We start from the raw sequence: 72089 nt of genomic DNA, 5'->3' as shown, positions 1-72089 counted from the left end.
CCTATCATATGTCTGCTGTGACAGAAATTTTGAACAATTGGTATTAATGAGAGGGATCTTGGGATTTTTGTACTTTTAAATTGCTAAGTCAACACTATATACTCATTAATTAATCTACAACTTAACCATTCACTTGACACATAAGAACTATAAACTCTAATTAATTGTTCCAAAATAAACTACTAGCTGTAAAGGATTCCTTGAGATCTAAAATTAATTCAATGATATTCAGGAACACCACCCAATCTTAATGGTCAACGGTGCTCACTGTGGATTCATCTCCAGAATTCAATACTCTGTAGTGCACTAGACATGTATCGCAAAGGTGGCATAGTACAACGGGTTTGGTTGGTGGTTGTCACATTTGTGTAATATTTTGAATTAATGTTGTTCTTGTGATACCTTCGTTGTTTACATAATTGTTATAAATTTTTATTTACATTTTTTAATTTTTTTTTTATTACTGTCTGCTTTGTAGTTGCACTAAGAGAAGAATCATGGATGCTCTGTATGTCTCAATGTGACTGTATTCCTCACTGACATAATTTCTGAGAATCTTTACTGCTGTAACAATAGGTTTATATAATCTTTTATTTAACAAGGATATGGGGTATGTGTTTTAAGAGTGAACAGAGACATTGGGTAGGACAGGTCACAACCGTACTACAGCTTGTGGTTTTCATTATGGAGTGGTTAAAAAAAGTGATTCAAATACAGTGTTGATTGACGATCACAATGCAAGTCAATCCAAGAGGGGAACCAGACCTCACATAGACTGTAAAGAGTGTGGAGATAGAATTGCATTAACAAAAAAGTACTGTAATGCAAGGCACCAACAAACAGACCAGTGATGAAAGCAAAAAGGTGTTTATTCACCAGAAACATAAACGTCCAGGACACTTGCTGGTAACAAGGAATAATAACAAAAACCAGGCAAGGAGATTCCAGGAATAGTCCCAACCTGTGCTGAATGATGCTGTGCACTTGGCAGTCGAGTCACTCCAGATCTTGGGTCCGTTGCAAAGGACAAAGTTCCTGGCAGTCTTCAGTCACTAGCAGTTGTGACCTATACCTGGTTGAGGGAAAATAACAGTGGGCACTGATCACCCTGAGAGACCTCTTTTTAAATGCCTGCTGACCAATCCCAGGGTGCCAAGTGTCCACTACCATAGGTGAACAAATTGCCCTGCACCTGAGTACATGGCCTAAGGCAATCACAAGTTGATTAACCCATGGCTGGCTCCCTAATCCACTTTTCTCTTGTGAGTCAGTATATTATGCGCCACTGGTCGACGAAGCGCATAAGAAGCGCATACTCGCGACCGTGTATCCCTTTGCGAACCTGCCCTCGTGCGTACGCACGGACGCATGATTGACTCAGCGCGAGTATGCGAGCGCGTGGACCCAGATGCGGAAACGGAAGTCGCAGGAGACACCGGAGACAACCCTGGCCGCGGCGTCTTGTCACTCGCCTGGCCACTCTGTCCCCGGGACTCCAACGGTCCTCCCCTCCGATGTCCACGCGAACGCATCCCCGCACTGGTTCGCAAAGGGGTCAGCGCTGGTGCATCAGAGACACGCATAACCTGTCCCGCAACTCCACGAGGACCCCTCTTGGTTCCCCTGGAGTGCAAAGCAGGTGAGGATCTTACATTACCCCCCCCCCCTCGAGGAGGCGGCTCTGAAGACTCCAAGCAAGCTTTCCCCGGATTATCCCGGTGAAAGGCTGCCACCAACTCATCCGCATGCACCTGGCGAGCAGGTATCCAACATCTCTCCTCTGGACCAAAACCCTTCCAGTCCACCAAGTATTGAAGAGACCTTTGGACAAAACGAGAGTCCAAAATTCTGTTCACCTCGAACTCCGGTACCCCTTGGACCTCCAGCGGGGATGGGGTCTGAATGAAGGGAGCGGAGTCGGCTGCCGATTTGAGAAGTGAAACATGAAAGGTGTTCACTCCTCGGATCGACGGTGGAAGAGCAACCTTGTACGTAACTCGGTTGATCTTTTGTGTCACTGGGTATGGGCCAATGAATCGAGGACCCAACTTGGAAGATGGCTGACGCAGCGGAATGTTCCGGGTGGAGACCCACACCTGATCTCCCACCTTAAACTTTTGCACTACGGTGCGATGACGATCAGCAAATTTCTTCTGTTGCGCCACCGCACTGAGGAGATTCCGCTGGGCCGACGACCAAATGGGACGTCTATCCTCGAACCATTGATCCACCACCGGTGAGTCAGTGGAGGGTCCGGCCAAAGAAGAGAGTCTTGGATCCCTGCCCCCCACGCACCTGAACGGAGACATCTTAGTGGAAGCATGCTCAGAGTTGTTATAAGCCACCTCCGCAAATGGTAGATACGCTGCCCATTCCTTCTGGCAGTCTGACACGAAGCACCGGAGATATTGCTCCAGGGTCTGGTTAGTCCTTTCCGTCTGACCGTTGGTCTCTGGGTGAAAACCAGAAGAAAAAGACAAATTAATACCCAATCGGGAGCAGAAAGAACGCCAGAAGCGAGAGATGAATTGCACTCCTCTGTCTGAAACAATGTCATCCGGCGCTCCGTGTAATCGAAAGACATGATTCAAGAACAGATCTGCCAATTCTCTGGCCGAGGGCAATCCAGGGAGTGGGATTAAATGGGCCATTTTACTAAAACGGTCCACCACTACCCAGATTACCGTACTTCCAGAGGACCTTGGCAAATCTGTGATGAAATCCATGGAAATGTGAGTCCATGGAGCCTGGGGAATTGGCAGTGGGAGTAAAGTCCCAGAAGGGGCAGACCGGGACGGTTTACATCTGGCACAAACAGTACATGCCTGGATATAGGCCTTAACATCCACGGACATGTTGGGCCACCACACGTGACGTTTAACAAGGGCAAGTATTTTCTTAACACCCAAATGCCCGGCAGACTTTGAGTCATGAAGCTGTTGGATGACCTTCAATCGAAGGTTAATGGGTACAAACCATCGACCCTCGGGTTTGTCAGGTGGACTCTCTGCCTGTGAAGGCTCAAGAAGAGAGGACAAGTCCTCCATTACTTCTGCGACCCCCAGGGCAGCAAGAAAACATTTAGTTGGGAGAATGGTTTCTGGCTCAGAGTCCAGGACGGAAGCAACCTCAGGGAAGCAGCGGGACAGGGCATCTGCCTTCACGTTTTTGGAACCTGGTTTATAAGTGAGGCGGAAATTGAAGCGGGTGAAAAACAATGCCCACCGGGCTTGTCGGGAGTTGAGTCTTTTGGCACTCTCTAGGTACTCCAAATTTTTGTGGTCAGTGTAAACTGTGATGGGATGTTCTGCACCCTCTAGCCAATGTCTCCACTCTTGAAAAGCCAATTTTACTCCCAGAAGCTCTCTATTGCCGATATCATAATTACACTCGGCTGGAGAGAGCTTCCGAGAGAAGAAGGCACAGGGATGTAACCTCTCAGGGTCCCCAGAATACTGTGAGAGAACCGCCCCTACACCGACCTCTGAAGCATCGACCTCGAGAACAAAAGGTCTGGAGGTGTCTGGATGAGTAAGAATTGGTGCCGTGCAAAAGGCCTGTTTCAGCGTCTCAAAGGCTCTGACTGCCTCTCTCGTCCACTTAGAAGGATTAGCTCCCTTCTTAGTGAGGTTGGTGAGAGGTACTACTATCGCAGAAAAATTCTTAATAAACTTGCGGTAGAAGTTGGCAAAGCCTAAGAAACGCTGCAACCCCTTAAGATCCTTAGGCTGAGGCCAATCCAAGACAGCAGAAAGTTTGGATGGGTCCATAGCCAATCCCTTTTCTGAGATAATGTACCCCAGGAAAGGCAATTCCTTCACCTCAAACAGACACTTCTCAAGTTTGGCATAGAGGCGGTTCTCCCTCAGCTTCTGGAAAACCTGACACACGTGTCTCCGATGAGAGACCAGATCCGAAGAGTAGATTAGTATGTCATCTAGATAGACAACAACACATCTATCCAAGAAATCTCTGAGAACATCGTTGATGAACTCCTGGAAGACCGCGGGAGCATTACAGAGACCGAAAGGCATCACGAGATACTCGTAATGCCCGTCTCTGGTATTAAATGCGGTCTTCCATTCGTCACCCTCTCTAATGCGAACTAAATTATAAGCACCCCTTAAATCAAGTTTGGTGAAGACTCGGGCCCCTGCCACCTGAGAAAACAGATCATCAATCAGAGGCAGTGGATACCGATTCTTCACCGTAATCCGATTAAGGGCACGATAATCGATGCAAGGTCTCAAGCCTCCATCCTTCTTCTCCACAAAGAAGAATCCAGCTCCAGCAGGGGAAGTGGATGGACGAATGAAATTCTTCTCAAGGTTTTCTTTAATATACTCCCGCTGAGCCTGAACCTCAGGCCCAGTGAGATTATAAAGATGCCCTCGTGGGGGCATGGTACCTGGCAACAGGTCTATAGGACAATCATATGACCTGTGGGGAGGTAACACATCAGCCCCCTGAGGACTGAACACATCTCGGAAATTATGATACTGCTGTGGTAAAGTACTTAATACTTCCATGGAGGCTAGTGACAGGTCGGGACGAATGCACTTAGTAAGGCATTCCGTACTCCACTGACAAATAAGACCCGAGCGCCAGTCCACTACTGGATTATGGAGCCTTAACCAAAGGGAGACCCAAAATCACGGGAGTGGATGGCATGTCAAGGACAAAAAGGCTTAAGGTCTCCCGATGATCAGCCCCCACCGTTACCTGTATTCCCGGACTCATCCACACTGCACGACCATCTTGAAGAGGGGAACCATGAATCGCGGTCACTGACATGGTGGTTTTCGGCTGGATCAACGGGATGCCAAGTCGACGAACCAAGGTTGAGTCCACAAAATTCCCAGCGGCCCCAGAATCGATTAGTGCTGAAAACTCATGGACCTTGTCTTGCCACCGTAAGGATATGGATACCATCACCCGGCTTGGAGGAGGGATAATAGCACCTAGGGGGTTCTCCTCTATGCCCCCTAGGTTCATTCGTTTCCCGCCGGCAGGAGGGGACAGGTTTTAACGAGGTGTCCAGACTTTCCGCAAAATAGGCACAGGCCTTTCTGTTGGCGACGAGCTCGTTCTGCCTGTGTGAGATGGGAGGATCCAACCTCCATTGGCTCTTCGGCCGATTTAAGAGGCCCTGGATGTGGTTGAGAGGATGAAAACCGAGACGACCGTTCCACTCGCCTCTCACGGATTCGCCTGTCGGCATCGATTGCCTGAGAGATAGCCATTTCCAACGAGAAAGGGGTAGGCAAGGCCAAAAGAAGATCCCGGACCGCATCCGAAAGTCCCAAACGGAAGCGATGGCGTAGGGCTGCGTCGCCCCATGTGGTGAAAGCTGCCCATCGCCTGAATTCTGCAGCGTATTCTTCAGCTGGGCGGCGGCCTTGTTGAATATGCTCAAGATTGGTCTCTGCGGTGCGAGTACGATCCGGGTCATCGTAAATCACAGCCATAGCCTCGAAGAAGGCGTCCACTGACGAAAAAGCTGTATGGTCTTGAGGCAAATTAAATGCCCAACGTTGGGGGTCTCCACGTAGCAGTGACATTACAATCCCAATTCTCTGCCTGAGAGTGCCAGAAGCCATCGGACGCAACTGGAAATAAAGGAGACAGGAGTCCCTGAAGTTTAAGAACTCCTGTCGCTCTCCTGTGAATGGGTCAGGCAGAGGGATCTTAGGTTCTGTTTGATGCCTTGCGATAGTGATGGGTAGTGCTGAGGCTCCCTGGATAAGCTGCTGAACCTCCTCCATCACAGTTGTCAGTTGCTCTTGGATTTGCGCTGCAGCGGCTGCTGGTATATTTGGGCGTCGTTGGAACAGCAGGTTAACGGCTCCCGTTAATTCACTCAGCTGCTGCTGGATATTGTCCATGGCAACTGTTAGTGGGGCCCACTGTTCTGTAATGCAAGGCACCAACAAACAGACCAGTGATGAAAGCAAAAAGGTGTTTATTCACCAGAAACATAAACGTCCAGGACACTTGCTGGTAACAAGGAATAATAACAAAAACCAGGCAAGGAGATTCCAGGAATAGTCCCAACCTGTGCTGAATGATGCTGTGCACTTGGCAGTCGAGTCACTCCAGATCTTGGGTCCGTTGCAAAGGACAAAGTTCCTGGCAGTCTTCAGTCACTAGCAGTTGTGACCTATACCTGGTTGAGGGAAAATAACAGTGGGCACTGATCACCCTGAGAGACCTCCTTTTAAATGCCTGCTGACCAATCCCAGGGTGCCAAGTGTCCACTACCATAGGTGAACAAATTGCCCTGCACCTGAGTACATGGCCTAAGGCAATCACAAGTTGATTAACCCATGGCTGGCTCCCTAATCCACTTTTCTCTTGTGAGTCAGTATATTATGCGCCACTGGTCGACGAAGCGCATAAGAAGCGCGTACTCGCGACCGTGTATCCCTTTGCGAACCTGCCCTCGTGCGTACGCACGGACGCATGATTGACTCAGCGCGAGTATACGAGCGCGTGGACCCAGATGCGGAAACGGAAGTCGCAGGAGACACCGGAGACAACCCTGGCCGCGGCGTCTTGTCACTCGCCTGGCCACTCTGTCCCCGGGACTCCGACGGTCCTCCCCTCCGATGTCCACGCGAACGCATCCCCGCACTGGTTCGCAAAGGGGTCAGCGCTGGTGCATCAGAGACACGCATAACCTGTCCCGCAACTCCACGAGGACCCCTCTTGGTTCCCCTGGAGTGCAAAGCAGGTGAGGATCTTACAAGTACTATCTAAATGTAATTGTGGGAATTTAGGTTATCCAATATGTCTGTCATGAAAAAAGATTCATTTTAAAGAGTTAAAATTATTATTATTGCCTGGTCAAAGAAAGTATGCCTGTGGTGAAGACTAAACTGACATGTGTTCGTGTGTGTGAACAGTGAATGATTTAAAACAGCCATAGTACATAATTACCCTCCTGATGGAGGGTGGTCGCTACCTCCGCATCATCGTCCTCATCCTCAAACAATTGGGTGGGGGAAGCAGATTGGGCTGAGGGTCCGCCCTCAGGTCCCTCCATGGACTCGGCCTCCTCCGGGGGGCTAGGGGCAGGTGGCTGACCCGAGGGCCCGGGCTGCGCCTCTTCCTCCTCAGACACCTTCCACACCTCCGTTGTGTCAGTCCGGCGCCGAACTGAGGGCAGAGGAACACCTATAACAGCAAATTTGAATACGTTTTAAAATAAAAATGTGACCATAAATGTACATATGCTTCACATTACTCTTGTATCTTTCACCAACACTCTGTAATCATTATACCTAGAGAATTTTGGTCCCGGATTTCCCTGATTCTGGCCGCATGTCTCTTTAAATCTGACCATTTTTTAAGTATGGCCAGCTGCTTATGCTGGCCATCGTGTTCCCGCCATAATTCATATGCAATCCTGTGCACAATTCTTCTTTTTTCCACATGTGAGCAGGTCTGGTCATATCCCCGCTCAAGCATTCACTGGAATAAAAAAAAAAAGCATATGATCAGATGTTATAATGGTAACTTTCCAGCTAATATTCCGCTACAACATGCGCTGCAGTATAAAAAAACAAGCATATAATCTGATCTTATAACGGTAACATTAAATCTAATATTTACCTTTCAAACAATATATATATTTTTTTTTTGGGTGGTTAATAGAGATGTCATGAACATAAAATTTTCCGTTCGTGAACGGCAAACGCGAACTTCCGAGAATGTTTGCGAACGGGCGAACCGGGCGAACCGCCATAGACTTCCATAGACAGGCGAATTTTAAAACCCACAGGGACTCTTTCTGGCCACAATAGTGATGGAAAAGTTGTTTCAAGGGGACTAACACCTGGACTGTGGCATGCCGGAGGGGGGTCCATGGCAAAACTCCCATGGAAAATTACGTAGTTGACGCAGAGTGTGGTAAGTTGAATTCACGATGCGATATATATAACCTGCATTAATCGCATTGCGAATTCCACTTAGAGCTGGGTTCCTAATGGTTGTATTGCTAGAATTGACAAATATAACGAATATAGCACTATATTCTCAATCTTCATTATATTCTAGCAATGCAACTATTAGGAACCCAGCTCTAATTTGAATTCGCAATGCGATTAATATAACCTGTATTAATCGCATTGCGATTACAACTTAGATCTGAGTTCCTAATGGTTGTATTGCTAAAATTGACGAATATAACGAATATAGCACTATATTCTCAATCTTCGTTATATCCTAGCAATACAACCATTAGGAACCCAGCTTTAAGTTGAATTCGCAATGCGATTAATATAACCTGTATTAATCGCATTGCAAATTCAACTTAGATCTGAATTCCTAATGGTTGTATTGCTAGAATTGACGAATATAACGAATATAGCACTATATTCTCAATCTTCGTTATATTCTAGCAATACAACCATTAGGAACCCAGCTCTAAGTTGAATTTGCAATGCGATTAATATAACCTGTATTAATCGCATTGCGATTACAACTTAGTCAAATTTGTGACACTGCAGCTTCAGAATGAATCTAAAATGGATGCTGTCCAGGAGGTGGGAGGGTCTGAGAGGGAGGGTATGATGATTGGTTGGAATGTGTCTGCTGACTGTGAGGTACAGGGTCAAAGTTTGCTCAATGATGATATATAGGGGGTGGACCAAACATCGCAAATGTTCGCCCGCAGCGGCGAACGCGAACAAGCTATGTTCGCCGGGAACTGTTCGCCGGCGAATAGTTCGGGACATCTCTAGTGGTTAACATGATGTAGAAATGTTGGTGGCTATAGCAAACTTACGGCAGAAAAAAGGCAGCGCATGTCTAGAGGTTCCCCGGACTTAAAAAACGACATGCATAGCTTTTAGTTAGACTGTCTCTCGCCGGGTGCTGCCTTGCTGCTGCCGGAACTCCGCCACTGCCACTATTATTGTCAATGAGGAAGAAGTGTCATTCTGGGGGCTTAGGTGACCTAGCGGCAGTACGGATACAACATGCTGTTCACCTTCCTGGAATAGTCAGACGTACTCCCCCCCCCACTAATGTTAAAGTCACGTAATCTTATGTTTTACAAATATTAGGGATTGTATTGAAAGTGTATGTGTGCGGAGTATGAGCTACTGGATACTGGCCATCTGAGGAGAGGTGTACCTGTCTAGTGAAGTAACGGGACGGTATGGGGTGTAAAACTGATTCGCCTCCCCGCGGTGCACCCTGGGTAACGCTAAATGAACCAGCAAATACTGAATGACCAACATTATTTCTGACCACCAGGACACTTATTAGAATCTATGGACTAGGCATCATCAAAGTGTGGTCCTCCTGCAAACGGTGGCCCTCCAGCTGTTGCAAACATAACACTCCCTTCATTCCATTATAGCCTAAAGCTATCATCTGAAGCCCATAATAGTACATCATGAGAGTTGTAGTTTGACAACAGCTAGAAGGCCGCTGCTTCAGAATGCCTGCTATAGACTGTGTGTGTGTGTGTGTGTGTGTGTATGTCTGTGTGTTGTGTTGGGGTGGGGGGTGGTCTTAGGGGGTGTGGGTTTGAGGTGGGGGTCTGGTGGTATATAGCGGTGGGTATATAGTGAGGGTATATTGTGTAAGGCGGAAAATCAGATGTGCAATGTGCATCTAAAATATATTTGTCTGCTATCCAGACATAAGGACATTCATGTAGGCTGCATGTATGTATGGATAGCAGGTAAATATCAGATGACAGTGACATAATACTCTGATGTCAGACCAACCGTTTATTGATATGGAAAAAGTTTACCTATATTTTGTTTCAATCCATATTACATAACTTATTATTTAGGTTTCATAGATAATAATGATTTGTGAAAAAAATAGTTTTTTTTAAGTAAACTAGGTTTGTTTCCAATAGTCATTTATATGTAAGCATAAGCATTAAGCTAATGATGTGAAAAGAATTTTAAAAGTATTGCGAAAAAAGTTTTAAACATTTATTCGCAAGGGTTATTAAGTTAACATACATTAGAATATTACAAGCATGTGCAATGTACTAGATTTAATGTTGATAAATAACTTACTTTGATCAGGACTTCTTCCTCCACCTCGCTGAACTTGCCTCCAACCATTTTGTTCAAGATGGATTCGCATCCACAGACATAAGAACTTGTTCTATCCGCCTTCCGGAAGAAGCCACGCTCAAAATTGCACAAGCACATAAACAGGCTCTAAACACAGAACAGGAGCAGATATTTCCCTTATACCTTATGTCTGTGGAGGCTCCAATCCTCTTTTTGGCTCACAATCACTGATGGAAATCACTGACCGAACACTGACTGTGTGAATGAGGCATTAGCGCTCTGTCATTACATGGTGGCCTCCCCTCTCCGCCCCGCTGCTCCGATGTGTACTGGTGCTTATTCTGACACTAGGGCTGTGTTCACATCCTATTTTTGACATCTATTTAATGCATACCAAAAATGTATGGGTTAACAGATGCCTCAGACTGATGCCGTACAGTGGCATCCGTTCACCATACAGTTCCATTGTAGAATTTTTTTTTACGTTAACGTATGCATTTTTTTAATAGACTCTGCAGGATACAAAAACGTGCTGCACATTTGTATACATCAAACTGATAGGAAATAAAAAGTTTCTAAGCTCCAGCAGGGCACATATTTGAGAATTTCCCTTTAAGACGCATATTTTTTGTGGGAATTTTTGCCAATGATCCCCCCTCTGGTATATCACTGTCCATGTTGTGGGACTATTTGTGCACTTCTAGTAAGTGTTTGGTGACTGCAAATATCACCTGAAGGTTTTTCAGGTTCGCCTGCCATTAAAGTGAATGGGGTTTGCCGCAAATTTGCGGTTCGCAAACAATTGATCGCGCAATTGCGTTCGCGAACCGTCCCGGCCGATGTTCGTCCATCACTAATTATAACTTGTCAGTTTCAAGTTATTTCAGGGACCATTGTGGGTTTTTATTTCTTTAACGCAAAGGTATCAACAACTTTGTCCACTTGTGTGTGTGTGTATATATATATATATATATATATATATATATATTTATTTTTTTTGTTCATTATGTGATATTACCACTATCATAAGACACTTAAAGGGAACCTGTCATGTGGATATTTGATTATAATCTAACTAATTATATACAATCATTAACTACTAAAAAGTACCTTAGATGTATTCACTTACTGGTGTGACAGATGGTTACCTCATAATATACACACAAAGATGCCGCAGGCTGCATGCTAATGAGCTGATTTGAGTCTGGCGTGATGTCATTGAGTCCAGCGTATATTTAATTCAGAGCTATAGCCACTCCCCTGCCCACCTGCTGCTGATTCATATGGAAACAAACTGTCATTCAGCAGCAGGTGGGCGGGGAGAGTCAGGAGCTCATGAATATTCAGGACTCATTATCAGCTGGAGCTTTTCAATACAAGATGTTTGCAGATTGACTGGGTCAATTAAAGAAAGTGACCCAGCATTTTGCTAAGAGAATCAATCACTTATTTATGTTGCCCTTAGTTAGGACACCATAAAACTGGTGACAGGTTCCCTTTAAGTCTCTTCACTTGTCCACTATTTATGCCTTTTTCTCCCCTCCTGTTATTCATATAGTTGCAGAAGTGTTTCTTGTACCAACTAGAGAATCTAGTCACAAAATAGATTTACAATTAATTTGGTTGGCTAATATATTTTATGGTTGTTGCCTAGCAACAATTCAACAATATTTGAGTGACAGCACTCGAGCACATCTCCTGTGCAGTGTAATTTGCCACATTCTAGTGCTGCCACTTATTACTTTTCACGTGTTGATGACAATAATGACTTCTACACAGATTTCAATGAAAGACACAACCTTCCATTTCCAGTGCTGGAATAAGATATGAAAATGAGACATCGATGTTCTGTCCTGATTCCCAATATGTGCACCTCTCAGTTAAGAATATGAAATACCATTTTGACTTTTATTTTTAATTATTAAATAAAGATTAAATAAGATTTTCATAATTTGTTAAAAAAAATCTAAAGGTTTAATGATTCCTATTTTTGTTGGATATTTTTCGGACTATCATGGTAGGCTTGGGTGGAGTGACAAGAGGAGTTCCTTGCATGGCAGTGGGTAAGAATGGCAAATCTGCTACAATATTACATTATTATGTGTTGTCAGGTATTAAATGGTATCTTATACTTATGTTAAATGGGGTTTCCAATCTCACAACAATACAGATTGAGGCCTCATGCACATGGCCGTTGCCTGCAATCTGGAGCTGCGATGCGGAATAGAGGCACGGAACCCCGCGGAAGCACTACGGAGTGCTTCCGTGGTGTTTCTGTCCATGCCTTCGCACTACAAAAAAATAGAACATGTTATATTTTTTTGCGGTGTGGACGGATCACGGACCCATTCAAGTTGAATGGGTCTCGATCCGTCCCAGCCGCCAATACGAATGTTGCCCGTGCATTGGGGACCGCAAATTGCGATGCCCAATGCACGGAATGGCCACAAAACGGCAGTGTGCATGAGGCCTTATCATGAAATAATGAAGTTCTGCAACTTGTGAAGATTTATGAATTTGTCTAAAAACCTGTGTGTTGCCCATAGCAACTAATCACCACACAGCTTTCATTTCTGAAGAGCATTATAGGAAATGTTAGCTGCATTGGATGATTGGATTATATGAGTTTCCTGAGGCGATGTGAGGTAATTGAACAAACTTTATTCAGACACAAACAATATAACAAAGGTTATAAACTGTCATATCTATTTAGCCTACAGGTGGCAGTAAACATGTTAACATGTATAACTCCTAACATCCTCCCTTTCTTGTGAAATCAAGTAATATATAACATAAGATGATTGGATACCACAATACATTCCAAAGGTGACAATGTTTTTTATAATGTATCTAGCATACAAAATCCTTATATCTTGTTGGTGTTCTAATAACCCTAGTTCTAGTACGTCTTGGTGTGGCAGGAGCTTCACATTGTTGCATATGATCATCCATCCCTGTTTCTTTGGGAGTTGTCTCATCTGGAGATGTACCTGGTGTAATCACTTCACTTATTTCAATGTCAGATTTGTCATCTGCAGTCCTCAGAAACTTCCTATTCCTTCTGTACAACTGTCCATTTGCTTCCACTTTATAAGATCGTGGAGCAACTTTCTCCAAACAAATACCTTGTCGCCAAATTTCATCTGTTGACGACGGCGATGGTTGTATTCGCACTGGCTGACCAATGCTTAGTTCAGAAAGTTCCTTGGCTCCTTTATCATAATATGCCTTTGCTTTTTTGCGTCTTTCAGTTAGGTTCTCGACCACTCCTTTTATAACCTTTGGAAACAGCAGTTTCTGAGCAGTCGGAAGTAAAGTCCTGCTCCTTCTTGACATTAGCCGTTGTACAGGACTACTGCTGGTGCCTTCTGATGGGGTATTTCTCCAGTCAAGAACCGCTTTCCAGATATCCTTGTCATCTCGTTTAGCTTTCTTTATGAGTGTTTTTGCTATTTTTACAGTAGCTTCAGCTTTACCGTTGGACTGACTGTGATATGGGGATGATGTAAGATGTTCAAATTCCCACTCTCTACAAAATCATGCAAACTCTGAGCTGACAAACTGTGGTCCGTTATCTGTAATTACAGAATCAGGGATTCCATGTCTGCTAAAATGTGCTTTGCAACAATCTATAATTGTTTTAGAGGTGGTATCAGAAACTAAATCAATTTCCTAGAAATCTGAATAATAATCAACAATTATTAAGTAATCTTGTCCTGTTAAGGAAAATAAGTCCATGCCTAGTTTGCTCCAGGGTAGAGTGGGCAATTTGTGAGTCATCAGAGGTTCTTTTGTTTGTTTACGCATATACTCATTGCAAGTATTACAGTTCTTTATTGCCTCTATAATCTCTGGGCCCATGTGTGGCCAAAAGATGACATCCTTGGCCTTGCGAATGCATGCTTCTATTCCTAAGTGGCTAGAATGAGTCCTCGCTATCATTTCTGGGCGCATGTTTTTTGGTATGATGACTCTGTGTCCTTTATACAGAATTCCATTTTGTATGCTTATCTCATCTCTAAAGCCCCAATAGTCCCTGATACAAATCAGTATTTTTTCTTTCTGGTCTGGCCATCCTGTAAGAACAGTAGTTTTTAATGCTTGCAAGAATTCATCTTGTTCTGTGAACTTCTGAATTTGTTGTAGGCGCAAATCAGACACTCTTAGATATTCTGCAAAGTTTATTTCTTCCAGTTCCTTAGAAAAGGCATCCTCTGATTGCATCAAGAAAATCTCATAATCTGGGGTGTCCTTGTCCATTGTTTTGTGAGGTAATGCTGCTCTTGATAAGAAGTCTGCAATATACATTTCTGATCCTTTTTTATAAACCACATTAAGGTTGTATTTTTGCAACTGTAGCATCATGCGCTGTAGACGTTTTGGTGCTACTAGGAGAGGTTTTTTAAAAATGCTCTCTAGTGGCTTATGATCAGTCTCAATGTTAATAATATTTTTTCCATGTAAGTACTGATTAAACTTCTGGCATGCATATACAATGGCAAGACATTCCTTTTCAATTTGGGCATATCTTTGTTCTGTTGAAGACAGTGTACGTGATGCAAACGTCACTGGCTGACCTCCTTGCAAAAGTGTTGCTCCAAGACCTTTTTCACTGGCATCACATTGGACTGTTACTTCTTCATTGACATTGTAGTATCTCAAAACTGGATGTTTAGTAACAATATCTTTTATTTGCTTGAGGGCTTCATCATGGCTGGATTGCCAGGCCCACAAGCTGTCTTTGTCTGTCAGTCTGCGTAGTGGTTCACATACATCCGAAAGATGTGGTAAGAATTTTGAAAGGTAGTTTAGAAACCCTAGCAGTCTCTGAACTGCTTGTACATTGTCAGGCTTTGGTACCTCTAAAATTGCTCTGACTTTTTCTGGATCAGGACGCAGGCCTTCTGCTGTGAGTAAATGTCCCATGTATGGTACCGAAGATAGCCTCAATCTCAGCTTCTTTTTATTGAATTTTAGGTTCAGCTTTCGTGCTCTCTCTAAGAGTCCAGTCAAATTCTTGTCATGATCCTTTGTGGCCTCCTCTGTAGTGTCACCATAGCCATACACCAATATATCATCTGCAATAACTTCCACTCCGGGCAGGTCTTCTACTGCTTCATGTTGTCTACGTTGATATTCTTCTGGTGCAATAGCAATCCCAAAAGGCATGCGTAGCCATCGGTAACGCCCAAAGGGAGTCCAGAATGTAGTGAGATAACTGCTTTTAGTGTCCAGTTTTACTTGCCAGAAGCCATCCTTAGCATCTAAGACAGAAAATACTTTTGCATTTGTTAAACTTGGTAGGATTTCCTCTATAGTGGGCACTGGATAATGTGAGCGCTTTAGTGCTTTATTTAAGTCTTTGGGATCAATGCATATTCGCAGCTTGCCTGGTTTCTTAACAGCAACCATACTACTTATCCATGTTGTAGGTTATATTATATTATGATAAAGGAGCCAAGGAACTTCCCGAACTAAGCATTGGTCAGCCAGTGCGAATACAACCATCGCCGTCGTCAACAGATGAAATTTGGCGACAAGGTATTTGTTTTTTGCATTTACTACAGGTTTCTCCATATGCAGGACAGTGGTCTCTCCCCAAGGGGTGGTTGTTTCCACAGTATCTACATCTGATTGTTTTTTACTTGGATTTCTTTTATGGGCTTTTTATAGGTTTTAGCAGTATAATGTACAGCTTCAGTTTCACTTTTGCTTTCTTGCATTGCTTATATTTGCATTTCTGTAAGTTCATGGCTTCTACACATGTCAATGGCTCTCTGTAGGTTCAGGTCTGGTACTCTGAGCATTCTCTTTCTAGCATTAATGTCTTTTGATCCCAGAACTATTCTGTCTCTGATAAGTTCATCATGTAATACTCCAAACTCACATGTAGCGGCTAGCTGCCTCAGTCTAGTCACATACTGATCTATAGTTTCCAATGGGCCTTGGTTTGTGGTATTGAATATGTACCTCTCATAAATGATGTTACGTGAAGGCATAAAATGGCTCTGTAATGCATCCAGAGTTTTCTCTGTGTCCTGCTTGTCGGCATCAGAGAGTGAGAGGTGCTGATAAATACGCAGACAGTCTCTCCCCATCACTGAGCGCAGTGTCGCTATCCTTACCTTGGAGTCTTTCTTATCAAGTTCAATTGCCACCTCATAATCTTCCCACTGGGATTTGAAATATGTCCAGTTAACTGCCAGGTCCCCTTTACAGTCCATGGGAGACGGCACAGGGAAGTTGTTTGCAGCCATTTTCTGTAACACTGTGTGTCTCTTAGGCTACTTTCACACCTGCGTTCGGGTGTCCGCTCGTGAGCTCTGTTTGAAGGGGCTCACGAGCGGCCCCGAACGCATCCGTCTGGCCCTAATGCATTCTCAGTGGAGGCGGATCCGCTGAGAATGCATCAGTCTGCCAGCGTTCAGCCTCCGCTCCGCTCAGTGAGCGGACACCTGAACGCTGCTTGCAGCGTTCGGGTGTCCGCCTGGCCGTGCGGAGGCGAGCGGATCCGTCCAGACTTACAATGTAAGTCAATGGTGACGGATCCGCTTGAAGATGACACCATATGGCTCAATCTTCAAGCGGATCCGCCCCCATTGACTTTCAATGTAAAGTCTGGACGGATCCGTTCAGGCTACTTTCAGACTTAGAAATTTTTCTAAGTTATAATGCAGACGGATCCGTTCTGAACGGATGCAAACGTCTGCATTATAGGAGCGGATCCGTCTGATGAAACATCAGACTGATCCGCTCTGAACGCTAGTGTGAAAGTAGCCTTATTAATAAATTACCAGAGAAACTATTCTTGTTGATCTTTTGTTCTGATATTAGGATTTTAGTGGTTTCTAAAACACCAAAGCCCTCTCCACTTCTGACACCATGTTTCCTGAGGCGATGTGAGGTAATTCAACAAACTTTATTCAGACACAAACAATATAACAAAGGTTATAAACTGTCATATCTATATAGCCTACAGGTGGCAGTAAACATGTTAACATGTATAACTCCTAACAATATGGGCAACAAAGACAATTTTTTCTACAGCTTCATATATCTCTCCAATCTCCAGTGTAGGAGGGCGCTCAGCGCAAGAGCGGCCAATGCTCCATTCACTTCTATGGGGCTGACGGAAATAGCTCGGCAATTTTTGGCAGTCCCATAGAAGTGAATGGAGGATGCCTGGGCATGCGCAGTGCGTCCTCCTTCACTTTGCGGGCTCCATTCCTAAATATAGGTGCGGGTCCCACCTATCAGACATTGGGGGCATATCGCAAGGATAATACAACCAATTTCATTTCTCATTATTTTCAATATATCTGCTTGCTGTTAGTGTACAAAACCATTGAGACTGAAACTTGCCTTGATCTAATCATGCTAGCACAACTAACCAGAATGTTAGAAAGCATCAGCAAAAGCAGCACAAATACTCATGCTGTCCTTAACTGGAGGCACCGCAGCGAAAACCCATCTGTGTGGTTGAGATCAAGACAAGTGTTCAGCCTCTTCTTATAGACAAGAATGATTCAATGTACTAACATCAAGTTAAGATCTTACACTCACAATTTATCAAAACTGGTGTAAAGGAAAGCTGGCTTAGTTGCCCATAGCAACAAATCAGATTCCAGCTTTCAATTTCCAAAGGAGCTCTGAAAAATGAAAGGTAGAATCTGATTAGTTGCTGTTTTCTTTTGGGCAAGGACTGGGATTTTAAACATTTTTGTAATTATTAGGGAAAAATGTTTTTCTTTACACTGAAAAGCAGGGTGTCGGGGAGTCTTTATAGCAATGCTCTAAGGATTGGTAAAGAGAGCCCCTATTCAGCTAGTCCTTCTGCCAGTGCTAACTGCTGGTATTTCTGCTCCTTCATCTTCTTACCCTGGGCTTCTCTCTTAGGGCTCTTTCACACTTGCGTTCTTGTCTTCCGGCATAGAGTTCCGTCGTCGGGGCTCTATGCCGGAAGAATCCTGATCAGTTTTATCCTAATGCATTCTGAATGGAGATAAATCCGTTCAGGATGCTTCAGGATGTCTTCAGTTCAGTTTTTTGGCCGGAGAAAATACCGCAGCATGCTGCGCTTTTTGCTCCGGCCAAAAATCCGGAACACTTGCCGCAAGGCCGGATCCGGAATTAATGCCCATTGAAAGGCATTGATCCGGATCCGGCCTTAAGCTAAACGTCGTTTCGGCGCATTGCCGGAGCCGACATTTAGCTTTTTCAGAGTGGTTACCATGGCTGCCGGGACGCTAAAGTCCTGGCAGCCATGGTAAAGTGTAGTGGGGAGCGGGGGAGCAGTGTACTTACCGTCCGTGCCGCTCCCGGGGCGCTTCAGAGTGACGTCAGGGCGCCCCAAGCGCATGGATCATGTGATCAGATGGATCACGTCATCCATGCGCATGGGGCGCTCTGACGTCACGCTGGAGCGCCCCGGGAGCCGCACGGACTGTAAGTATACCGCTCCCCCGCTCCCCGCTCCTACTATGGCAACCAGGACTTTAATAGCGTCCTGGGTGCCATAGTAACACTGAACGCATTTGGAAGACGGTTCCGTCTTCAAATGCTTTCAGTACACTTGCGTTTTTCCGGATCCGGCGTGTAATTCCGGCAAGTGGAGTACACGCCGGATCCGGACAACGCAAGTGTGAAAGAGGCCTTAGTAAGTGCAAAGAAGAGAAGCAGGGATCCAGGCTTCCAATGCTTAGGAATGACCGTAAGTATACAGCAACACAGTACACTTAATGCCAGCCTAAAATGCTTCAGCCCCCACTTCTCCCTATAGAGGAAGTGGTGTAAAGGAAAACTTGCTTAGTTGCCCCTAGCAACCAATCAGATTCCACCTTTCATTTTCCATAGGGGCTGTGAAAAATAAAAGCTGGAATCTGATTGGTTGCTATGGGCAACTAAGCCAGTTCTACTTTACACCCCTTTTGATAAGTCTCCCCCTATGTCTTTCCAGCGCTTATAGACACACTGGGAAGATAGGGAGAGCAGCGGTCTGCGCTGATTGTAAGTGTGCTCTGTTACGGTATGCTTACTGTCATCACTAACGGCTGGCAGTCCCAATCTCCGCTCTCTTTCCTGTGCTTGCTAAGAGAAGCGCAGGCGGGAGAGCAAAGCTAACAGCTGCCAGTGGTTAGTGCTGGCAGCAAGTCACTTAGTCAGGGACCCAGCAGACATAGGGCACGTATAAGGAGACAGGGGCTGGGGTAGTCAGCTGGGAGCCTGACTCTGTATGTCACACATAGGCATCTTATGACAATGTGCATTGCCTTTATTTAAGTATGAGGATTTCACTGACATTTTTTGGAAGTAGAAGAGCTTATTTATTAGGCAGATGGACGTTCTGGAATATCATAAGGTCAAAATGCACATTTCTTGTAAATCTGTAAATCAGAGAAGAGTTCAGTTTGTCAAGACTGTATCAAGTGCTTGGCAACTACTTGTAAAAGACTGCCTAGTAAATGACTTTTTCCATCACGTTTCTGATGGGAGCTCCATGGAATACTTGGGACACAGCCACTGATTGGCCATGGGGGTACAGAACATGCCCTGCACTTTCTTTAATCTTTATTTGCTGTGAAACCTTAACCACCTCAGCCCCCAGTGCTTAAACACTCTGAAAGACCAGGCCACTTTTTACACTTCTGACCTACACTACTTTCACAGTTTATTGCTCGGTCATGCAACTTACCACCCAAATTAATTTTACCTCCTTTTCTTCTCACTAATAGAGATTTCATTTGGTGGTATTTCATTGCTGCTGACATTTTTACTTTTTTTGTTATTAATCGAAATTTAACGATTTTCTTGCCAAAAAATGAAATTTTTCACTTTCAGTTGTAAAATTTTGCAAAAAAAACGAGATCCATATATAAATTTTGCTCTAAATTTATTGTTCTACATGTCTTTGATAAAAGAAAAATGTTTGGGTAAAAAAAAATGGTTTGGGTAAAAGTTATAGCGTTTACAAACTATGGTACAAAAATGTGAATTTCCGCTTTTTGAAGCAGCTCTGACTTTCTGAGCACCTGTCATGTTTCCTGAGGTTCTACAATGGCCAGACAGTACAAACACCCCACAAATGACCCCATTTCGGAAAGTAGACACCCTAAGGTATTCGCTGATGGGCATAGTGAGTTCATAGAACTTTTTATTTTTTGTCACAAGTTAGCGGAAAATGATGATTTTTTTTTTTTTTCTTACAAAGTCTCATTTTCCACTAACTTTTGACAAAAAATAAAAAGTTCTATGAACTCACTATGCCCATCAGCGAATACCTTGGCGTCTCTTCTTTCCAAAATGGGGTCACTTGTGGGGTAGTTATACTGCCCTGGCATTCTAGGGGCCCAAATGTGTGGTAAGGAGTTTGAAATCAAATTCTATAAAAACAGACCAGTGAAATCCGAAAGGTGCTCTTTGTAATATGGGCCCCTTTTCCCACCTAGGCAATAAAAAAAAGTGTCACACATCTGGTATCTCCGTACTCAGGAGAAGTTGGGGAATGTGTTTTGGGGTGTCATTTTACATATACCCATGCTGGGTGAGAGAAATATCTTGGCAAAAGACAACTTTTCCCATTTTTTTATACAAAGTTGGCATTTGACCAAGATATTTATCTCACCCAGCATGGGTATATGTAAAAAGACACCCCAAAACACATTCCTCAACTTCTCCTGAATACAGAGATACCAGATGTGTGACACTTTTTTGCAGCCTAGGTGGGCAAAGGGACCCATATTCCAAAGAGCACCTTTCGGATTTCACTGGTCAGTTTTTACAGAATTTGATTTCAAACTCCTTACCACACATTTGGGCCCCAAGAATGCCAGGGCAATATAAATACCCCACAAGTGACTCCATTTTGGAAAGAAGAGACCCCAAGGTATTCGCTGATGGGCATAGTGAGTTCATGGAAGTTTTTATTTTTTGTCACAAGTTAGTGGAATATGAGACTTTGTATGAAAAAAAAAAAAAAAAAAAATCATCATTTTCCACTAACTTGTGACAAAAAATAAAAAATTCTAGGAACTCGCCATGCCCCTCACAGAATACCTTGGGGTGTCTTCTTTCCAAAATGGGGTCACTTGTGGGGTAGTTATACTGCCCTGGCATTCTAGGGGCCCAAATGTGTGGTAAGGAGTTTGAAATCAAATTCTGTAAAAACTGACCAGTGAAATCCGAAAGGTGCTCTTTGTAATATGGGCCCCTTTGCCCACCTAGGCTGCAAAAAAGTGTCACACATCTGGTATCTCCGTACTCAGGAGAAGTTGGGGAATGTGTTTTGGGGTGTCATTTTACATATACCCATGCTGGGTGAGAGAAATATCTTGGCAAAAGACAACTTTTCCGATTTTTTTATACAAAGTTGGCATTTGACCAAGATATTTATCTCACCCAGCATGGGTATATGTAAAAAGACACCCAAAAACACATTCCTCAACTTCTCCTGAATACAGAGATACCAGATGTGTGACACTTTTTTGCAGCCTAGGTGGGCAAAGGGGCCCATATTCCAAAGAGCACCTTTCGGATTTCACAGGCCATTTTTTACAGAATTTGATTTCAAACTCCTTACCACACATTTGGGCCCCTAGAATGCCAGGGCAGTATAACTACCCCACAAGTGACCCCATTTTGGAAAGAAGAGACCCCAAGGTATTTGCTGATGGGCATAGTGAGTTCATGGAAGTTTTTATTTTTTGTCACAAGTTAGTGGAATATGAGACTTTGTATGAAAAAAAAAAAAAAAATCATCATTTTCCACTAACTTGTGACAAAAAATAAAAAATTCTAGGAACTCGCCATGCCCCTCACGGCTCACGGAATACCTTGGGGTGTCTTCTTTCCAAAATGGGGTCACTTGTGGGGTAGTTATACTGCCCTGGCATTCTAGGGGCCCAAATGTGTGGTAAGGAGTTTGAAATCAAATTCTGTAAAAACTGACCAGTGAAATCCAAAAGGTGCTCTTTGTAATATGGGCCCCTTTGCCCACCTAGGCTGCAAAAAAGTGTCACACATCTGGTATCTCCGTACTCAGGAGAAGTTGGGGAATGTGTTTTGGGGTGTCATTTTACATATACCCATGCTGGGTGAGAGAAATATCTTGGCAAAAGACAACTTTTCCCATTTTTTTATACAAAGTTGGCATTTGACCAAGATATTTATCTCACCCAGCATGGGTATATGTAAAAAGACACCCCAAAACACATTTCTCAACTTCTCCTGAATACAGAGATACCAGATGTGTGACACTTTTTTGCAGCCTAGGTGGGCAAAGGGGCCCATATTCCAAAGAGCACCTTTCGGATTTCACAGGCCATTTTTTACAGAATTTGATTTCAAACTCCTTACCACACATTTGGGCCCCTAGAATGCCAGGGCAGTATAACTACCCCACAAGTGACCCCATTTTGGAAAGAAGAGACCCCAAGGTATTCGCTTATGGGCATAGTGAGTTCATGGAAGTTTTTATTTTTTGTCACAAGTTAGTGGAATATGAGACTTTGTATGAAAAAAAAACAAAATAAAAAAACATCATTTTTCACTAACTTGTGACAAAAAATAAAAAATTCTAGAAACTTGCCATGCCCCTCACGGAATACCTTGGGGTGTCTTATTTCCAAAATGGGGTCACTTGTGGGGTAGTTATACTGCCCTGGCATTTTCCAGGGGCCCTAATGTGTGGTAAGTAGGTAAATGACCTGTGAAATCCGAAAGGTGCTCTTTGGAATGTGGGCCCCTTTGCCCACCTAGGCTGCAAAAAAAGTGTCAAACATGTGGTATCGCCGTATTCAGGAGAAGTTGGGGAATGTGTTTTGTGGTGTCATTTTACATATACCCATGCTGGGTGAGAGAAATATCTTGGCAAAAGACAACTTTTCCCATTTTTTTATACAAAGTTGGCATTTGACCAAGATTTTTATCTCACCAAGCATGGGTATATGTAAAATGACACCCCAAAACACATTCCCCAACTTCTCCTGAATACGGAGATACCACATGTGTGACACTTTTTTGCAGCCTAGGTGGGCAAAGGTGCCCAAATTCCTTTTAGGAGGGCATTTTTAGACATTTGGATACCAGACTTCTTCTCCTGCTTTGGGGCCCCTAAAATGCCAGGGCAGTATAAATACCCCACATGCGACCCCATTTTGGAAAGAAGACACCCCAAGGTATTCCGTGAGGGGCATGGCAAGTTCCTAGAATTTTTTATTTTTTGTCACAAGTTAGTGGAAAATGATGATTATTATTTTTTATTTTTTTTCATACAAAGTCTCATATTCCACTAACTTGTGACAAAAAATAAAAACTTCCATGAACTCACTATGCCCATCAGCGAATACCTTGGGGTGTCTTCTTTCCAAAATGGTGTTATTTGTGGAGTGTTTGTACTGCCCTGGCATTTGAGGGTCTCCGCAATCATTACATGTATGCCCAGCATTAGGAGTTTCTGCTATTCTCCTTATATTGAGCATACAGGTAATGAGATTTTTTTTTTCCGTTCAGCCTCTGGGCTGAAAGAAAAAAATGAACGGCACAGATTTCTTCATTCGCATCGATCAATGTGGATGAAAAAATCTCTGCCAAAAAAAGAAAAAGGAGGGGAAAGGCGTCTGCCAGGACATAGGAGCTCCGCCCAACATCCATACCCACTTAGCTCGTATGCCCTGGCAAACCCGATTTCTCCATTCACATCAATCGATGTGGATGAATAAATCATTGCCGGGATTTTTTTTTTTATATGTACAAAGTGTTTGCCAAAGTATATGAACACCGCCACCTCCTCAGCTCATATGCCTCGGCAAACGTATCTTTTACTGCAGAGGAGAAATCTCGTCTTGCAGCGCCGCATACACCGACTTGCGTGTAATCTGACAGCAGCGCAATGCTTCTGTCCGAATGCACATCAGTGCTGCAGCTAGTCGATCGGTTGGTCCACCTGGAAGGTAAAAAAAACAAAACAAAAAAGAAAAAACCAGGCCGCAAAGCAATAACTTTATTAACTTTAGAACAGAACATATTAACTTTTTTAAACTTTTTTAACTTTTTTACTTACCGGTAATTTTTTTTTTGTTTAGTTTTTTTTACCTTTATAGAACAAACCTCTCCTTCCCCATGGGACAATGTGCAAAGCGCAAATCGCCCAAAGATGTGGCAAAGTACGTTATGCACTTTATCCCAGGTGAAAGGAGAGGTTTGCAGCAGCTGTAAGTAAAAGGGCCCTAATAGCCCTGTGTGCCTGTCCTGTGAGATGCAATCCCTATGCTAAGTGTACCTGTGTGTGGTACTTCCGGAAACACTCTCCATAGCATAGGGCAGGGTGGTCAGCACAGTCAGGACAGAAATAGCGGGTGTCACGCCTTATTCCACTCCTGCTACAGACACAACATCTTTTTCGGGGTGACGGTTGGGTTGAGGTACCAGGAACGACACTGGGGAAATGTCGCTCGTGTAGACGGCTAACTACACTGGTGGATGGGGCCACGGAACCTCCTGGGTAAAGGAGGTTCTCGATGATCTCTTCCTGGAATTTGAGGAAAGATCGTGTTCTCCCAGCCTTACTGTAGAGAACAAAACTATTATACAGCGCCAATTGAATTAAATATACAGACACCTTCTTATACCAGCGTCTGGTTCTGCGGGAAACTAAATACGGAGACAACATCTGGTCATTGAAGTCCACCCCTCCCATGAGCGCATTATAGTCGTGGACACAGAGGGGCTTTTCAATGACACGGGTTGCTCGCTCAATTTGGATTGTCGTGTCTGCGTGAATGGAGGAGAGCATGTAAACGTCACGCTTGTCTCTCCATTTCACCGCAAGCAGTTCTTCGTTACACAAGGCAGCCCTCTCCCCCCTTGCAAGACGGGTGGTTACAAGCCGTTGGGGGAAGCCCACGCGACTAGTTCGCGCGGTGCCACAGGCGCAAATCCGTTCTAGAAACAAATGCCTAAAGAGGGCCACACTTGTGTAGAAATTGTCCACATAAAGATGGTACCCCTTGCCGAATAAGGGTGACACCAAGTCCCAGACTGTCTTCCCACTGCTCCCCAGGTAGTCAGGGCAACCGACCGGCTCCAGGGTCTGATCTTTTCCCTCATAGATCCGAAATTTGTGGGTATAGCCTGTGGCCCTTTCATAGAGCTTATACAATTTGACCCCATACCGGGCACGCTTGCTTGGGATGTATTGTTTGAAGCCAAGGCGCCCAGTAAAATGTATTAGGGACTCGTCTACGCAGATGTTTTGCTCGGGGGTATACAAATCTGCAAATTTCTGGTTGAAATGGTCTATGAGGGGCCGAATTTTGTGGAGCCGGTCAAAAGCAGGGTGGCCTCTGGGACGGGAGGTTGTGTTGTCGCTAAAATGCAGAAAACGCAGGATGGTCTCAAATCGTGTCCTGGACATAGCAGCAGAGAACATGGGCATGTGATGAATCGGGTGCGTGGACCAATATGACCGCAATTCATGCTTTTTTGTCAGGCCCATGTTGAGGAGAAGGCCCAGAAAAATTTTAAGTTCGGAAACTTGGACTGGTTTCCACCGGAAAGGCTGGGCATAATAGCTTCCCGGGTTTGCGGTTATAAATTGTGTGGCATACCGGTTTGTCTCTGCCACGACTAAGTCCAAGAGCTCCGCAGTCAAGAACAGCTCAAAAAATCCCAGGGCCGAACCGATTTGAGCCGTCTCAACCCGAACTCCAGACTGGGCGGTGAAAGGGGGAACTACTGGTGCGGCTGAAGTTGGTGACTGCCAATCAGGGTTTGCCAGCACCTCAGGGATTCTAGGGGCTCTACGGGCCTGTCTGTGCGGTGGCTGCGACGGGGTAACTACTGCACGTGCCACCGTACCAGCTTCAACTGCCCTTCTGGTGCTCGCTACTTCACCATGTTGTACGGCAGTGCTGGTACTAGGTCCAGGAAGGGCTGCGCTGCTGGTGTATGCCTCACCACGTGATCCGGCAGCGACAGCCCCACTCTGCTGCTCTTGAAGCGGATCCTGCGCAACCTGTGGTCTAGCGACATGGGGCCGGGTACGCCTGGTGCTGCCAGGGACCTCAACCTCCTCGTCCGAACTTTGGGTCAGAGAGCCACTGCTTTCTACAGGTTCATATTCTGACCCGCTAGATTCGTCAGATGAGGGTTCCTATTCCTCATCCGACTGGGTCAGAATCCTGTAGGCCTCTTCAGAAGAATACCCCCTGTTTGACATTTTGGACTACTAAATTTAGGGGTATTCCCTGAGACTACCCAAGAAAAAAAGCAAGCCTGTCTTACAAAGGGGAGGCTAGCGAAGTACCAGAGGCCGCTGCGGTTGATAAAAAATATCAAAACTGATTTTTTTTATCGCCGCAGTGCGTGTAAAGTGAATGTGCAGTGATCAAAAAAAAAAATTTTTTTGTCACTGCGGTGGGGCGGGCGTGGGTGAACGCACGTGTGGGCGACCGATCAGGCCTGATCGGGCAAACACTGCGTTTTGAGTGGAGGGCTAACTAAAGTGACACTAATACTATTATAGATCTGACCGTGATCAGTTTTGATCACTTACAGATACTATAAAAGTACAAATGCTGATTAGCGATACGCTAATCAGCGAATAAAAGTGACTGCGGTGCGGTGGGCTGGGTGCTAACTCACTCTAAACTACCTAACCAAGGGGCCTAAACTATCCCTAAAACCTAACAGTCAATACCAGTGAAAAAAAAAAGTGACAGTTTACACTGATCACTTTTTGTCTTTCACTAGTGATTGACAGGGGCGATCAAAGGGGTGATCAAAGGGTTAATTGGGGTGCAGTGGGGTGATCAGGGGCTACAGTGAAGTGTTTGGTGCTACTCACAGTTCAGTCTGCTTCTCTGCTGGATCCAACCGACGAAAAGGACCAGCAGAGAAGCAGAGAAGCCATATAACAGATCATATTTACTAATATGATCTGTTATATGGCTTGTGATTGGATTTTTTAAAAATCGCCAGCCTGCCAGCCAATGATCGTTGCTGGCAGGCTGGTGACGAACTTCTTCTTTAACTTTTGCCGGCCCGCTATGCGCATGCGCGGGCCGGCTTTGAGCGAAATCTCGCGTCTCGCGAGATGACGCGTATATGCGTGACTCTGCGCAGCGCTGCCACCTCCGGAACGCGATCCTGCGTTAGGCGGTTCGGAGGTGGTTAAAGTTATGCAAGTTCAGAAAGGTGTGGGCATGGCTTTCTTTTTTACGCAGAAACGTAGCAGCAATGGAATATTGCATGCCTACAGTTATGAAAAGTACAGGCTTATACCGATAAACACAAGCTTGAGAAAGAATATTAATGTAGCACTGCTGACTTTGCCATGTAAGGGTTTATTTATGCATAACTTTTGACTTACTATAATGCTTTTCTACAATATATCATGAAAGCGAGTACACCCCTCACATTTTTGTAAACATTTTATTATATCTTTTCAAGTGACAACACTGAAGATCTGATACTTTGATACAATGTAGTCAGTGTACAGCTTGTATAACACTGTAAATTTGGCGTGCCCTCAAAATAACTCAACACAGCCATTAATATCTAAAACTCTGGCAACAAAAGTAAATACACCCCTAAGTGAAAATGGCTAATTTTTGCCCAATTAGCCATTTTCCCTCCCCGGCTTCATGTGACTCGTTGGTGTTACAAGGTCTCAGGTGTGAATGGGGAGCAGATGTGTTAAATTTGGCGTCATCACCCTCACACTCTCTCATACTGGTCACTGGAAGTTCAACATGGCACCTTATGGCAAAGAACTCTCCGAGGATCTGAAAAAAAAAAGAATTGTTGCTCTACATAAAGATGGCCTAGGCCAGTGATGGCGAACCTATGGCACGGGTGCCAGAGGCGGCACTCAGAGCCCTCTCTGTGGGCACCCGCACTGTGAAAAAAGTCTATGGTGTACCAATATGCCTTAGACTTTTCCTGCTATTCATCAGCGCAGGACGCACTATGAACAGCACAGGCAGGGCACTGAATGTAGGCAGGCTTTAATAGCTAAATGATAAAGTACATGGAATATATACTATATTGAACTATAGTATTCAGGTTAAATTGCCGTGTTGGCACTTTACGATAAATAAGTGGGTTTTGGGTTGCAGTTTGGGCACTCGGCCTCTAAAAGGTTCGACATCACTGGCCTAGGCTATAAGAAGATTGCCAACACCCTGAAACTGAGCAGCAGCATGGTGGGCAAGACCATACAGCGGTTTAACAAGACAAGTTCAACTCAGAACAGGCCTCACCATGGTCGACCAAAGAAGTTGAATGCATGTGTTCAGCATCATATCCAGAGGTTGTCTTTTCAAAATAGAAATATGAGTGCTGCCAGCATTGCTGCAGAGGTTAAAGGGGTGAGGGTGTCAGTGCTCAGACCATATGCTGCACACTGCATCAAATTGGTCTGCATCGTCACAGTAGTAAGCCTCTTCTATAGATGATGCACAAGAAAGCCGGCAAACAGTTTGCTGAAGACAAGCAGACTAAGGACATGGATTACTGGAACCGATCCCTGTGGTCTGATGAGACCAAGATAAACTTATTTGGTTCAGATGGCATCAAGCGTGTGTCGTGGCAACCAAGTGAGGAGTACAAAGACAAGTGTGTCTTGCCTACAGTCAAGCATGATGGTGGGAGTGTCATGGTTTGGGGCTGCATGAGCTCTCCCGGCTGTGGGGAGCTACAGTTCATTGAGGGACCCATGAATGCCAACATGTACTGTGACATACTGCAGCAGAGCATGATCCCCTCCCTTCGCAAACTTGGCCATGATAACGACCCAAAACACACCTCCAAGATGACCACTGCCTTGCTAAAGAAACTGAGGGTAATGGGCCTGGACTGGCCAAGCATTTCTCCAGAAATAAACCCTATTGAGCTTCTGTGGGGCATTCTCAAATGGAAAGTGGAGAAGCGCAAGGTCTCTAACATCCATCAGCTACGTGAAGTCGTCATGGAAGGGTGTAAAAGGATTCCAGTGGCAACCTGTGATACTCTAGTGAACTCCATGCCCGAGAAAGTTAAGGCAGTGCTGGACAATAATGGTGGCCACACAAAATATTGACATTTGGGGCATAATTTGGCCATTTTCACTTAGGGGTGTACTTACTTTAGTTGCCAGCGGTTTAGACATTAGTGGCTGTGTGTTGTTATTTTGAGGGCACATCAAATCTACATGTTATACAAGCTGTACACTGAATACTTTACATTGTATCAAAGTGTCATATCTTCAGTGTTGTCCCATGAAAAGATATAATAAAATATTTACAAAAATGTAATGGGTGTGCTCACTTTTATGAGATACTGTATACTGTGTGTTTATCTGCAACCCAAAAGAAAATCACGGATAATAGACTGTTATGGAATGATGTATGACACTTGTGCCATCTGACAAACTAAGTGATACTATATTTCTAAAACAATCATATATGGGGGTTTTTAATACAGAAACGCACTTGGAATTCGTAGGAAAACAAATTGTGCTACACTTCAAGCAATGCATCTAGGAGAATATACAGTACCTCATATAGGCACCCTACAGCGGCACATGTAGTGCCCATACATCCTAAAATGAACCTGTAGGGACAAGATCTGAATTTGCTGCCTGTGGCCATGAGCCCTTAAATATATTGTTTCATTTGTAAAAAAGAATTAAACTAAATTTGCAACAGACAATGCAAAAATACTCATTTTTTTATCTAATCAGTTGCAGCTAGTCAGTTCAAAACCCTACAACTAATTATAATCGGATAGTAGGAGCTTCGGAAAATATTGTTATAATTGTCTCATAGCGTAAATTAAAACAAAAAAAAACTAATTTTAAACATGACTTCTAGGGATCTGGACACTAGATGGCAGCAGCATCACACAAATTTCCCTTTCGCCCCCCTTTTTTTTTTTTATTATTAAAGACTGCAATCACCTCTGTGGCACTCACAACCATATAGCAAAGTCAGCTCCCTTCAATGCCCATTTTCTTTATTAATCCTATTCAAATAGAGAATATGATCTCTGTGCGCCTCTGCACCCAAAGCCTACCAGATCAGTTGGAAACTTGTTTGAACAATTAATATGAATTTCCTCTGATCAAAAGCTTCTTATAGATGTAGATACTGAAGCCTTAACCCCTTCCCATCTGCACAGCCATAACTGTGCCTGCAGCCTACAAAAAAAGCCAGAGCAGCTCGATAATGCTGCTAGCAAAGGGAGACACAGCATTATGCTAATTCTGCAGATGAAGCACAGTGACTGTAATGATAGCTATGTCTATGTAATGTTTCTCAGTAGACATATTGGATATAATAGAATGTAATGCATATGTGACCTCCTGCTGCTCTGCAATACAGTGGTCCCCCTGGGCACTTGCTGGACCATGCAGCTTGGCTTTTAAATCTTCTACAAGTTATCAAAGGCAGAAAGAGAGTTCAAAAGACATCAGCAAAAGTCATAGTTAAATCCCAGTCTATGAATGTGGAATTATGTGAAAGCTCTTAATAGGAGTTATCCTTCTTAGCTACACCAGTCATTACAGATGACACTTGCTATGGAAATCCATCCTGTCTCAAGGAGACATCAGCTCTTTGCTTCTGTAGAAACGAGAGGGTCAATTTGTCCTGATCAAAAACTGTAAATGAACTAGCCAGACCTTTAATAAGGTTCCAAGGTCTCTGTTGTCCCTAGCCATCCTTCAAGATCTATTTATTTTTTATTTTATTTTTTTGAAAGAGCCATGAAAGAAGTGATCACTTTAATTAGGATTCATCATCTGATCCCTAGTCTTGTGCTGAGATCACTGCATCAGCCCCTATAACAATGAGGAGGAGAAGCAAGCAGCTACCAGCAGAATGCCTAGAAACAGCATGAGCTGCTAAAAGAAAGAATCATTCAGTGTGTGCTCATTCCTCAGCTCCAGACACACACACACCTCCTGGACTGAGCTCACATCTTATGGACTGCAAGTTGCCTGAAAGTTTAACTCTTGCAGATGGCATTGGATGCATAGGGCTTGTGAAGGCTGGATCTCCCAGTGATGTCATGTGAAGGAGCTCAGTGCAAGCTGCTTGTCATTCCATCATCTGTATGTCTAGTATGTGGGGTTTTCCTGCTGGAGATGGAAGGAGACTGGTGCTAGGGAGGTCTCTGAGCAGCTTCAGTCTCTTTCCCCTCTTCGTGCTTAGTGATGGTTGAGTCCAGCTCCTTCTTCTGCTGCTAGCTCTATACAGTGTGGTGTCTGCTGAGATCCCTCTCTCTTCCCCAGCCACGATTCTCCTTCCCTGCATCCCTTGACTGCATTTGAGTCGCTGTCCGTTCAGCACCACTGACCTCCAGCTTTGGTGGACCTGACCAGGAGGAGGACATCCTCTGCCTGCTCTCCTGCAGAGGCTCTGAGCTGTGTGTGGGCATGATGAGATGAGAGGCAACTTCAAGAGGCGTCATCACCTTGATCACTTCTCCATTTTCTGGCTATTTGATTGTATTGGTGATCAATCTGGAGAACGGTGAAAGATCCTTGCCGCTTGGATGTGTGGAGACTACAGAGACATGACTGCGCTGGGGACATTGAAGTCTCTGCTGTTTGTGTGCGCAGGGTTCCTCACTGCAGCTAAGGGTAAGATGTATGCATGTAGATAGTTGTGTGAAGGCTTCATGTGATGCTGCTCCACCAGGATGCTAGCCCTTAAGTTCTATATAGTGAATGGAAAGCAGTTAGCAGCAGACTTTTAGATGCAAGGAACAGACATGAGCCTGGATGCTGCTGGCAATTCTAATGTTCTGGAAGAGGTTAATATGGTGTTCTATGCATAGCATGATAAATGATGTGGTAAATCCATATGGCTAAGGTGGTAGCCCTCAAGCTTAGTGGATTAAGGGATGCATTAGGCATGAACCTGCAGGGATACTACAAATTATGGAATTCTATATGGTTTCATGGATGGGTGAGCCTTGCATTGGGAGGTGAAGAAAATGGGTACACCATATACTGTAGGTAAGGTGGTGAGGTGACCCTCAACTTGTACGTTAGTGGGTTGAAAGCATCAGACTTATAATAGAAGTGAATCTGGATGCTGGCAAGACTGATTTTCTTTACCGTTATCTTTATATTGGGTGATAAAGGATGTGATTAAACTGAATATCAGCAGATGAAGAGGCATACTTTTAGCTGTGTGGAATATCCATGGATTTGCACAGTAAAAATGCTGATTTTATCAAGGGTTTCTTGGTGATCTGTACATAGTGTGATAAAGGATGTGATATCTCCAGGGCAGTTCACTAAACAGTAATATACTTAGGCGCCTAGAGAAAAATCTGATGTGGTCATATATCATTTACAGTACCAGTGTCTGCCTCCACGTTATAAAGAGATTTATTGCACAGATTTTGGGATGTTTTACTCCATAATCAATCTCCACCCTAATATTTATTGGTACATGTTGCCCCCATTAATGACTTGGTGTATGGTGTCTTCTTGTGGTGGCACATTGGCATTATTCAGAAACAAAGTACAATATAGTTGTCTCAGCGCCAGCTCTCATTTATCTCCAGCTTTCAGAGTTTCTGTATCCTCCAGTAGAAAAAGGAAGGTTTAACTTTTTGACATATAGGCTCCTTTGCAACCTTCACTTCACACTGATTACTACATTGTGCCCTGGAGTTACCAAGATATGATGATACTAAACTGACCCATCTCGAGTCCTGAATATGTATGTCTGAAGCTCTTTCACCCAACGGCTATTCAATGATATTATCCTTCACTAGGCATTTTCATAGGGATTTATTAAAACACCAGTTTGATATAAAATACGAAAGGAAAGGCTCATATTCAAAGCTTTCCTGCAATCTTCTTTTTAAATGGAGTAGACGGCCATGCTGAAATGCATGTACAGATCTGGAGAATGTGAATTTTCTTTTTGTGTAGGTGCAAAGACTATATTACTCCTGCTGGTGCCCTTCCAGTCATAGTTGTGTATACAATTTACTGATGTGGACCAAAGCATTGACCTTTATGTGTAAGGCTTGTCTAAACAGCATCCTCCTGTTAGGGCACAACCTTGGTCTACATGGCTCTATTATATGAATTGCTGTTGTTCTTTACATGAACAATTTTCATTACCATAAATCCAATTTCCAGAGTCACTTAGGTTTAATCTGATTAATGAAAGGCCATATAGTACAAGGTGAAAACCAAAAACACGACTGTGTCTTTTGTACATACCATTCACCCTGCGAAAATACCATCGTGGAGCAAAGTTAAACCCTAAATGTATTTGAATTCACTTGGAAAGTTTATATAATGATGGCTAGCCTGTATATTATAATGTACCCAGGAATAAAATATAGATGGAGTCCTTATTAATACTTGTTTACATGGTTTATGCTAAAGGAGACCTGCAATCTGATCTGGTAATGAAGAAGCAGGAGGAAGTGTATGATGTTCTCAGTACAAGCTATGAATACATCTCCAGACTGAGCAATTCGTGTATAGCCTGTAGATGCAACAGACATGCTGTGTGTGTGAGTGGCTGTGTGTGGGCTTTTCTTCTCAAATGTTCCTTCTCCCCCCCCCCCCCACCTTCTCTCTCCTTAATTGATCAGCTAAATGCACACCGTTTTGACGTTTTGTAGGCAGATATCACAGATTTGAAGTGAAAATTAGAATTTTCAGGCGAAAATATGACTCTGTCTAAAGTTGACTTCCTGCTGCTGGGAAATTAGAACACCCGGCACAACCAACAGCCATAGGCTGGGGTTTGTAACTTTACAAAAGCTAGAAAGCTACAAGTGGGAACCCCTTTTAGAGAGTATATTGGTGATTGGGGCCATTAGGCATGAACTGGGTTAAGAATTCATTCCTTATATCTGTGCTGTAGGATCCACAATTGTGACCATCAGGCTAGGGCTTCCCAGTGACTTTGGTCACAACATGACATAAAGATGGTAATGTGTGGGATTAGAACATCATAAGTAATGATTGTGACAAGTGCCCGAATGAGATACAAAAAAAAAATCCAAATGTGCTAGCTTTTTGGCTGCATGTGACCGTGGCAGCATAAACTTCAATGTAAGGTGCCTACAACGACAACTCGCAGCCAAATTGCACACAGATTGGTCAAGTGGCTTGTGGTCACACAATCAAAGTCTCCACGTGACCCTATCCTTACGGTTTACATTGTTTTATATGTTGGACTTTACATGACAATTTTCTCTGCAGCATAGCATGAGAATTGAATAGTGACCTATAAGGAACACAAGCCTTTTAACCCCATGCCTTGGTTTGGTTCCTAAAAGTTCTTAAGGGTATACTTGATTCAAGCTGTCTATTCAACCAAAAAAAGGTCTAGATTGAGCACTATTTCATTTAGGCATTTCTCTGTTCAATTTCATATGAATGATGTAAAAAATGAAATGGACAGGGGTGAAAACTCAGGTGTGTTGCTCTGGCTGACCTGATTTCAAAGAGACGCCTCCCAGCCTCACGCTCAGGAGAAAGGCTTTGGTCAATCTGGGCACCTGCAGCAGATCTGATGCTGGAACATTTCTAGCACTATAGCGTGCAGGTTTTAGCATAAATCCTAACATACTTTAATAAACCTAGACATGATGGATCTGAAACTTGGCATTTACACACATTTTGAATTCATAAGCTGCAGTGTGTATGGAATTTAGAATTCTTCATATGTCACTGTTCTCTGCATAAGCAAACTATATACTTTACATTGGGCACTACATTGTGAGAACATAGGGCCGTGCATCCTGCTACCACATAGCACATGCATGGCTCAATATTGTATCGATTTATGAGACTACGCAGCTTATCCCTTGACCTCTCTATAGTAGAGACTTGCTTCAAAGAGGTCGCCATGGACTTAAACAGCTTGATCGAAACGTGTACCTCTAAGTACCTCATTTCATTCCTTAAATACATCACTGTAAAAACGGATGCGTTGTCCATATCTTCTTTCTGCAACGTATATGTTGTAACTCCTCATCAGACAGTCTAATGCCGTCCATGCTTACAAGAAAGAGATCGTAATCATTCAAAATGTAAGCCACATATCTTAAGTTACTGTACATGAAATGAATACTATAAACAAAGAATACCAGCCTTATTGCTTGTGCTAAGTGTAACTAAGTGTCTAAACCATTGGCATTGGCAATATGGACACATATCCATATTGAGTTATTACTATATGTGTTTGCATTTGTACAATACATACAATTTGACAGGTCTGTCAGTGTACTGAAATAATAGGGTTACAATTTAATCCCATTGACACCTGAGCGCTTTAGCTAATCAGTGGCTTCAGCAGTACACTTAACCAGAGCAGTGGTGAGGGATCTACCAGATTTTAATTGCTGGCTGATACTGAGAGGATGACCCCTCTAAGGGCCTATTTACACAGGCAGATAATCTACAGATAATAAGCACTGATTATTGATATAGTCGGTCAATGCACATTATATCATCAATATTTTCGGATGTCTTCCCCATACAGCTTGCATTATTGTCTACGGCAAAGGGTGCATTTCATTTACACAAGGGAATGTGATGCTGACAAACAATGATTTTATGTCTACATGAACAATAGGATCAGTGATAAGCAAGACAGTTTGTCACTTGATCAGTAGACATGTGCATAAGGGTTGAGGATCAGGAATGAACGTTCATGTGATCATCATCCCGTGTAGAGTATCTTCACTACTGTGCCTTTAAAGTTAGTAGGCTGTATCAATCAGAATGGCACTTAGTAGACTATCTTTGGTTGCCAGGCAACACCACTGTTTGACAATCTTTCAATTGTTCAGTCTTTCTCTCATAACTGTATATTTCTTTCTTTAAATGCCATAAAGAAAATGTTCTCAAATCTACATGTAAACGTATAACCTTTGGGGTACAATTTTCTGCAAAGAGAAGCCACATGTGTTTTACAGTACATTGTCCTTAAATTCAGGATGTTAATACTGTGCGGTGAAGGGCAGAGGTGTGTGGTCACCTGTTCTGTGTGAATTTTTGGTCCCATCCAAGTTTCTACCCACACACACACATTACTATTTAACTCCACAAATAATTCAGTAATACACCATATACTTAGGGCTATGAGACATGGAACTAAAGTTAATAAGAAATAAACTTAACGGCTATGGACCTTACCCATTTTTTATGTTCATTTGCCACCTAAATGCAAAATTGTGCAACCTTTTGAATAGCCATCATTAAATAGCAATACCATTTTGATGTTGTAATGTCTATGCAACTCCTTTACCTAGCTTGTGGTGCTGCTTCTTCAGAAATAGATCTGATATAGGCCTCTTTGCTATACCCCCCCTTGCTCCTCACAGTAGTGCAGATACCAGCAGGGAGGGAGAGGAGGTTGTATAGAAGAGTGTGCAAAGGGAGGAAAGCAGTCAAGTCGTAAGAGGGGTCAGATCACAAAACACATGCACTATATCAGAGTGTAGAATAGGAAAAGGGGCACACATTCCAGTTTGGAGGGAAAATGGTAAATTACACAGGCTGTGTATCAGTGCAATGAGAAAAGAGAGCACCCACAGCAGAATTGGCAGTGGGAAGGAGGGTGAGATCGCACACTTTTCAATTTCAGTGTCTGTCAGCACAAAGAAGAAGAAATCCTTCATGGGGTTTAAAAGGAGAAAGTAGTTCAGTGGTGAAGTTGTGCTGATACATGAGATTTGTGAAGAAGACAACAGCATTCTGAAGTCACAAAGCTGACATCCGCCATGTATAGCTGGGAGGGACACCCCACAAGCAGAATTCTTAAAGAGGACTTAAAGGGGTTATCCCATCTTAGACAATGGGGGCATATCGCTAGGATATGCCCCCATTGTCTGTTAGATGCGAGTCCCACCTCTGGGACCCGCACCTACAAGGAGAACGGAGCCGGGGAGAGTTGTGGCTGGAGAACCCCGGGTTTCTCGGGGTCCGTCCACCACCAGGCACAACTCCCCGCCCCTCCCATTGAAGTGAATGGGAGGGCACCGCGCATGCGCAGCCACCGCTCCCAATCATTTCTATGGGGCCGACGGAAATAGCCGAGCCAACGCTCGGCTATTTTCGGCGGCTCCATAAAAATAAATGGAGGGCGGCTGTGCAAGCGCAGTGTGCCCTCCTCAACTTTCTCCGCTCCGTTCTCCTTGTAGGTGCGGGTCCCAAAGGTGGGACCCACACCTATCATACAATGGGGGCATATCCTAGCAATATGCCCCCATTGTCTAGGATGTGATAACCCCTTTAAACCTTTGGTAAAACCACAATAATGACAAAATCACAGAATAAAGTAACATAGTAACATAGTACATAAGGCCGAAAAAAGACATTTGTCCATCCAGTTCGGCCTGTCATCCTGCAAGTTGATCCAGAGGAAGGCAAAAAAAAACTGTGATCCGTGGTCTAAACGGCAAAAGATGCTCAAGACCCCAAATGCTGTTGCGCATTTCTACCAGGGGGAGCAAATCCTGCCCATGTGATCCGTTGCTAACAGCAATCCCCAGCAAAAATGCATACAATGTAGGATGACGGCAGCGGACCACATGTACCACAAAAACATCCTACACAGGTCTTAAAAACAGAAAATGCTAAAAAACCCATATGCTGTAGCGCATTTCTAACTGGGGGAGCAAATCCTGCACATGTGATCCGTTGCTAACAGCAATCCACAGCAAAAAATGCATACAATGGAGGATGCTCACAACAGACCACATGTAAGACAAATGTGCGGATGGGGCTATGAGAAACAGAAAACCACAATAATGCAGTAATGTTATTCAGAGTGTTCTGCACTGTTTGGTTTCATTGGCTCTGCTCAACATTTCCAGCATGTGGAGTATGGATCCACGGAAAGTGTATGGGATCTGTACTCTGCATCTGGAAAAGCCAAAGACAGCAAATGAAACCCAACAGTGCAGAGCATTCTGAAGAATACTACTGCAAGATCATGGTTTCACCAATGGTTTTGATCACCTTTAATTATAGACACAATGGAGCAGATTTACTAAGACTGGTGTTTCATATGGCAGTCCTAGTAAAAAAAAAGTCATCTGGAGTAAGAAGTATCAATTTTATTAAGAGGCTGTCTGTGCATTAGAAACTGAAATCGGAGCCAGCATAGATTTCACTGATAATTGACTCCAGCTTCTAGTGCAAATTACAGCAAATGTTTTGGGCCATGGGAGGCCCCCTCCCTCCCACTAAGCCCTGTTTGCCATTCTTGTAACGTTTAAGAAGTGTGGGGAAATTATAGTGCAGATATGATGTGCTTCATAATTTGCAACAACTGTATTTTACACCAATTTCTGGAGTAAAACATTGATATATCTGCCCTAATAAGTAAATAGAGTCTGAACTCGATGTCTGTGTTGGAAAAGGCTATTGATGTTGAAACTGAGTAGAGGATTAGGCCTCAATATCAACCTTTCAATAACATATGGGTCAGGACAAAAAGTAGTTCCACAAAGTAATAAAGAGGCGGCCTGACTCCTTCAAAGAGAAAAGTAGAAGCAGCAAAAGCCAAAAAACAATCAAAAGAAAAACAGTTCTCATGCTTTCAACCCCTTCTGCACCAGCACAGAAGTTCTATAGGTTCCCAATCAGACTTTGTTCACCAGCTGCCAACAACATGCTGTAACAGCCAATCATTGTCCTCGGAAATCACATTCCATACTACTTGATCCACCACTTGTATTGCAGAATGTCAGATAAGTGCCGGTCCCAGATATCTCCAGAATGGGACCTCCAAAGAGAGTAAAGATCAGCCGCTCATGTGCTGCCCCCTCCACTCATTTGTATGGGACTACTGACAATAGCAGAGCACTTGCTCAGTTATCTCCGGCAGTCCCATAGAGGTGAATGAAGCACTGGCCACACTTGCATGGTGTTCTCGCCAATCATTTCTATAGGACTTGCCGAGTGTGCTTGGCCATTTTTTTAACTTTCATAGAAATGAATGCAGCATGTACCCTGCATGCATGGTGCATTTGCCTTCACTTTCGTAGGCAGATTATGGAGATAGGTACGGGTCTCAGAATTGGGACCCACACCTATCTGACTTTAATGACATATCCTAGAGATATCATCAAAGTCTGAGATTACACAACCCCTTTAAGTACTGGTTTTTTTTTTCACATTTCAGAACATTTGTAGCTTCTAGCCACTAAGTGCATTTGGAAAGGGTAATATATATATATATATATATATATATATATATATATATATATATACAGTACAGACCAAAAGTTTGGACACACTTTCTCATTCAAAGAGTTTTCTTTATTTTCATGACTATGAAAATTGTAGATTCACACTGAAGGCATCAAAACTATTAATTAACACATGTGGAATTATATACATAACAAACAAGTGTGAAACAACTGAAAATATGTCATATTCTAGGTTCTTCAAAGCCATCTTTTGCTTTGATTACCTCTTTGCACACTCTTGGCATTCTCTTGATGAGCTTCAAGAGGTAGTCCCCTGAAATGGTTTTCACTTCACAGGTGTGCCCTGTCAGGTTTCATAAGTGGGATTTCTTGCCTTATAAATGGGGTTCGGACCATCAGTGGCGTTGAGGAGAAGTCAGGTGGATACACAGCTGATAATCCTACTGAATAGACTGTTAGAATTTGTATTATGGCAAGAAAAAAGCAGCTAAGTAAAGAAAACGAGTGGCCATCAATACTTTAAGAAATGAAGGTCAGTCAGTCAGCTGAAAAATTGGGAAAACTTTGAAAGTAAGGGCTATTTGACCATGAAGGAGAGTGATGGGGTGCTTCGCCAGATGACCTGGCCTCCACAGTCACCGGACCTGAACCCAATCGAGATGGTTTGGGGTGAGCTTGACCGCAGAGTGAAGGCAAAAGAGCCAACAAGTGCTAAGCATCTCTGGGAACTCCTTCAAGACTGTTGGAAGACCATTTCAGGGGACTACCTCTTGAAGCTCATCAAGAGAATGCCAAGAGTGTGCAAAGCAGTAATCAAAGCAAAAGGTGGCTACTTTGAAGAACCTAGAATATGACATATTTTCAGTTGTTTCACACTTGTTTGTTATGTATATAATTCCACATGTATTAATTCATAGTTTTGATGCCTTCATAGTCATGAAAATAAAGAAAACTCTTTGAATGAGAAGGTGTGTCCAAACTTTTGACTTTTTGTTTGAATATGACTGTTTGTTTTGTCACTTGCCTAAAATGTGAATAAAACACTGAACTGTTTTGATCCAAAGAACTTGTTGTTGCCTCTATACTGTGTCCGCTAATCATGTCTACCAGAGTGAGTCCCCATTATATATATCACATAATATATAAAAAAAGGACCCATATTAGCAGCATCGACTTTAGATTTTTTTTTACAAATAATTGAACTCGCCTTGATTTTTTGGACTTTCATGTTAAATTTTATTTGATAACTGTAGTACGTATATGTTCAACCTATTACACATAAGGGTATGTTTGCATATGACTGAAATGCTGCAGATTTTCTACTGTAGAAAGTCTACAATGTTTCTGATTGAAATCCACAGCACAAATAATGCACCAAATAGTGCAGTTTTTATTGCAAATTTTGTCTCGGAAATGTGCTGATTTGAAGCAGATATCACTGAACTTATTTTAAATTACAAGCTGTAACAAGTGGTCCTGACACATAATGAGGATTTAATATAAATGGAACAGTGAATGAATAAATGAATGAATATAAATAATAAAAAAAAAAAACATTATAAATAAGGCTACTTTCACACTAGCGTTCGGAGCGGATCCGTCTGATGTTTCATCAGACGGATCCGCTCCTATAATGCAAACGCTTGCATCCGTTCAGAACGGATCCGTTTGCATAACAGTTTATTTCAGATCTGATTTTTCACTTCGGAAAACTCAGATCCGACAGTATATTCTAAACACAGAAGCGTTCCCATGGTGATGAGGACGCTTCAAGTTAGAATATACTGAGAACTGTGTACATGACTGCCCCCTGCTGCCTGGCAGGTGCTTCCAGGCAGCAGGGGGCAGACCCCCCCCCCCCCTCCTGTATTTAACTTATTGGTGGCCAGTGCGGCCCCCCCTCCCTCCCCAGTATTAATTGTAAGCAGTGCGGCCCCCCTCCCTCTATATTCATCGGTGGCCAGTGCGGATATTAAATATGAGCAGTGCGGTCTCCCCCTCCCTCCCTCCCTCCCTCCCCAGTATTAAATATGAGCAGTGCGGTCTCCCCCTCCCTCCCTCCCCAGTATTAAATATGAGCAGTGCGGTCTCCCCCTCCCTCCCTCCCTCCCCAGTATTAAATATGAGCAGTGCGGTCTCCCCCTCCCTCCCTCCCTCCCCAGTATTAAATATGAGCAGTGCGGCCTCCCCCTCCCTCTATTCATTGGTGGCCAGTGCGGATTCAAAGTATTGTGATCAGTGCGGCCTCTCCTCTCGACCCCCCCCATCATTGGTGGCAGCGGAGAGTACCGATCGGAGTCCCAGTTTAAATCGCTGGGGCTCCGATCGGTTACCATGGCAGCCAAGACGCTATTGCAGTCTTGGCTGCCATGGTTACTTAGCAACAAATAGCAGCATTATACTTACCTGAAGAGCTGCGATCTATGTGACCGGCCGGGAGCTCCTCCTACTGGTAAAGTGACAGGTCTGTGCGGCGCATTGCCTATAGACCTGTCACTTACCAGTAGGAGGAGCTCCCGGCCGGTCACATAGATCGTAGCTCTTCAGGTAAGTATAATGCTGCTATTTGTTGCTAAGTAACCATGGCAGCCAAGACTGCAATAGCGTCTTGGCTGCCATGGTAACCGATCGGAGCCCCAGCGATTTAAACTGGGACTCCGATCGGTACTCTCCGCTGCCACCAATGATGGGGGGGGGGGGGTCGAGAGGAGAGGCCGCACTGATCACAATACTTTGAATCCGCACTGGCCACCAATGAATAGAGGGAGGGGGAGACCGCACTGCTCATATTTAATACTGGGGAGGGAGGGAGGGGGAGACCGCACTGCTCATATTTAATACTGGGGAGGGAGGAAGGGGGAGACCGCACTGCTCATATTTAATATCCGCACTGGCCACCGATGAATATAGAGGGAGGGGGGCCGCACTGCTTACAATTAATACTGGGGAGGGAGGGGGGGCCCCACTGGCCACCAATAAGTTAAATACAGGAGGGGGGGGGGGTCTGCCCCCTGCTGCCTGGCAGCACCTGCCAGGCAGCAGGGGGCAGTCATGTACACAGTTCTCATTATATTCTAACTTGAAGCGTCCCCATCACCATGGGAACGCCTCTGTGTTAGAATATACTGTCGGATTTGAGTTTCACGATGTAACTCAAATCCGATGGTATATTCTAACATAGAGGCGTTCCCATGGTGATGGGGACGCTTCAAGTTAAAATATACCATCGGATTGGAGAAAACTCCGATCTGATGGTATAATCCTGACTTTACATTGAAAGTCAATGGGGGACGGATCCGTTTGAAATTGCACCATATTGTGTCAATGTCAAACGGATCCGTCCCCATTGACTTGCATTGTAAGTCTGGACGGATCCGTTTGGCTCCGCACGGCCAGGCGGACACGAAAACGCTGCAAGCTGCGTTCGGGTGTCCGCCTGCTGAGCGGAGCGGAGGCCAAACGGTGCCAAACTGATGCATTCTGAGCGGATCCGCATCCACTCAGAATGCATTGGGGCAGTACGGATCCGTTCGGGGCCGCTTGTGAGAGCCTTCAAACGGAACTCACAAGCGGAGCCCCGAACGCTAGTGTGAAAGTAGCCTAAGCCTACAAAACAGTCAGTTCAAAGGTAAGGCAGTTGCGCATTTTGGCAATTGTACTTTATTTGCTTATAAAGAAATGTGCGCTTTGTCCTTTTATGTTGCCATGGCAGCCATTTTTGCAAAAATGGCAACAGGAAATGCAGACATATTGGTTGTCCCTCTTGAAATAACTCCAAGTGAAACAGTTACTTTACCAACGGTGCTCATAACCTAATTCATAAATGACAGCTAATATGACTGTAAATTTGGATAAACACGTTTCTGAATGTTCTCAATCGACAGAGGGCAGTAAGCTGCTTCCATACCTGGTTATAACGTATCTCACATGAGAACATAGGATAGGGTAAACTTAAATTGCCCAATCCGTTTTCTTCCCTGACATGGGCTGAATACACTTTGGCTGAATATCATACAGTCCTGATCAAAAGTTTAAGACCACTTGAAAAATGGCAAAAAAATCTTATTTTACATTGTTGGATCTTAACAAGGTTCCAAGTAGAGCTTCAACATGAAACAAGAATAAATGAGAGTAAGACAAAAAAAAAATTTGAGCATTCAATTAATTGAAAATAACAATTAAACTGAAACAGGCTGTTTTTCAGCTGATCCAAATTTTATGACCACATGCCTTTGAAAGGCCAAATCTCTGCAAAGATGTGGATTCATTGTCATTTTCTGTCAGGTAGTCACACGTTGTGATGGCAAAGGCAAAAAAACTCTCCGTTTTTGAACGTGATCGGGTTGTTGAACTGCACAAGCAGGGTCTCTCACAGCGCGCCATCGCTGCTGAGGTGGGACGCAGTAAGACAGTCATTTGGAATTTCTTAAATGATCCTGAGGGTTATGGAACAAAAAAGTCAAGTGGAAGACCCCAAAAAATTTAATCAGCACTGAGCCGGAGGATCCAATTGGGTGTCCGTCAAGACACGACGATCCTCGAACCAAATTAAGGCCCTTACTGGTGCTGACTGCAGCCTCATAACCATCAGACGGTATCTGAGACTGAAGGGCTTCAAAAACAAAACACATCTTCAAAGACCTTGTCTCCTTGAACGCCACAGAACTGCTCGTTTGGACTTTGCAAGAGAGCACCAAACATGGGACATTCAAAGGTGGAAGAAAGTTTTATTCTCTGATGAGAAAAAAATAGAACCTTAATGGTCCTGATGGTTTCCAACATTACTGGCATGACAAGCATATCCCACCTGAGATGTTTTCAATGCGCCACAGTAGAGGGGGCACCATAATGGTCTGGGGTGCTTTTTCCTTCAGTGGAACAACGGTGCTTCAGGATGTGCAGGGGCGTCAAACGGCCGCTGGCTATGTCCAGATGTTGCAGAGAGCATTCCTCATGACTGAGGGCCCTCGTCTGTGTGGTAACGACTGGGTTTTTCAACAGGACAACGCTATAGTACACAGTGCCCTCAGGACAAAGGACTTCTTCCAGGAGAATAACATCACTCTTTTGGCCCATCCTGTGTGTTCCCCTGATCTACAGTGGGATGCAAAAGTTTGGGCAACCTTGTTAATCGTCATGATTTTCCTGTATAAATCGTTGGTTGTTACGATAAAAAATGTCAGTTAAATAGGAGACACACACAGTGATATTTGAGAAGTGAAATTAAGTTTATTGGATTTACAGAAAGTGTGCTACCGGTATCATTGTTTAAACAAAATTAGGCAGGTGCATAAATTTGGGCACCACAAAAAAGAAATGAAATCAATATTTAGTAGATCCTCCTTTTGCAGAAATTAAAGCCTTTAAACGCTTCCTGTAGGTTCCAATGAGAGTCTGGATTCTGGTTGAAGATATTTTGGACCATTCCTCTTTACAAAACATCTTTAGTTCATTCAGGTTTGATGGCTTTCGAGCATGGACAGCTCTTTTTAAGTCACACCACTGATTTTCAATTATATTCAGGTCTGGGGACTGAGATGGCCATTCCAGAACGTTGTACTTGTTCCTCTGTATAAATGCCTTAGTGGATTTTGAGCAGTGTTTAGGGTCGTTGTCTTGTTGAAAGATCCAGCAGCTTCAGCTTTGTCACTGATTCCTGGACATTGGTCTCCAGAATCTGCAGATATTGAGTGGAATCCATGCATCCCTCAACTTTGACAAGATTCCCAGTCCCTGCACTGGTCACACAGCCCCACAGCATGATGGAACCACCACCATATTTTACTGTAGGTAGCAGGTGTTTTTCTTGGAATGCTGTGTTCTTTTTCCTCCATGCATAACGACCCTTGTTATGGCCAAATAACTAAATTTCATCAGTCCACAGCACCTTATTCCAAAATGAAGCTGGCTTGTCCAAATGTGCTTTAGCCCACCTCAAGCGGCACTTTTTGTGCTGTGGGCGGAGAAAAGGCTCCTCTGCATCACTCTCGCATACAGCATCTCCTTGTGTAAAGTGCGCCGAATGGTTGAACGATGCACAGTGACTCCATCTGCAGCAAGATGATGTTGTAGGTCTTTGGTACTGGTCTGTGGGTTGACTCTGACTGTTCTCACCATTCGTCGCTTCTGTCTATCCGAGATTTTTCTTGGTCTGCCACTTCGAGCCTTAACTTGAACTGAGCCTGTGGTCTTCCATTTCCTCAATATGTTCCTAACTGTGGAAACAGACAGCTGAAATCTCTGAGACAGCTTTCTGTAGCCTTCCCCTAAACCATGATGGTGAACAATCTTTGTCTTCAGGTCATTTGAGAGTTGTTTTGAGACCCCCATGTTGCTACTCTTCAGAGAAAATTAAAAGAGGAGAGAAACTTACAATTGACCCCCTTAAATACTCTTTCTCATAATTGGATTCACCTGTGTATGTAGGTCAGGGGTCACTGAGCTTACCAAGCCAATTTGAGTTCCAATAATTAGTTCTAAAGGTTTTGGAATCAATAAAATGACAACAGTGCCCAAATTTATGCACCTGCCTAATTTTGTTTAAACAATTATAGCACACTTTCTGTAAATTCAATAAACTTCATTTCACTTCTCAAATATCACTGTGTGTGTCTCCTATATGATATATTTAACTGACATTTTTTATCGTAACAACCAACGATTTATACAGGAAAATCATGACGATTAACAAGGTTGCCCAAACTTTCGCATCCCACTGTAAATCCAATTGAGAACCTTTGGGGATGGATGGCAAGGGAAGTTTACAAAAATGGACAACAGTTCCAGACAGTAGATGGCTTTCGTGCGGCCGTCTTCACCACTTGGAGAAATGTTCCCACTCACCTCATGGAAACGCTTGCATCAGGCATGCCGAAACGAATTTTGGAAGTCATAAACAATAACGGCAGAGCTACTCATTACTGAGTTCATGTTTGGAAGTTGGATTTCTGTTTTGGGGTGGTTTATTTTTTTTTTTTTGAGGTGTGGTCCTAAACTTTTGATCAGCTGAAAAACAGCCTGTTTCAGTTTATTCGTTGTTTTCATTAAACTTTTGATCACGACTGTATATACAGTAGATGGTCCTGCTGAAATCCACAGGCCCAGCCAACCTCAGTTAATGTGTATGGGCACCGTAAAGCACATCACAAATGCCAACCATAGTTACTGCTCTAAGGTCCAATTAATAATGCATAGCCAATTTTGTTCTAGATGGAAATCATTTTTAAAGGAGTTTTTCAGGAGTTCTATTTTGATGTCCTATGCTTAGGTTAGGCCTGAGGGGGGTCCAGCTCCTGGCACCACTGCTGATCAGTTGTTTCAAGAGGCTGCGATGCTCCAGTGAGCACTACGACCTTTTCCTAGGCCAGTGATGTCACGCTCTTGGTCGCCTAGCCTATTAGCAGCTCAGACTCAATAAAGTGAAGGGACCTGGGCTGCAATACCAAGCACAACCACTATACAATGCATAGCAGCCTCTCCAAGCAGCTTATCTGTGGGGTGAAAGAAGTGGGACCCCCACCAATCTGATATGGACAGCCTATCTATTAGATAGGCAATCCATACTGATCTCTAACAGTAATCGTTATTACTTTTTATATTTACAATTATAAATCACGGCAAAATAAAAATGTTAGCAAATTATTCTGTAAAAATATATGAATAAGCAAAAATAACTGACATTAGCGCACTCCTACATGGACATTCCCATACTGTACATTAAGACACTTTGTCATTTCGGTAAGTGAATGTCTGATAGGTGTTATTCTACCTCTAGGACTCACACCTATCAGGAGAATTGGATCACTGCAACAAGACATGGTGAATATCACAGTAAATACTGTTTTGCCACACACATGAATGTGCAATCACTTTCAGTATTCCAACAGGTGGGGGATCCAGCTATCAGAAATGTATGACATCTCCAGGGGTATATAATAGGGGGTATATAATAATAATATAATAATAAAACAATAATTTAAGTTATTTTTTTATGATAATTATTATTCATGTTTTATGTGTAAAGTTTTTAACTTTTATGTCTATACTTTTTGGACTGCTCAATTGGCAATGGTAATTGACAACAGTGGAAGCCATATGTGATCAGAAATGTTGACTATCATTCCTACTGCTGCAAGTTACAACTTCATACTGCTTCATATTCACTCTAGTTTGAATTTCCCATTTCATAAGATGGTCCCTTTAAATTGTCCATCTGGTTCAAGAAAAAAATAATCACATTTATTGGGAAACAAACAGTACACTTACCTGGTACCCTCACATTTTTAGCTGCAGATCCATCAATTCCCAGGCTCCTCTTCTGCCATACAAACTGGCCACAGTGCTTCCTGTTGCATATTGTGCATTTGCTAAAGACACTTCCTGCCATTCTTGATTGGCTAGCAGTATTCATGTGAACAGTACTGACCAATCCAAGAGCAGGTCTGGACCAGTAGGAAGTGTCTTGGGCTACCAACGGCACAGTATGCACCAGGTAGTCTGAGGAGCAGTGAGGCCATCTTGCATAGCAGAAAAGGAGCCCACAAACTGATGTTTCTGCAGCTAAAAAAATGAAAAGTAGGGCACCGTGTAAATGTTCTGTTCATTCCCCAGTCAATGTGAATTTTTTTCTTGAACCAGAGGCTGACTTAAATTTTTGCTGTAAGTTACCTTAGGTGCATGGTCACAATAATATTGTTTGGAAAAACTGAAAAGGAAGTGTTAGATCTTGGTACACTGCTATAATCACAGCATGTGCTCCGTTAAGGTTAACTGCATAGATGTCAGTGTTGGGTTTTCTTAAAATCAAACCTTCTCTGTCTAGTCAGACTGTACGAGCACATATGTATGGGCAGGGTTACCACGGAGGTAAGGTTATGAATAGCATCATAATAAAGTTTGCCTTGCACATGTTTCCTGTTTGAGGGAATCAATTTTGCAAAAATCTTTTTTGAGAATAAAAAGTACAATATAACCTGAACCATAAATGGATTAAATAGCTAGAAAGCCAAAAGATGTGCTTTTCTATTTCCGTTTGTCTAGGTATAAGCTTTCTATTTTTAAGAGAAGTTTAGCACCACCGGGAAAGTTGTTTGTAGTGCCTACAGCTGTCAGAGCACACGGTGAATATTCTATTCTAACTTGATGCTGCTTCTTTCACATAGAGGCTAGAAAAGCTCTCTTCCCAAGAGGCAGTCTGTCATTACTTTAGACATGTATATTGAATTTCCTACAGTATGTGGACTTTGCAGGAGTACATTCATTTTATATTCATGATGCATATGGCATGGAATGTGAAAAATGTATGGATTTCAGGGTGGATTGAGCACTATTAATATGAATAGATGTTTCCCTGAATATAAGGCTTACATATGCATGATAATGAAATAAACTGGAGTATGACAAACAGTAATGGGAAATGGTTTAGCATATGGAAAGCTATATTCAGAAAATATGATACACTTTATGTATATTTTATACACACTATACAGTATATATAAAGTATATATACGTTTGACTTATGATATATATTATTGTCAGTTTGACCACTGGGAGTGGTAAATATTTAATACAGTACTCTATAGTAGTCTGTATACTAAATAATATAAAACTCAACTTTTACTTAATTATTTAAAACAACTAGCGTTGATACAAAAAGTGCTCAAAATATTCAGTAGTCCAGGTACAGTAAAGGTTCAGATAGCTCTGGCTGGGTATAGCCAATTGTGTCTCAAATAAATCAGTGGTGGTTTTTAAGTGGAAAGACAGCTTATATCACTATTTACCTAGGTACTCTGACCCTATAGATACAGATCTTATCAGCGGAGAGCACTTCAAGTGGCTATCGTTGGAGCACCCCCCCCTGAAAAGAGCGACCCCAAGCCTGCTGGAACCGTGGACCTGTGCTAGATTACCCTGTTGCTTACTAGACCCTCATAGTCCCAATGCGTTTCGCTGGGTCCTCTGGCTCATCAGGAAGCAACGTCACGGGTAGTTGCAGTATAGAATGGCAGTGGCCAAATCAGCTCTGCTTCTCTTTATCCATGTTCGTACAGTATGGCTGTATCTGTGCTTTTTCACTCAAACAGGACAAGATGCATCTAAAAGTAAGTGGTTGCTGAGAACCAGCATCATAATCATTGCAGCCCAGGCCTTAAAAAGAGTCAAATCTACTTGAGAAGAGTCATGGTTATTTATAATCTTCTGCTCTCCTCGCCCATCTGCTGATGATTGGCGGTTCTCTCTTAGAGAGAAAGGGAGAAAACTAGGTAGAAGCTCATCAGCAGGTGGACAGGAATTCATAAATATCCATGACTTGTCTCAGGTGGCCATAAAACTTTTCCAGGCCCAGTCTGCAATGATTGTGATGTTGGTTCTCGGCAACCACTTACTTTTAACCAGGAGCTGGCGTAGACTTCAACTATAACTTATTCCACATTCAGGTGAAAGTTATAGTAAATCCAACAGGCAACACAAAGGCCTGCCAGCTCTCACTAAGCCCCCTTCTGCTTCTCTGTCCTGAGAAGCTTAAAAAGTCGCAAATTATGGTGCTTATCTAGCGTGTGCAATAATTTGCGACTTTTACACCATAATAGTAGTGTAAAACCTTTAGTAAATGTCTCCCCTTGTGTTAGTGTAAACAAAATATGGTGCACATGACTTGCAGGAACACAGGAGCACCTGTTACTGTGATTTGTGATCAGGGAAGCGAGCTTTGGTCAAAACTTTGTTTGAATACTGTATGGAGATTTGTCTCCATACATTATTTAAATGTATGGGCTCTGGCTAGTTGAAATTAATTATCACCGAGACTTCGGCATTTGATTTTTAAACTTGAAAACCGTTTTAAAATAGGAATCCGAACTCAACTTCAGTACCGACTGGTACCTCGGTACTTCAGATCCAAGTCTTAAAATGGTTTTCAAGTTCAAAAATCAAATCCCAAAGTCATTCACCGAAGTCCCGTGAGAATTCCGTTATAACAAATTTCCTCCACCGGAGCCTATACATTTGAATGCTGTACGAAGACGGATCTTCATACAGAATTTAAACAAAGTTTTGAATGAACCAACTTCGAATCTAGGATCCGAAGCTCGATTCACTTATCCCTAACTGTGATGGTTGGAGAAATGAAGTTCAGTCCCCCATAATCAGTATTCATGACCTACAATATTGAGGTATGGCAGTGCCAAATACAGTTCTGTTTGGTGCAGTGTTCATGTGTGTTGTGAAACTTGAGCCCAAAAAACACAACAGGTGAGGGTACATCCACATGTAAATCTGCAGCAGCAAAATTGACCCCAAATCATGCTGCTGATTTAAAATCTGCATTGCAGTCCAATTTACCCTGTGAATTTGATTCAAAGCATGTGGATGAGATTTCTAAAAATCGCATCCACCTTGCTGGAACGTAAACATTGTGGATTGCCACCACAGATTTCCATGAAGCTACAGGGCTGGCCCTAGGTACCCCAGTCTAACACTGCACACAACCATGTCTAGGAACAGTGTCAGTAGTGCTGAGCATGCATTCAGCAGCGCCATTCAAGGTGCATGGTACTGACAGACACATCTAGGCACTGGAGAAGTAAAATAATATTGCTGTGAATATCTCTTTAAAGAAAAATTCGAATGAAAAAGACGTAACTAGCGTGTTCTATAACTGTACATTGTAAATTATGATCTTACATTATGGTTTCTACATTTTATCAGCTATTGGCTGGTTATCTGTAAGGTTCCCAAAGAATTATTGGACAGTTGGCTGATGAACACAGACACTTCCCAGGGTAGAAATTATAGAAAAATTGACAATTTTAATGATGTATCATGTGACTTAGCTAAACTAAAAAAATAATAATTTTTGTACCATAATGTTATTAATTGAGATTTTTATCACAATTTCATATGTAGATTTGATGCGCGTGATACTGGTTGTTAGCATTTCCACTTTTGTATGATTGTTTTTTACAATTAAGCATCATACTGTTTGCTACAAGAAAAAGAAAACACCAGACAAAATACAAAAAGGTGGACTCAAGGACAGACTGCACTCCCATTATTCAGATGCAGTGTGCAATTAGATTTTCAATTGACCTGGTAATGGATTGTTGGTGATCTTATTTCATGTAATTGAAGACTGAATTCCTCATCAAAATAAGGTGTAATGTAGATAATGTGATTTCTGCTATGTGTTCCAATGATGCATACTCATAAGGAGAGTACTTATGTTCAAGATAATGAATTACTTTTACATTTAAATATGAGCAAAGTTCGATTCGGCTGCTTCCCCAAATTTTGCAAAGAATTTCACGAAGCACATTTCTTTGTAAAAATGACACGGAACGGCGATTGCGCAGCCCCCCGCCATTGAACCCCTCAGGTACTACATTCACGGCTAATCGCGGAATCTGATGTAGAATTGGAGCCCTTTCAGGGGTTTAAAAAATAATAATACTCACCTCATCCATTTGAGCACAAAGAGGCCACCGAGACCATGTGGATTGAAGATCCCGCACAAGATGATTTGACTGCGCTGGCAATCAAGGTGATGTCATACGTCACCGCGCACAAGATTTAATACGGGATCTTCATCCTGGTGCCTACGGCAGCCTCTTTGCGCTCAAATGGATGAGGTGAGTATGTTTTTTTTTTAATGCAATTTCAGGGAAAATTAATTTGTTATAACGAAGCATGACGAAATTCATCTTCGCAGTGAATCAAATTTTCCCTGAAATTTGGATGGATGTCCATCACACATCCATTGCTGCATCTTTGGTCATCACTGCTTCTGGATCGCATCAGACGGTATGTGTGATGTGCCATCTGCATGCATATGAATCAATGGCCTCATTAGTGATGTGTCAGTAACGGCACATGACCACTGAGCCTAAATGACAAATCAAAGTTGAAGCAATTGATTGGCCATGCATGTAGATGGCCCATCACACTGCTAGTCTGGTGGGGACCAGAATAGGATGAGAGGCACAATGCTGGAACAAGAAGGCTCCATCAAGGTGAATAGATTTAATTACATTTTTTTTGAATTTTCAGTAGTGATGAGCAAAGTTATGAAATATTTGATTTGGCTGCTTTGCGGAATTTAACAAAGAAATTTGATGATTGATTAAAGGGCATTTCTTTGTACGTAGTGAGCGCAATGATGGAGAACGGAGATCGCACCGACCCTGTCATTGAACCCCTCAGATGTCACGTTCATCGCTGATCACGGCTACAATTGAGGGCTTTCAGGGGTTAATCAAGTTAAAAAAAATAGTGTATATACTCTCAATATCCATTTGCTTGCATAGAGGCCATCATGGCCATCTTGATTGAAGATACCGCACAAAATCTCGCGTATTGGCGTAGTGATGTCACACGTCACTCTACGCAAGATTTTGGATGGTATCTTCAATCAAGATGGCTGCAACGGCCTCTCTGCTAGCAAATAAAAGAGGTATTGATACCATCGTCGCAACAAATCAAACTTTTCGGATATAAGTCAATTAGTTTGGCTTTGATTGGTTTAGCACTAACTTTCAGCCCATGTCTGGCCACCCCTAAAATTTAGTTTGCACTTGGTAATGTAAATTGTGTTATATCTCCACAGATTATCAGCAATAGGCAATTATGTGAACATGCAGTATAAAAATGGTCACTTTCCTCCTCACAGCTACAGTGCCCAAGATTAGCTTTTTTTATATATTATATGGTGTTATATTTCAATTATTGAAGCTTAATCAAAAGTTTCTTTGCCAATATAGCTAGATAACAAGTAGCAGAAAAAGATTGCATCCAGTGGTGAAGAGTAACAGTCCAGGGTCATACACAGATCTCATAGGGCTCCAAAGGTTAGTATGGACTCCCCATTCAGATTATGAACAAAGTTATGATTTTTATCTTATTAAGTGAAGGAACTTTTTTTTTTTTTAACAAAAACAGTCACCTTAACCAAATTATAAAAAGAAGTTTGAAAAAGTGGAACAGGTGGTTTATAAATATCACACTAATCCCGAATACCTTTTCTCAATGTATTTACATCAAATAACTGGTATACATACATTGATAAATCTCCCCTTACAGCTTTTAATCATCTGCTTCCCTTCACATGATATATTATAAAACTGGCCACCTCCAGCCACCACTAGGGGAAAATTTGGTGCATAGGAATTTTTACAGATACCATCACGCTCAATGGTAACTGAAAAATGTATATGCAATGTGCTGTCCCTATTGGCAACTGCAGTAAAATGCTGTGAATTTCTGTCAGGAACAAGAGAAGCAGTTTGGTGCTGGGCTCCACTCAACTTGGGGCCCATAATAGTCTCGTGGTCTGCCTCCATGGTCGATACACCACTGAAGAACACTCGCGTAGGCCAAGAGTAAATTATGAGTTCACTAATTCAAATGTCCATTGCTACATATTTCCTGTTTGACTAGGTTATGGGAGGATAGGAATCTTACACAGGTTCAATTTCATAAATATGGAAATTGGTTCACAAAGATTTTTTGTTAGTTATTATACATATCTATAGTGCAGTGGCTTCCTGTTTCATGTTTGGTTGTGTATCCTACAGAGTACAGATAATTGTATTGATTGGCACATGGGGGATGAAAATTTCATGGAATAGATTGCTCAAAGCTATCTAACAATTTATCGGAAAATGTGTTCCTTTTCTTTAACCAGTCCATGTTTTGACAGATCATATTTTTGCAAAGGAGACAAATGTCACATTTGATTTATTCACCTATTTTAACAGAAAATCTATAACTAATATAATATATTATACTTCAGTTCATTATAGAAAGTGATCTGCATTATACCTTAATTGTTCTATTTCCTGTGAAACTGATAGATCTTACTCATTAAAGCGAAACATAGAGTTTGCAGAAATATTATATCATATCTGATTTTTGTTCCGGTTTAAATAACTTTTAGCTATTCGTTTTTAATGCTTCCACCTTTAATGTAATAGAAATGTTGATGTATTCGCTAGAAGTAGATCACTATCTATTAACCATTCATTCTGTGTATTTACCTGATGAAAAGGATTTCAAAGGCATTTAAAGGAAATGTAAGGTACCATCTCTCCTTACAGAGAGTGCCTTAATCGGCGTGAGGAGACTTATTGGCCATATATGCTCCTCTGGCCTTTCACCCAGTTAAGCCAGTACTCTCTGCTCTGCACTGATGAGGGGCAATCACCCCGAAACAGCTGTCTGCAGATGAGGTGCCAGAGTATTTAATATCTGAGTCATGTCTCAAGGCCTATTTAAACATTGACTTATAGTTTTCTAAGAGTTTATTTGCATCCCTTCTTCCCTTAAGGGTCCATTTCACATGTCCGTAGTGTATAGCGTATCCGCAAATTGCGTATCCGCAATACACCCGGCCGGCACCCCCGTAGAACTGCCTACTGTCCGCAATGGCGGACAAGAAAAGGACATGTTCTATTTTTTTCCAGTGTGTTGTCCGCATCTATTCCTGCCCCATAGAGAATGAATGGGTCCGCACCCGTTCCGGATAATTGTGGAACGGGTGCGGACAATCTACGAACATGTGAATGGACCCTAAAGGAAATGTGTCACCTAAAATTTTATCTGCCAGTTAAAACCAGATAATAAAACATAATATTTTTTCTAATCTGTTTTTATTTTGTGATTGCAAGTGCATTTATTCAATTTCTTGAACATGATTATGGGGAAGAGACATCTTGCCTAAGCCATTGTTAACAGCAAAGCGTTAAGAAACTTGCTTTACGGCAGCCCCAAGGTCCATAGACACAATGGTCAGGAGGGGACCTCATTGACTTCTATGGGAGAGTTTTCTAGGCATGCTCATGCTCTGTGATTTGACAATCACCTATTGTAAATGTTGGATCCTGTCTTATCTATACACAGAGGTGATATCATGACAGGCAGGATTAGAATGACATATAAGCATGTAGTGAAGTGATTTAGACCAAGATGTGATGTCTATTATTAGGCTTAATGGCCATTGTGAAAACTACAGGATTTTATGGTTTTTGTTTAAATATAGATATTGACATGGAAAATAAAAAATAACATCAATAATTCTTTAAAAATATGTTAAACATAAAAATTTGATTTAAACAATAGGTCATTTTCTGATGACGCATTCCCTTTAAACCATGCTAAGGTTAAATATTACAGGCACTAATGATCTCATTTTCTTCCAGTTTAACTAGTACTTGTGTGCTTTTTGTTTTCATTTGTTGTACAGTTGGCTGTTTCTTTATATAGTAGGTGCTAAGATCAATGTTCTAGCTCTTTGATGGCTGACCTCCGGCAATCCAGATGTGGTAAAACTACAACTCCCAAGATGCACACTTACTTGGCTGTTCTCAGAACTCCATAGAAATGAAAGGAGCATGCTGGGAGTAGAAGTTTCACCACAGTTGGAGTGCCGGAGGATAGCCATCACTGTTCTAGCTGGTATATAAAAGTAGCAGTATGCAGCTTACATGTCTGTTCAGGTATAATCAAATTCCTAATTGTGCTCAGATAATACTGCCATCAATGCCTGGATTACAATACTCTATATGAACTGTAGGGTCCCCACTATACATTCAATGCAGAGTCCAGTTTCAGTACAGGAGATTTGGTTAAGTGCTTCTCAAAGAAGCACAGGGAATCTCTGTCACATTCCTCAAGTAATCCCATTGGCAGCCTGTAGTGACTGCAGGTTGTATTTTTAAAGTCCGTGAAATAAGGTTCTAAAATCGACATGTTGAAGCAAAGTTGAATAAATTTCTTATATAATTGGACCAACTCTAGTGCCTGTATAATACTGTAACTTTAGGTGATTCAGGTAATTATTATCAAACATTATACAACAGAAGTAGTTAAATTGTTGATCTGCTATACTGAGGACAGGTCTCTGCTTCCTGTTCAGACCTTCCTTTTCTATGGGGATACAGTATCTCCACACTATGGGGGTAGGGATTCAAAGTACTATATCACAAAATGTTATGCTCAAGCAATAGGATTTTTCTTCTACCAAACCATGAAAAACGAACTAGATCTTTGTTCATCCCTCACTAAACTTTTGAGTCCCCATTATACTTCTGGCTTAAAGCATTCTTGCCTCTGCCCAATGAGTATCAAGCCTTCATATTGTCAGATGATGATATGTAAGTCATCATTCCAGATTACTCATTCTGACTGCTCCGTAGTGCAATGCAACAGTACAGCTTGCACCATTCCAATTCAAAATTTACAGAGTGAATGGGGATCTCAGGTTTATGTGCTTTGCCATAGTTGACTAGGACAGCTTTAGCAAGGCAAACATTAACAACATTACTTGTATTGTGTAACGTGCTATAAGATAGTGTATATGCACCCTGTTTAAATAGACTGGTGGTCAAACTTGTGTGCTTCCATTCCATTCAAAGTCTATGACACTGGGGAAAATCATTGAGTGATGTACTCAGCTATTCGCATCAGCCCCATAGACTTTAGAGCAACAGCATAGGGACATGGGACTTCCATTCTGGTGATTGGTGGAGGTCTTAGTTTTTAATACCAAAATAGTATAAGCAGCCGTTCTGGTTTTGTAGCATCAAATAACTAAAGCTATTTTTACAGTTGTGTTGTTAATTCTGGTATGGAGATCCGGCAGAGGATGCATCTGTTCCATTAGGATAAGGTTGTGTAAAATCAAAATGGAAAAAGACAGATCCATCACCAAATACATTGAAAGTCAATGGAAAACAACTACGCAAGTGTGAAAGTAGCCTAAGATCACTCATAATTACACATTACGTTATCTAGAAGCCAAAGAACAACATCTGTAGGACGTTAAGTACAACAAATCTATAAACTTTAGAAAAAATATTACTTGATAGTCATTCATGAAGGTTTATCGCACTCAGATACATTTGTATTTGATGTCTTTATCAGGTTTTTAAAAGTCTTTCTTTTAATACTGTTTTTTCCATTTGTTGCATTTCTGACACATTCAATTTCATGTTCCTGGATTTTAAGAAGATAGTAAGTGTTCAGAATTCGTAGCACTACTGTTAGACTTGTATTGTTCTGTCATTTTTTTTCCTCCTGTTGCCTTGACATCAAACATTTAGATTCTATTTTTGAGATGCTGGCTGCATTTGTAATTGGCAGTCACACCGTGAATGTTGTTTTATCTTTAGAAACTAGTATCATGACATCATCAGGGCTACAGATTTATATAGACCTATTAAAGACCACACATTAATACTGGCACGATAGTATATTAGCTGCAGACGTACTGCCTTTTAAGGCACCACTAAAATTTGCTTACTGCATATGTGTGCTATAAATTAGGCTAGCAGATCACTGAGGGTTGCAGCGTCCACACACTACCTGTAATCAAGTGAACATCTTTTTATTTTGGGTGACTGGCTGTTTAGATCTGAATGATCCGTACACTTTATCCATCATGATTGTTGTCCCCTTGTAGATATAATCACCTTATTTCTTTCACTTGCCTGGGTGACTGAAAGTTCTTTTGTATTTATTTATCAACACTTGGTTGTTGTATTCGTTTGTTACTTTTAATAAACTAATTTAATAAAAGTTATGTTTTAACGCTGCTACTAGTAATGAGCGGCAGGGGCAATATTCGAATTTGCGATATTTCGCGAATATTTGGTCGAATATTCATCATATATTTGAGAATTTGAGATTATTTTCTTGACTGCAAAAATCGGCAATGTGATATGTGCGCATTGTGCGCGCAATACAGGTGTGGGACACTGTTGCTACATTTTTCAAGCTGCTAGAAGTTTCCTGAGACTGGAGAACATGGTTGGCACGGCAGAACATGACAATAGCTTTATATGCAGATAGAGTGCTCCAATATATTCGCGATTGCGCAAATCGTCAATTAATGATGCGCATATTTTTGCGCAATATGTGCAACTTCACCTTTTATCAGGTCTGACTACATATTACTGATTGGAGCACTATTTATTGTTGTGAACTTGTGACAACACAGCACTATGTCTGTAGCATGTATATATGGACAGCAGAATCTATCACACTACCTAACACCCTGCACTGGAACTTATCAGCTACACTATATCACTATCTAGCCTACACTGACTATCTCCCACTAACTATCTGTATTATATATATGAGCTAACTAACTAACTAACTAACTAACTATCTAATGTAATTAAACACAGCACAACAATGACACTGCTGTCTCTCTCAGAACTCCATAAAACTACAGAAAATGGCTGCTGGGGAGGTTCTTATATAGTAAGGGGTAGGCAACTTTCCTATTGGTTGCTAGGGATGTTCCTAAGCTCAGACAAAGACATTGCAGCCTTCTCATTGGCCCACAAGAAAGAAGGGAGGTTACTGATAAAAAAAAATCTAGAATATTCACGAATACTGATATATAGCACTATATCCTAAATCTTTACAAATTCTCAAAGTGTCGATATTCGCGATTAAAATTCGCAATAAGGATATTCGTGCCCAACACTAGCTGCTACCCTCAGTGATCTGGTCTTAAGGTGGATTTATACGTACCAATGAGCAGCAATTCCTGACAGTCGGCAGCTTGCTCAGTGGAGGTGAAGAGCTGCATTTACATGCAGTGAACACCTCCACAGTATGAGGCAGAGGAATCACTAGTGAACTTTTCAGTGAACTCTTAGTCACAAAGCCAAGCCACTTCTGCTCCCGCAGGGAACGGAAGAGCCTGGAAACAGAGCAGAGGCACAGGAATAGCAGGACCATAGACAGTTTATGTTTTTTAATTGCACAGGTTACCACTATTGGGATTTTTAACTGCTAGGCTAGACAACCCCCTTCACTTTATCCTCAGTGCTCCGCCTAGAAACTAGTCAAAATTGTAGGCTATGCAATATCATCTATCATCTTTTATACCTTTTATCACTATGTTCCAGACTGTCAGAAAACATTCTTGAAGATTCTTAGGGTTTGAGTTTTCATGGCTAAATAGTTAGATGACCTTAACCCTGAAAATACTAAGAAACAACTGGAGAAGACAAGAAAACATTTTGCGCATGATTGCATAGTTTCAGCTTCAAATTTTGGTGGAGGAGGTTTAATTATGTGGAGTTATTTTCCTGGTTTGATCTTTGTGCATTAGTTTCAGTGCTGCACGTTACACTGAAATTCTGCACAACGGTGTGCCAATAACTTTGTTGAAAGGCTTTGAGGATTTTACTTTCCTGTTGTGGTGCTACAATGTTTTCTGAGCTGACATGTAGGAGCTTGACTCCAGCATAAAGTATCAATCTCAAACTCATTGAACAGTTTCAGAATTATTGAGAATAGTGTAAACCATGACAACATCAGCATCCTTTCGAATGCTGTGAATATGGTTATTTTAGTAAAGTGGGGACCAATGTATATTGATGCGTAGAATTTTAGAACAAGATGTGAAATATGTTCAGTGTATGTGGATAAGAGTTTCAGGTTTACATTTTTATTTACTAGGCAAGGATTCCTAAATAATACATGTTTTTTTTTTTTTTTTTTTTTTCTTTCTTTCTTTCTTTCTTTCTTTCTTTCTGCACAGTTCATACCTCTTGAGACCCAAATACCTAAATTAATGTAAGAGCTTACATATTTTCATTATTTTTTTATTAACTACTAGTTCTTTTTCCTGAAAGAAAATAAGGAATTGGCTCCATTTGTCCTATTAAAACAACAGAATACTAATATGCTTGAGCATATTTGATAGTATGTAGCACAGATGTGTAAGGAGGTGTAGGAGGGGGGCAGGAGAGGCCCTAGGGTGCTTCCGCTCTTTGTGGTGATACTGCATTTATAGATTTGATTAAAAAAATTAAAAAAAATATCAAAAAACTATATGTGGGTTTTTGAAACAATATATCTGCATTCATGCTGTGTTTCCTTCCAGCAAAGAAAAAAAAAGCAAATCACGCAAACTGAATTACTATAATTACAACATTGGACTAAATTAATGTAATGTAAGTCTGCTTTGTGTTATTTCTTGCTGGAAGAAATGCAGCGTAAAAGCAGGTATGTTGTCGCAAAAAACCCAAAGTTTTTTGATTTGCAGCTCCACCACGATGTGGTGTTTGGCACCACAGGGCTGACTGCAGCAGTGATCGAGCAGACTGGCTGCCTTGGGGAATACTGCAGGGCCACACCTCTGAGTTGAGTAGAGTGGTGCTAAAAAGGGACAGTGTAAGGCCTCCTGCACACGACCGTATGGCTTTTTCAGTGTTTTGCGGTCTGTTTTTCACGGATCTTTCCGTTCCATTTTTACGTTCCGTTTTCCGTATGGCATATACAGTATACAGTAATTACATATAAATATTTGGGCTAGGCATAACATTTTCAATAGATGGGTCCGCAAAAACGGAACAGATATGGAAGACATACGGATGCATTTCCGTATGTGTTCCGTTTTTTTTTGCAGACCCATTGACTTGAATGGAGCCACAGAACGTGATTTTCAGACAATAATAGGACATGTTCTATCTTTCAACGGAACGGAAAAATGGAAATACGGAAACGGAATGCGTACGGAGTACATTCCGTTTTTTTGCGGAACCATTGAAATTAATGGTTCCATATACGGACCGTATATGGAACGCAAAAAATGTCCAGTAAACTGGGGAGGCCTAAGAGTACTGCTCTTCTTCCTATGTATGCAAGAAAAATGCTAGAAAAAGGTAGCACTGTGTTTTTTGTAGGAATCCATCATCGTTTAACTCCTTAATGACCAAGCCTGAAAAGGCCTTAATGACCAGACACTTTGCGATTTAGTGCACAGTGGTTTAACAATACTCTCTTTTTTTTTTATTTGTTGGACTACCAAAATAATTTTTGCATTGTTTTTTATGTGACACCTATGGGTTTTTATTAATATTTTTTAGAGATTCTTTTTCTTTCTCAATTTTATTTTGGGAAAGCTGTACAAAAAAAAAATTCTGTTCAAATGATAGCTTTGTCTGGGTTCAACTCTGAAACGTCTTAAAGAAACACTAAAGCTAGAAATAAATGATGGTACATAAACAAGAAAACATGGTGATTTTACTGTCTGTGCCAGATGTATGTAGAAAATGCAAACTGAAATCCAGTAGAAAACACGGGTTAATCTCCTGCTGATGTATTCCATCTTCAGCTGGTGGTTGGCTGAGTGGTGGAACTGAGAACTGAAGACTAGTCACAGCAGGGAGGCTCCTGCTCCAGCCAGTTGCTTACAGCCATACACATAATACTAAGGAGGCTTAACATGTTTTTTGGAAAATAATAATTTTTGTATCACCCCCACACCTTTTTAAATATTTTCATTGACATAGCCATATGGGAGCTTTTTTTTTTTTTCTGAGACATTTTGTAGTTCATACCATTTTAAGGTACATAATTTATTGAGTTTTATTTTTTTTACTGTGAGGGGAAGAACAAAACAACATCTCTTCCATTGTTTTTTGCATTTTTTTTATACCACGTATATTTAAAGTGTAACTGTTGTTTCGGTTTATTTTTAATATAGTTTAGGGGCAGGGACATTAAACATTTTTGTAATGTACTTTATTAGGGTAAGATGTTTCTTTCTACTAGAGAACAGGATATAAAGAGTCTCATTAGCAAAGCTGTAACTGAGCTGCTAAGAAGAATCTGTCTTAAGGCTAGGGCGACATCAATGTCGCACGGCACGTTGCAGTGCAGTTGTGCCCTATGTGTCGCGTGACTTATTGTCATGCAACACATGTTGCTGTGTAGCTCTAGCCTAAGTCTGCAGAAAACTCCTGTGTGTAACATACAGACCACCCACCATCCACAATGCCCATAACACTAAGGCCGTGAACAAGGTCCGTGTGAGACCGAAACGTTGGCCAGTAATTAACTATGCGGATGGATTAAAATAATGAAATAATAATAATGAAATAAATAAGAAATGACTACAAAAAGTTTCTTGTGAGTGCCGTGGTTTCTATCATTACTGTAACATACAGAGGCTTCGAGCCGCCTCCTGTCACTACCTCATTCCCCAACTATAGACATTTTCCCTGTCCTTCACTCTTCCTGTCTGACTTCTTAAATACAGGTGTTTTTAGTGCACTGCTCAGTAAAAGTTCGAAGATTCTCCTTAGTAATGCTCAGTTCCAGCTATGAAGGCTCACTAAACCAAAAAAGCAGTTACACTTTAAGTTGAAATAAAGGTTTTTCCTTTTTTCTAAGGGTCAATAACATTGCAGCCTACCATATTGTTACTTTTTTTAGGGGGGAAGGGGCTTATTATTGCTTATCATTTAACCTCATTTAACACCCGTCCCCGTCCCCAAGGGGACTAGCAGCTGAGATCCCTCAATCGCTTGCATAATGCTTTGGCATTTATAATATTCCACAGCATAATTGCCAATCAGTTTAAAACGTACAGGCAACATATTAGGTCTTCCCTCTGGCATTGTCTGAAAGGCATACTTGGGGTCTGACAAACGTCCCCATGAAATACCTTCCATGAAAAACTGACTGGCACCCACTACCTCTTTCAAACTCATTAAATGCTGTAGTCATTATTGAGTGCAAACCACATGATTGAAGGAATCTCCAATTTTAGCCATTGCAGCACAATGTTAGCAGACGTTACAGCAGTCAACTGCTGCTGATGGTATGAACACAACTCCTTCTTGCCTTACTATTAGGACATAATAATATACATCCACCTGCAGAAATGGGTTACAGTGCAACGCCACCCAAAACCTAAACACTAAAGTTGGATTGGACCTAATCTCATTGTCTCACTCATTCCACACTTTATACTTTCAAGTGTTCAGGAATCCAAAGATATGGGACACTATATACAATGTTCTTCAAGTGAAGAACTGATTTAGCATACCTTGTGCTTGACAGAGCCTAACTGATGTACACCATTGCTTGCTTTGCCTATTTTAATGTATTGACTTGCATATATGATATTACTGAAACAAATCCTGTTTGATGAATACATTTTCCAGTAAAAATTTACCCTAACCATGTAGTGAGTACAGATCTGTTTAATCATGGCAACAAGCCAATATATGTCTTGACACTGTAATGTAGTGTATTTATTATTTTCCATTTATAGTGTGTTTTATCTATATTGGCAGGTAAATGCAAAGAACATTTTATAATGGAGCAAAATCAGCTAAATTTAGTAGCCACTTTTAATACACACAAGCATACCTAATGATATCAATGGAAATTCAAAGCGGATTTACAAACATGTTATCCTTTGCTGTTTGATCCTCTGGCTTAAACGGCGCATGAAGAAACCCTTTAGCTCTTGGTTAACTTTGCAGCTCAGAGATATCAAACTTAAGACTATTTTGGAATACGTTTTTCAGAACTGATTGTTTTCAGTTAATTTTATATATATCAGGTCACTGTGAGGCACATCTTCAGCTTTAGATGTTTTACAGTACATGAAATGGTAAGTTATCAGCGGGATAGAAATGAATTGAAAATTGCATCATATTATAAAACTAGAAGAAACTCGACAAGAGCCATCGGAATACCATACAAAATATGGGCTGAATTGTAAATGAGTGCCCTGAGTAAACTGAGGAGAAAGGTAGGAATAGCTGGCACGGGGGTGCTAGCCAGGTCAGAAATCAATGTCGGTGGTACAGGTAGTAATAGGTGAAGAACTGAACTTTATTGGCAACATGTTTCATCACTGGAACAGTGATTTTGTAAGGCCATGTATACTGCTACACTGTGTTTACACTCCTTGTCAGTTCATTTAGCATGGGGAGGATACAAAGTCTCTACAGTCTGGTCCAACTCCAGATCGAAGCCAAATTTGATATCTTTCCTGGCAAGCGCCACTACTCTAATAGCTATTTCTAATAATGTTGAGTGAATTGATGTCCACAAAGTGGATTTCGATCAGAATTTCGGGGAAAATTTCCTTGTGCTTTGTGGTAGTGAAATGATTGTCCCGGAATGGTGGTAAAAAAGAAAAAAAAAATTGACTTACCTCCTCCATTTGATTGCGAAGAGCCAGCTGCCTTCTTGATTGAAGATCTTGCACGAAATCCCATACGCGTTGACATATAACGTCATCACGCCGGCTGACGTTACCACGGGCCGCATGAGATTACAGAAACAGAGGAGGTGAGTATGATTTTTTTTATTTACTTTTTTTTATTTCAAACTGTATTATTGCTGTTAGATGCCGCAATCAGCTATGAACACAGCATCTGAGGGGTAAATGATAGAGGGCGGCGCAATCGCCGCTCCCTGCCATTGCACCAACTACTTACAAAGAAATGCGCTTCATGATGAAATAATTAATCACAAAGCGATTTTTTTTGTAAAACTTGGCGAAGCAGCCGAATCAAATTTCTGCCTTACTCCTAAATACCTGTATGGGAGTCTCCGCCAGCAGCCGCCATTATTACATGCACAATACACTGTCTTCCAGAGTTATGCCTTGCTGGTACAACCAATTCAGGTAATACTCTGCCTACTGCATCGCAGGTGCTTACCCACTATTCTCTGGTGATCCTGCTCTATCAGAGCGCCCCTGTTATGCAAGCAGGTATGGACCCACTGCGTCACTGACTGGCTATACTCTGGAGGGGCGTGACTAAGCAACTACCTGGTCTTCACTAGAGCCTCTGATAGGCTTGGGCCGTTAGTGTCCCCAACTCAGTGGCAGCTGACCAGGGGGTCAGAGATATTGGTGCAAGCACCGAGGGGAAGTACGTGGTCAAGAAGTCTGTACGTGAGACACACCCATGCAAGCCCTAACAGTACAGGTCTCCAGCAGGAAGTAAACTCTGGCATGGAGCACAGATGCAACAATTAAGCTACCTGCTTCCCACGCTGGTCAGCACGGCGCATGGCAGCAGAAGGGAAAGAGGGAGCCCAGCGGCCGTGCCCACGGGTAGGGGCAGCAGCGCTGGCACCGACCACTTGGCTAACAGCCTCTTTGGTTTTTTTCTAAACTGAGCCATACTGAATCTCTAAAGATGCTTTTGCAATACCTTATTATACAATATGTTCATTGATCCACATACTATCAGCTGGTTTCAGCCTCTAGTGTAGGTCTGTGCCTAAAGAAGAACTCAGAAATGCTACTTTTTTGCTTCACAATCCTACATTCCTCTGCAGAAACAATCATCTGCTCTTCTATATACCATTAATAATATCAAGCAGGTGGAGAAAAGGATTAGTTCAAAATGCTGTACATGAAGCATATTCTACATAATTTTTTTAATAGAGGTTGATCTTCTACATGTAAAAAAAAGTCTAAATTAAGTCAAGAAAGTATATAGAAAATAAAATGCAATTTACTAATGATATATATATACAAAACATAAGCAATAGTGATAATCAAGGGGATAGCAATAACATGGTCTTTTTGACCTCTAAAGCAGTAGTATATGAGACTTTAAAGGGGTTTTCTGGGATTTACATATTGATTACCTTTCCTCAGGATAGGTAATTAATTGATTACCTATCTTCAGGATCTCCGGCGATCAACTGTAGGAAGAGGCTGCTGTGAGCGCTTAGGCAGGCCTCTTCCTAGGACATGTGATGTCACATAGCCTAGCCGTAGCTCAGCTCCATTCAAGTGAATGGGGCTGAGATGCAATAAAAAGCACAGCCCCTGTTCGTTGTACGGCAGTCTGCTTGGTAAACTGTGGCGCTCACAGGAGGGCCTCCTCAAAAAGCTGATTAGCAGGGGTGCTGGGAGTTGGACCCCCACCAATCTCATATTGATAACCTATCCTGAGGATAGGTCATCAAAATGTAAATCCCGCAAAAACCCTTTAAAAGGTAATTAGTTACCACTGCTATTTGTTTTACTAAATACTTTTATTCCTCATAATTTATCAATTCTGGAGAGTCTTGACCTTTTTGTGCTTACAGTTTTAGACCATGTAGGACCCACCCCTTTGACAATGGAAATGATAAGACCCAGTTGTCAATTTATTCATATATTTCCATGAGGAATATCACAGCACGGAGTTTATGAGAAAGAATTCTCCAGAATTATTTCATAGAGAATGCAAGTATTTACTAAAACAGACAAGTCAGGAGAGCTGACAGTTCCACTTTAATATTCATCATAAAAAAAATTTCATCCATAGCAAGAGGTAATATTGTGTGTATGAGGTGAAACATTTATCATCCCTGCTTACAAAATAATAAATTATGGCTACCTCCTGTAAATGACATTTTAAAGCAAGTTCCTGGATGCTGTCATTAGTTCTGATTGTAGACAATAAAATTACTTATAGAAAACCAGCTCATTATGATGAAGAATTGCGCTCATTTATATATGCTGAGATTCAGCACTCCTCCTGTTCATGAAGAACCGTGAAACAAGCATCATTCTAGATTGAAGGCAGAAATACGATAACTGGTGCCTGGTTATCATCTAGACCAGTATGTTGGTAGGATGCCACAATAGTATGTGTATATATATATATATATATATATATATATATATATATATATTAGTGCAAACATTTAGGCATTTTAGGCAGAATTCTTCAAAGTGTTCATTTTTAACAATTGACACAATGTAAAGTGAATGAACAAATGAGAAATCTAAAGCCAATCAATATTTGGTGTGACATCTTTGCCTTGCACACAGTTTTTAAAGGAACTCGGCAGGGAGGTTGTTTCAGACATTTTGAAGAACTAACAACACATCTTTTGTAGATGTAGGCTTGCTCATATCCTTCCATTTATTCATGTAATCCCAGACAGACACAATGACATTGAGACCAGGGCCCTGTGGGGCCATATCATCATTTTCAGGACTCCTCCTTGTTATTTAATTTTTTTACACTATATATAGTTCTTGATGACATTAGTTGTATGTTTGGGGTTGTCCTGCTGCAGAATACATTTGGAGCGAATCAGATTTCTCTGTGATGGTTTTGCATGATGGTTAAGTTTCTGCCTATATTTCTCAGGATTAATCTGGTACACATCTTAATAAATTGGTCGGATCTTCTGTCAACAGGCTTTTTTTTACTAAGACTGACAACATTTGTCTTTAGTCAACTTTTCCCTTAGAGATGGTTTGCATTCTTCTATTCGTGACCTGAGCACAAAGGAACTTGTTAAATCTGTTTTTGTTTAATTTGTGTTTTAGCTGTGGGACAAAAGGGCTATTAGGTGTGTGCATATTAGATCCAGACATCCCATGTGCACGGTCACTGAGGCCTCAGAAAGAAATGGGAAAAAAACTAAGCATTCTCTACTTTTCCACCTGCTCCTGTAAGATCCATGTTCATTAATTCTTGTGTGCACAAATGCTCAATTACTCAACCAAGATCAATGTTCTCTGTTTTAGTATCTATCCTCCCAGCGTTTCCTTGTCAAAAAGTGAAATGGAAAGGGGACAGATTAAAAGGCACTTAACTCGATGGTCATCTCTAGGATAGATACTTAAATAGCATATTGCACCCTAGATATTGTAGGAGAATTATGGCACAATTTTGTGCTCACCTCTATGTATTTAGAAGCAGACACAGGGAAAAACTACTATTGGAAAAAATGCACTTCCTTAGGTCATTATGGTGATGTAAAACTGTTACATCAGTAAATGTATAGAAGACATTTACTAGATGCTGGCTAATCCTTAATCCATCATGATAGCATGCTAAATCTATCAGTAATATCCCTCATCCCTGGGGGGTGTTCCATAATTCCATTAATGTGGCCTCCCAATGGTAGATGCAGAAAATATTTCTAATGTTCTTTGTCATTTAGGGTATTTCTAATTTTAGCAATAAAATTGCAGTTGTGAGGCTATAACTATGTTTTTACAACCAGTTAAAGTCATGTCTGCTTTTTAACTGCAGCCTTTACTTGAAATTCAGTGCTATAAAGTCTGCTACTCTATGTATTCATTCTGACAGCTACATGTTGGCTTAACACTGGAGACAGAAACAATCTAGAAAAAAAGACAAAAGATGCACATATTCATACTGTAGTCAACTGTTACACGGTGTGAAACTCTAATACAAAGAGTTTTTAAAAGGAAAAAAAAAATCTTATTCTAAACAAATCTATTCAAATAATGCACATGATACTGCACTTTTCTAGCAGACCCTAAGGGCTTAATATGCACATTCTTCACTTGCGGGTCTAAATTATTAATCTGACATTATTACATTTACCGGCAATGGAAATTCAACCAAAATATTGTTTATATCATACAATGCGTTCAGAGGAGCAGCATAATAATAATACAATGCAAGTTGAATTTATAATGGTGCTTGTCTGCTACTTTGTGAAATGTACCATTCAGTTTTCCATATGATAAACTTGTGCAATCATTAAGGAGGTTGTGCAGGGCTTTTACATTGATGACCTATCCACAGAATAGGTCATTAATGTCAGATCAGGCAGGGTCTGATTGTTGTTGGCACCCCTGCCAATCAGCTGTTTGAAGAGGAGGTAGTGTTCGAATTTGACTTTCTTGCATGGGACATACTTGGTACTTGTAATTACACTGCGCTGCTGTTGCAAGTAAGATGACCTGCAGTGTAATCAGTAAAGGAAAAGCAGCGTTCTCGAGAGCGCCGCCTCCTACTCTTCAAAGAGCTGATCGGGGGGTATCGGGATTTGGACTCCCACTGATCTGATATTGATGCCCTATCCTGAGGGTAGGTCATGAATATAAACCTCCTGCATGATGCCTTTAAAACAGTTTCCAGGGTGAGAAAAGGGACTGCTTTCTTTGTCCAAAACAGCACCATTCTTATATATGTTTTGGGGATGGTATTTAGCCTCATTCAGCTTAATGGAACTGAGTTCCAATACCAGACACCGCAATCATTTTGAACAACCCCACTGATATGGTGTAAATGAAAGGACGTTTGCTGTGACAGATAAGGGAACACTGGCAAGTTCAGAACTAGGACCACAATTTTGCATTGCAAGTCACATTTAGGGGTCAACTGTCTTTACTGGTAAATGCTGAAATGTAAAAGAAGTGTGTTTTGTATTAGATTAAAGGTACAGCCACATCAGGTTCTTGCGTAGGTGCATGCCCAGTGACACATTTGAGGCTGACATGAAGCACGCAGGCAGTCTTCGGTGCTGCGCCTGCACAAGATTTCTCTGCGAGCCTGAAGGCAAGTGTGGGCGGTGTTACCTTGCGTCAGTGGCATGGAGGTGGGAGGTGCGGCAACAGAGGCATGCTTGGGGGAGAGGCGTGCTTGGGCTTATTATTATTATTATTATTATAATAATAATAATAGTAGTATCTTTTGCAAGTCAACCTTGGCATGTGTCAACCAGGTATGTGCTACAGGATAAGATTTTCAATTTGAAACATGAAGCTCTTTTAGTGCTATTAGAGATTAATTTTAAAGGTGTTGCTTCACTTCAGCAAATGGCATGTTTCATGTAGACAAAGTTAAAACTAGGCTCTGCTGTTCCCTGGCCGGGAGGTTGTCGGAACTGTGTCTCATCTCGCCTTAGTAATAGCGAGATGAGACAACCCCTTTAAGGATAACTGCTATGTAGAATAAGTACAGAATAAATATTTGTTTTACACATTGCTAGTGTACATGATATGTGAAAACAAATGATCTTAGAAAAGGAATGTAAATACCTAAATAAAATATCAAGGACATACATGTAACTACGGGAGGAGAAGAGTGTGATTGCCCCAGGTCCAATATCCAGAGGGGCCTATAAGATCTTTCTCCACATATGAGGAGACCAGTAACATAGTACATAACATAGTAACATAGTAATGTAAATAAAGCATGATAATTAGGGGTTCTTTTAATGATTTTGCATTTAGGCCCTTAAGTTATGCTTATGTTAACTATAGTAATATGAATGATAAGGTAGTTCTCTAAATGGTATCTATATACAAAAATGTCATAGAAATTACATAGAGCAGTGTTATATCCAACTAAAAATGTACATATCAGATACCAGATTCCTATTAGACAAAATGATCAGTATCAGTAGTTTCCAATAAGTTTGGTATCAGTAGTGTTGGATGTACAATTATTAGTTACATTAGGTTACTTGTAATCCTATAACAAAAGATCATGGGTTAGTATGATAAAAGAACAATTGTGAATGTTATCTCTATAGACAAAAACATTGTTTTTATTCTCTACTACTGGTCCCTGCTACATTCTCCTCTGTTGGGTGTAAATTAAACCTTTTTCTCTTTCTTTCTTTTGCTTTTTCAAAAATCAAGTCTGGATGGGGCTAGTTTTCTCAGAAAGCAGACCTTTTAAAGAGGTTTCAAAGTGCATAAAATTATTGACAGAAATAGAGAGAAAAAAAGATACAAGGATACATACTCTGCACTTGACGCACAAGCTCATCTCCTCAACAAAGAGAAGTAGAGAGAAGTGTAGAACACTCTGTGTACCTCACAATAGTGGTCAATAAATTATAGAAAGTCACAGAGTCCAGGAAACCTCCTGGAACCAAATCTACACAGTATAATACCTGTGATTGCGCACCTTTGTGATTTTATACATACGTTTTAATCAAGTTTCTGCTTGTGAGTATAATAAAGCATTTTTATTGTACGGAAGAAGTCAGTGCTTCACTATGGTTGCGATTCCTTGATTACCTACAAGAAGATTGGGTAGAGAAGAAATACCTATCCGTGGAGCTTGATGGTCCGTTTCCATGCCAGATATTTGCTCTGTACCGAAAAAAGAGGAGGCTCAGAGGAGAGAGCAGCAGCGCAGTCTTCTTATACAACGATTTACAGTGTAAAAATGTTGTGGCAACCATGCAAATGTCAAAAACTTTATTGCTCCATAAAAAACTTGCATTTTTGACCCTCACATGGGTCATTGTCATTCTACCAGACATACATAATCTCTGGAACACAATGGAGGAAATTTATCAAAACTGGTTCAAAGGAAAATTGGCTTAGTTGCCCATAGCAACCAATCAGATTGATCTTTTCATTTTCCAAAGTAGCTCTGAAAAATGAAAGATGGAATTTGCTATCCATCTGCTTAACTCCTCCTTTCTTATAACATGATACCTGCAGAGTGGACTGCATTTTCTATGGGACAAATTTACATCAAGATGACCATACACATTGCATGAATCTTGGCCAAATGCAATGATTTTGACAGCACTGGCTAAACATCTAATGTGTACATATGAGGATGTGTGAACTAGAAGTAGACCACCTTCACCACAAACAAGTTCAGTAATATCTTGGATCTTCCCTAGTTTGTCTCAAAGAGGGATTACAGGAGGAGGAAACCAGGAGAGAAAGAGAGAGGGAAAGAGAGAGAACATGGCTACCTTGCAGTGATTGTTTGGAGAGGAGGAACTTGGTCTTCCCAGCTGCTTTGTATTTGTGGTACAGGATATCGTCAGCACAGATCTAAATATCTTAATATGTAATGGAAATAAAGCAGTATAGTTGTTACCCACTAGTGTTGATCGAGCATGCTCGGCCGAACACCAGTTCGGCTCGAGCATCGCTATGCTTGGCACATCGCGGCAAGGACCTTATCCACTCAGCTATAAAGCTGAATGCTAAACTGTGTCAGAAAAATCTCATAGAAGTTTCTGATGTAGTGAGTATTCCTAGCCTCAAATATACAAGGTTGGGAATAATAACTTTATATATATATATATATATATATATATAGTTTCTGCTGGGATTCGAACTCCCAACCTTGTTCACTATAGAGCTACATGTTAACCTACACAGAAATATAAAATAAGTCTTCTGCTGAATAGGAATACTCACTACATCAGACATTTCTATGAGGTTTTTCTGACATAAGGTCCTTGCCTCTAATTTACAATGTTGGGAGTTCAAATCCTGGCAGAAATTCGATTTAAATTCACTGGGGTGTTCCCAAGCACTGACTCCATATATGGATATAGCTA

General features: G+C 41.8%; 1 long non-coding RNA gene across 1 annotated transcript; it reads left to right on the top strand.

Annotated features, from left to right (window-relative positions):
• Positions 1-31166: 31166 nt before the first annotated feature.
• On the top strand, positions 31167-49622 carry LOC120997827. The gene is made up of 3 exons (XR_005778232.1): positions 31167-31178; positions 39765-39767; positions 49500-49622. It is a non-coding gene; the product is annotated as an uncharacterized LOC120997827 (long non-coding RNA).
• The last annotated feature ends 22467 nt before the right edge of the window (positions 49623-72089 follow it).

The sequence above is a fragment of the Bufo bufo genome, chromosome 4 (assembly GCF_905171765.1).
Source record: "Bufo bufo chromosome 4, aBufBuf1.1, whole genome shotgun sequence".
In the NCBI taxonomy this organism is placed as follows: Eukaryota; Metazoa; Chordata; class Amphibia; order Anura; family Bufonidae; genus Bufo; species Bufo bufo.
The sequence above is the reverse complement of the archived record's forward strand: the minus strand, read 5'-3'. Positions and strand labels throughout refer to the sequence as shown.